This window comes from Lithobates pipiens, unplaced genomic scaffold (genome assembly GCF_037356315.1).
Source record: "Lithobates pipiens isolate NorthernLeopardFrog02 unplaced genomic scaffold, aLitPip1_a1.2 Scaffold_19, whole genome shotgun sequence".
Classification (NCBI taxonomy): Eukaryota; Metazoa; Chordata; class Amphibia; order Anura; family Ranidae; genus Lithobates; species Lithobates pipiens.
Genome location: NW_027507764.1, coordinates 272,171,476 through 272,243,564, shown reverse-complemented (window position 1 = coordinate 272,243,564; position 72,089 = coordinate 272,171,476).

The window sequence follows — 72,089 nt, the reverse complement described above, 5'->3', positions numbered from 1 at the left end:
GGACTGAATGTAAAGAAAAACATTTCTGGCATTTAAAAATTGTGCAAAAAAAGGGCATGAGGTCCCCCCCCCAATCCATACCTTGCCCTTCGGGTTTAGTATGAATTTTAATTAATACATTTTATGTAAAAAATTCAATATTTTTTACTTTTTGCTATAATAAATATCCCCAAAAATATATAAAAAAACATTTTTTTTAATCAGCTTAGGCCTATACGTATTCTTCTACATATTTTTGAATAAAAAAAAACAAAAAACAAAAAAACTAAATCGCAATTAGCGATTTATTGGTTTGCGCAAAAGTTATAGCGTTTACAAAATAGGGGATAGTTTTATAGCATTTTTATAATTTTTTTTTACTAGTAATGGCAGTGATCAGCGATTTTTATTGTGACTGCGACATTATGGCGGACACATCGGACATTTTTGACATATTTTTGGGACCTTTGTCATTTATACAGTAATCAGTGCTATTTAAATGCACTGATTCCTGTGTAAATGACACTGGCACTGAAGGAGTTAACCACTAGGGGGCGGTGTAAGGGTTATGACGTTATGTGTTTTTTGTATTGTAGGGAGGCGTGGCCTGGCATGTGACATCACTGATCTTCTTTCCCTATATCAGGGAACAGATGATCATGACAAACACAGTAGGAAGCACGGGGAGAGGTTTGTTTACACAGACCTCTCCTCGTTCTTCAGCTCTGTGACCCGATCGCGAGACAACAGCGATGATCGGGTCCCGTGGCCACAGGTCACAGAGCTCAGGAGCGGGATGGGAGTGCGCCGCCGGCACCGCACTCCTGACCCATGGCTGGGCACTTAAAGAGCAATGTACAGGTACGTGCTTGTGCCCAGCCATGCCATTCTGCCGACATACATCGGTGTGAGGCGGTCCTTAAGTGGTTAAGGTGAAACCCCCTCCAAAACTTAAAAAACGTTGTGGGGCTCCGTAAAATCTATACCAGACCATTATCTGAGCATGCATTCCGTGGGTCAGGAAAGGGGCACTTGCTCATTCCCTCATTCCCTCCCCCCAAAAGCACCTTGTCCCCATGTTGATGAGGACTCTCTCCAGTTCCAGCACATCCTTCCTATGGACTGGTAAACCAGAACTGGACATATCCCTTGAGTAAATACTTTTTTAATGCATGGTAATACTTGGTTTACTTTGCTTGCATCAGCTTGACATTGCTTACCATTGATAAGCTTGTCATCTGCTAGGACCCCCAAAGCTTTTTTCATCCTGGATCCTCAATGCTTCTCCTGACACTCCAGGCTTTCTCATGCCTCTGAGACCTAGTTTCCTCAGTCCCATGGACTAGCAAAAGTGTCCCAGCCTTCTCAGACCCTTTCTTTGTTTCCCAGACTCGCATATATGCTTCAACTTTTTCAGTCTAATGGACATAGAACCCCTCCACTATGGTGTGCAGTCTCTTGGATAAAGCACCTCTGTCCCCTGACAGGATCGCATGCCTGTCTACACACACAGCCTTCAAGCCTCCAGTAAGAACTGGACACAGGATTAAATACTTCTTCCTACCTGGGTCTCTTAGAAGACTTCAAGCTCAAGGCCTTGATTCGGAACTACAAAACCTTAATGCCACGTACACACGATCGGAATTTCGGCGAGCAAAAGAGCTTTTCATCGGAAAATGCAACTGTGTGTATGCTCCTTTGGAATTTAGCTGGCCGAATTTCAATTGTGTGTATGCAATTTTGACACGCAAAAATCACACATGCTCAGAATCAAGTACGAGACAGAATCACTTGGTCTGGTAAAAACTAGCATTCGTAATGAAGATAGCAAATTTTTAAATCTTTCAATGGCGCGCATTCTCTTCTTCTTTATAATGCTTGAAGAATTAAGTTTTGCTTTCTTTATTATTTCTAGGGATCTCCTGAATAATCTATTTTAATAAAAGCCAGATCTCCATAATAAAGTTTACCTTTTTTTTTAAGTCCTTTTTTTTTAATCAACATTTTTTTATTTTTATTATTTTCTCGTGATCTCCTTTTTATTTATTTATGTCATGTTTCCACAACACCATTATTATCTTGTATTTGTAAATCTCAAGGAGGTTGTTTGGTGTTGTCCCTTGTTAATTTTGACATTATATTTTTGAAACGTACCTGCCTACTCACCAACAAAATTTGCCATTTGCTATTTGAAGAAAAACACATAGGCAAGTATTTTCTGAAACAAAAATCTATTTATTTTCCATCATAATAACAAAATAAAGAGGAAGACAACGCTGGAAAAAACTGCTTGAATTTGCGAAGCCTTTGGCCCCCAAGGCAGACATCAACTTTGTGGCTAAAAAACTTGGTAGCTTGATAAGTCCATATAGAAGGGTGGTCAGTCTGGTCCAGGACTCCCAGAGAGCAGGAACAGCAGCAGATGACATATATGTACCCAGCCTGTGGTCCTACAACAAGTTGCATGTTCTGTCAGACCAGACTGAAGCCAGGCAATCACTTTTGACTCTTCCGTGCAACCTTCCCTGGAGGCTGTGGTTCTGGAGGTGGACTTGTGGCAGGAGGAGGAGGATGGGGGTGCACACAGGTGGACATAATCCGTCATTTGGCCCCTCAAACCCTTGTGGATGGCCTCAAAAAATATTTTATCACAGTTGAGGCATTGGTCCTCCTCCATTTTCTGTAAATTAGAGGCTATGTAGATGTAATAGGCCTCTAAAGCATCGGGGGGGATTTCAGGGCCGCATTAGCCACCTTGATGAGGGCCAGTGCTGCCTCTTCCATTTACTCCCCTTCTGGGCCTTTTGAGTGGATGGCGGAGGGGAGGGACCTGGGTTTGGATGTGACTGCGCCCCGCCACCTCCTGGCTGACACTTACCTCCATCTCCTCCTGTGTGCCACTTGTCAGAGCCTCGTCCTGGCTGAGGTCTTCCTGTGTATGAAAAAGGGACATAGTTTTAGTTTTTTGTTCATCAATCACACACAATTTTCAGCTCATGGCTGTTGCAAACTGAAAGTTATTAAAAAGAAAAAAAAAACGATCGCTCTGACTCTAGCATTTTTCATTCTTGTCAGAATCATGTTTGGCCCCTACTGTCTATTAGGGAAGAGCTTCGTGTTTGAGTTTAACATGGGTTTGACTCAAACATCAGCTGTTTGCCCCTTTTGCGAATTCCGAATGTTATGGGCCCACTGCGGCATCACAGCGCATTGTTGGCTGATGATTGGCCAAGCATGCACTATGACCCGCATGCTTGGCCAATCACAGCACCGTCTGGGTGGCTTTGGCCAATTATGGCTCAGGGGGTTTAGTACATGCCACACACTATATAAGATCTCCTGTGCGGTGGCCTTGCGCAGTGTGTTGCGTCGGTTGAGAGAGAGAGAGATAGACAGAGAGACAGTGTCTTTGAATTTCATTTGAAGCTGTTGCAATTACAGTTGGTGTATTGTGCCACCTGCACAGTGTACAGCTAAAGCTATCCCAATTGCTGGTGTTCTGTTGATCCTATCCGCAGGTAGCTGCAGTAATTACAGTCGGTGTATTGTATCACCTGCACAATGCGTACCTAAAGCTACCCCAATTGCTGGTGTTCTTCAGATCCTATACCACAGGCAGGCAGCTGCAGTAATTACAGTCAGTGTATTGTGTCATCTGCACAGTGTACCCTAAAGCTACCCCCAATTGCTGTTGTTCTGCGGATCCTATCCACAGACAGCTGTAGCAATTAGTCGGTGTACTGTGTCATCTGCACAGTTTGCACCTAAAGCTACCCCAATTGCTGGTGTTCTGCTGCTCCTATACCACAGGCAGCTGTAGCAATTACAGTCAGTACATTGTGCCACCTGCACAGTGTGCACTTAAAGCTACCCCAATTGCTGGTGTTCTTCAGATCCTATACCTCAGGCAGGCAGCTGCAGTAATTACAGTCGGTGTACTGTGTCATCTGCACAGTGTGCACTTAAAGCTACCCCAATTGCTGGTGTTCTCATAGTAATAATACTACAGGCAGGCAGTTGATTCTGCTAGCTGCAGTATAGCAGTATATATACGTCCCAGCTTTGTGCAGCTACATGTCCCTGCAGGCCATTAGTATGTCTGGAAGGCCATCAAGGAGAGGCAAACAGTCACAAGCCAATAAAAGAGGGAAAGCAGGCTCTGTGTCTAGAGGTAACAGTGCTGGTCGTGGACACAGTGCATCCTCATCAGCACTTACCATGGGACACGCTTGTACTTATTTTCGGCAGCTGGACATGTTGAGCCGCAGCATGCTGAAGACTTGGTAGAGTAGATGACCAAGCCCCCCTCATCCTCTCTCACCCAGGCTCAGGCTACTGGAAAAGCAGCTGCCTCTCCCCTCAACTCAATTGCATCAGTCACTCCTTCCCTAGCCCCACCATGTTCTCCTGAGGAGTCCCCTGAACTGTTTGAGCACAGTGTTGGGTACATGCTCCATGAGGATTCCCAGCATTTTGAAGGCTCTGATGATGATACCCAGCTAGAGGAAGGCAGTAACGTGAGCCCAGAGAGAGGGGATGCCCCAAGATGGACACCAATCTGGCAGTCATGTTCCCCCAGCTGCAGCATACTGCCAGGTTTGTTCCAGTGATGAGGGAGGGAGGGGATGATGAGGTCACTGACTTCACGTGGGTGCCTGATAGGAGAGAGGAGGAGAAGGCACATCTCCAACGAGGCAGGATGCCCTCCAGGGGCCAGCTTAAGGGCAGCACATGACTGCATCACACCACAGAGCTCCGCATGTGCAGGGCGCTGCCTCTGTGCGTTATTCCAAAAGTTCTTTGGTGTGGGCCTTTTTTGAGATGAGTACATCAGATCGCACCACTGCTATTTGCAACATATGTCTCAAGCGTATCTCACGTGGCCAAAACATCAGTCACTTGGGTACCACATGCTTGACCAGACATATATGTCGACCTGCCATGCAGTTCGTTGGCAAGCATACCTTAAAGACCCATACCAAAGAACAATAGCGGACCACTCCTTGCTCCTCATCAGCTGGGATCTCCAACCGCACTATACCTGCAGTCCTCTATGAAACCTGCACTGAGAGGAATGAAGGTGTAGAATTAGGTGTGTCACAGCCAAGTACTTGAGGGCAATCTGCTATCGATACACCAACGTCCGATTGTAGCAGGCAAATTTCCCTGCCCCAGCTGCTGCACCGTCGGAAGAAGTTCACTCCCAACCATCCACATGCCCAGCGGTTGAATGCTAGCTTGGCTAAATTGCTAGCACTTCAACTGCTGCCTTTTCAGTTGGTAGACTCGGCCCCCTTCCGTGCGTTTGTGCAATGTGCAGTTCCTCAGTGGCAGGTTCCCAAATGCCACTTTTCCTCATGGAAGGCGATTCCGGCTCTCTACCGGCATGTGGAAGGCAATGTCCTTGCCTCACTGGACAGGGCAGTCAGTGGTAAGGTGCATATTACCGCTGACTCATGGTCCAGCAGGCATGGACGGCAGACGGAACTTCCAAACAGGCCTTGTGCAACATACCATACAACAGAAAACTACTGTTTGGAACGACTTTGGATGATGCAATTAAGAGAGTCATAGGAGGTAAGCCGGCTCTTCTCCCTCAGCATGGCCGAAAGAAACCACTTGGACAACCCAATCAGTCAACCTATAAATAGGGATGACCGAACGGTTCGCCTGGCGGTCGGTTCGTGGCGAATTTCGGCTGTTCGCCCCATCGGCGGACTATTGCCACTGTTCGCCCGGCGGACTTACGTGTTTACTGTGTAAAAGAACTTTGACCTATGATGACACATCCATCATGGGGTACAGGACAGCCAATTGAGACATTACAGCACATGGACAATTGGACATTCCCCCTAACTTATAAATAGACCCGATCCGGCAGCCATTTTACATTCTTTCTACTGTCACTATAGGGAGAGGTTGCTGTGTGGAGCAGGGAGAGACTGCAGTGACCCAAATCACTAGCTATTAGGACCACAAAAGTCCTTTTAATGACTGGTATGGTATAGGTGTAGTTCAGGATATAGGTTTGAGGCACTGCTATTCAAGTCATTGTTGCAGCAGATTGTCTTTTGTCAGGGCAGATAGGGACAGACAGGACACTGTGTGTAGCAGAGAGGGACAGTCAGTTTAATCATTAGCTGTTACTATTAGGTCCACAAAATCCTTTTCAGGACTGGTATGGTGTAGTAGTACAGGATATAGTTTTGAGTGCAATGCTATTCAAGTTATTGTTGCAGCAGCCTATGTTTTGTCAGTGTAAATAGGGACAGACAGGACGCTGTGTGTAGCAGTGAGGGACAGTCAGTTTAATCATTAGCTGTTACTATTAGGTCCACAAAGGTCCTTTTCAGGACTGGTATGGTAATAGGGTTGTACACGTATAATAGTCTTTCTTCCAAATATAAAAAGAATATTACACTTGACTGCTGCCCTTCTGCTGCAGTAGTCCTTTATCAGTATAGGGACTGAGGTAAGTCTGCTAATCACAACCTACTAGTTCCACGAAGGTCCTTCTAAGGACTGGTAAGGTATAGCGTACTACAGTATATAGGGTTGAGTGAGGTATAGTCTGCTAATCACAACCTACTAGTTGCACAAAGTTCCTTCTAAGGACTGGTAAGGTATAGCGTACTACAGTATATAGGGTTGAGTGAGGTACAGTCTGCTAATCCTTAAGGACTGGTATAGGTCCACAATATATAGGGTTGAGGTGCACTACTGCTGACTGCTGCCCTATTCTGCAGCAGTCCATTATCAGTATAGGGACTGAGGTACAGTCTGCTAATCACAACCTACTAGTTCCACAAAGGTCCTTCTAAGGACTGGTAAGGTATAGTGTACTACAGTATATAGGGTTGAGTGAGGTACAGTCTGCTAATCCTTAAGGACTGGTATAGGTCCACAATATATAGTGTTGAGGTGCACTACTGCTGACTGCTGCCCTATTCTGCAGCAGTCCTTTATCAGTATAGGGACTGAGGTACAGTCTGCTAATCAGAACCTACTAGTTCCACAAAGGTCCTTCTAAGGACTGGTAAGGTATAGTGTACTACAGTATATTGGGTTGAGTGAGGTACAGTCTGCTAATCACAACCTACTAGTTCCACAAAGGTCCTTCTAAGGACTGGTAAGGTATAGTGTACTACAGTATATAGGGTTGAGTGAGGTACAGTCTGCTAATCCTTAAGGACTGGTATAGGTCCACAATATATAGTGTTGAGGTGCACTACTGCTGACTGCTGCCCTATTCTGCAGCAGTCCTTTATCAGTATAGGGACTGAGGTACAGTCTGCTAATCACAACCTACTAGTTCCACAAAGGTCCTTCTAAGGACTGGTAAGGTATAGTGTACTACAGTATATAGGGTTGAGTGAGGTACAGTCTGCTAATCCTTAAGGACTGGTATAGGTCCACAATATATAGTGTTGAGGTGCACTACTGCTGACTGCTGCCCTATTCTGCAGCAGTCCTTTATCAGTATAGGGACTGAGGTACAGTCTGCTAATCAGAACCTACTAGTTCCACAAAGGTCCTTCTAAGGACTGGTAAGGTATAGTGTACTACAGTATATTGGGTTGAGTGAGGTACAGTCTGCTAATCACAACCTACTAGTTCCACAAAGGTCCTTCTAAGGACTGGTAAGGTATAGTGTACTACAGTATATAGGGTTGAGTGAGGTACAGTCTGCTAATCCTTAAGGACTGGTATAGGTCCACAATATATAGGGTTGAGGTGCACTACTGCTGACTGCTGCCCTATTCTGCAGCAGTCCTTTATCAGTATAGGGACTGAGGTACAGTCTGCTAATCACAACCTACTAGTTCCACAAAGGTCCTTCTAAGGACTGGTAAGGTATAGCGTACTACAGTATATAGGGTTGAGTGAGGTACAGTCTGCTAATCACAACTTACTAGTTTCACAAAGGTCCTTCTAAGGACTGGTAAGGTATAGCGTACTACAGTATATAGGGTTGAGTGAGGTACAGTCTGCTAATCCTTAAGGACTGGTATAGGTCCACAATATATAGGGTTGAGGTGCACTACTGCTGACTGCTGCCCTATTCTGCAGCAGTCCTTAATCAGTATAGAGACAGAGGTACAGTCTGCTAATCAGAACCTACTAGTTCCACAAAGGTCCTTCTAAGGACTGGTAAGGTATAGCGTACTACAGTAAATAGGGTTGAGTGAGGTACAGTCTGCTAATCACAACTTACTAGTTCCACAAAGGTCCTTCTAAGGACTGGTAAGGTATAGCATACTACAGTATATAGGGTTGAGTGAAGTACAGTCTGCTAATCCTTAAGGACTGGTATAGGTCCACAATATATAGGGTTGAGGTGCACTACTGCTGACTGCTGCCCTATTCTGCAGCAGTCCTTTATCAGTATAGGGATTGAGGTACAGTCTGCTAATCACAACCTACTAGTTCCACAAAGGTCCTTCTAAGGACTGGTAAGGTATAGCATACTACAGTATATAGGATTGAGTGAGGTACAGTCTGCTAATCCTTAAGGACTGGTATAGGTCCACAATATATAGGGTTGAGGTGCACTACTGCTGACTGCTGCCCTATTCTGCAGCAGTCCTTTATCAGTATAGGGACTGAGGTACAGTCTGCTAATCACAACCTACTAGTTCCACAAAGGTCCTTCTAAGGACTGGTAAGGTAAAGCGTACTACAGTATATAGAGTTGAGTGAGGTACAGTCTGCTAATCACAACTTATTAGTTCCACAAAGGTCCTTCTAAGGACTGGTAAGGTATAGCATACTACAGTATATAGGGTTGAGTGAGGTACAGTCTGCTAATCCTTAAGGACTGGTATAGGTCCACAATATATAGGGACATTATGAGGTTGTCTCCCACCATCCCTGTGCTATGCTGACTTTCTCCTGGGGCTGCTTACGGTGCAGGTGTCAGTGCTGTATATCACGGTGCTGGTGTCAGTGTTTTATGTCACGCTGCTGATGTCAGTGCTCTCTATCACGGTGCTGGTGTCAGATCACTCTATCACGGTGCAGGTGTCAGTGCTGTATGTCACGGTGCTGGTTTCAGTGCTTTATTTCACGCTGCTGATGTCAGTGCTCTCTATCACGGTGCTGGTGTCAGATCACTCTATCACAGTGCAGGTGTCAGTGCTCTATATCACGGTGCTGATGTCAGTGTTTTATGTCACGGTGCTGATGTCAGTGCTCTCTATCACGGTGCAGGTGTCAGATCACTCTATCACGGTGCTGGTGATCATCTCCTGCACCCTCTTCTTTGCCTACCCTGACCTTCCCTCTCCTCCATTGCCTTCATGCGCTCCTGAGTCCTGCATTGTCAGAATTTCACATATAAAAAAAGAATGCTTGTAGTTGTCGATCCCAGATTCACCTCATACATGTGTTATGTCATTGGCCATGTGGTGGGACTATGTGTGCACAGCTAGTAATTATTTTGTGGCTGCAAATTTGACCTGTAGGTTTGTAAAGTTCGCCTCCCATTGAAGTCAATGGGGCCCGCCGCGAACGTTACGGTTCGCAAACTATCGGCCACGTTCGCGTTTCGCATTTGCGAAACGTCCCGTCGGAAGTTCGTCCATTACTACCTATAAACGCTTCCAGAAGGCAAAATGATACAGGCCTGTAAGGTACCTATGAATTCAGGCAGAAGTTCAAACTTGGTATTCAGAGTCAAAAAGCAGTCAAAACACCCAGGAAACAAGTTCAAACAAATGGGCACTGATAGATAGGAAGTGCTGATATTTATGGGCTGCTTTGATTGTAGATTGTGCACAGATGGCAGCAGGTGGGGCTAGTGAGTCCAAGGAAATGCATCAAACTAAGAGAACATAGCTATAACTCCAGAGTAGGAATGAACCGAACACACCCCGGTTTGGTTCGCACCAGAACCTTCGAACGGACAGAAAATGTGTACGAACTTTAGAGCCTCATTAAAGTCTATAGGACTCGAACGTTTGAAATCAAAAGTGCTAATTTTAAAGGCTAATATGCAAGTTATTGTCCTAAAAAAGGTTTGGGGACCCGGCTCCTGCCCCAGGGGACATGGATCAATGCAATTTATTTTTTTAAATGGCCATTTTTTCGGGAGCACTGATTTTAACCACTTGCCGACCGCCGCACGACGATATACGTCGGCAGAATGGCACGGGCAGGCATATGGGCGTATATGTAAGTCCCTGCCTTCCCGCGGGTGGGGGGCCCGATAGGGCCCCCCCCCGGTGCCTGCGGCGGTCGGCATTCGTTCGGGAGCGATCCGGGATGAGGGGGCAGCCATTCATTCATGGCCACCCCCTCGCGATCGTTCCCGACGAATAGAAATGCTCCACGACATCACTTCCTCTCCTCACAGGAGAGGAAGTGATGTAATCTCTCCTCCGTGTCGGTATTTTTCGTTCCGGCACCGAGGAGAGAGGATCGGTGAGTTGCACAAACACTACACAATACAGCAGAACATGCCAGGCACACTCACACCCCCCCTTTACCCCCCGATCACCCCCCCAATTACCCCTGCCCCCCCCCCAGTCACAGTGACACCAATTGCATTATTTTTTATTTTATTTTTTTGCATTGGTGTCATTTGTGACTGTAATAACTGTTAGGGCAGTTAGGGTTAGCCCCCTTTAGTTCTAATGTGCCCCCCTAACCCCCCCAATAAAGGTTTAACCCTGTGATCACCCCCCGTCGCCAGTGTCACTAAGGCTGGGTTCACATTGCAGCGGTTTATGAGAACGAATGTGATTCGCACCGCACTGCAGTGCAAATCACATCCGATCTCTGTGCGATTCGAGTTCAGCCATACAGATAGTATGGCTGAATTCGCGCCGCACCCGCCGCAAATTCGCACGGGACCCTTTTTTTGGTCCGCAGCAGAATCGGATCGCATGGGTGTTCACACCATGCGATCCGAGTTTGCAGATCGCACTGCGATATGCAAACTGATCTGGGGGTGTCATTAACATTTCACTGACACTCCCAGCAGTTCGCATAGGGCAGTGTGAACTGCTGCCGGGAGGCATGCGATGCGGGAACCCGCTGCGGATTCGTGGCGTTCCCGCATCGCTCCAGTGTGAACCCAGCCTAATAAGCGATCATTTTTCTGATCGCTGTATTAGTGTCACAGGTGACGCTAGTTAGGCAGGTAGGTATTTAGGTTCGCCGCAACTTTTTATAGCGCCAGGGACCCCCATATACTACCGCATAAAGCCCCCTGATTGCCCCCTAGTTAACCCTTTCACCAGTGATCACCATATAACTGTTACAGGTGACGCTGGTTGGTTAGTTATTTTTTTATAGTTTCAGGGCACCCGCCATTTATTACCTAATAATAAAGGTTCAACCCCCTGATCACCCGGCGGGTGTCATTTGTGACTGTAATAACTGTTAGGGCAGTTAGGGTTAGCCCCCTTTAGTTCTAAGGTACCCCCCTAACCCCCCCCAATAAAGGTTTAACCCCGTGATCACCCCCCGTCGCCAGTGTCACTAAGGCTGGGTTCACATTGCAGCGGTTTATGAGAACGGATGTGATTCGCACCGCACTGCAGTGCAAATCACATCCGATCTCTGTGCGATTCGAGTTCAGCCATACAGATAGTATGGCTGAATTCGCGTTGCACCCGCTGCACCCGCCGCAAACTCGCACGGGACCCTTTTTTTGGTCCGCAGCAGAATCGGATCGCATGGGTGTTCACACCATGCGATCCGAGTTTGCAGATCGCACTGCGATATGCGAACTGATCTGGGGGTGTCATTAACATTTCACTGACACTCCCAGCAGTTCGCATAGGGCAGTGTGAACTGCCGCCGGGAGGCATGCGATGCGGGAACCCGCCGCGGATTCGTGGCGTTCCCGCATCGCTCCAGTGTGAACCCAGCCTAATAAGCGATCGTTTTTCTGATCGCTGTATTAGTGTCACAGGTGACACTAGTTAGGCAGGTAGGTATTTAGGTTCGCCGCAGCTTTTTATAGCGCCAGGGACCCCCATATACTACCGCATAAAGCCCCCTGATTGCCCCCTAGTTAACCCTTTCACCAGTGATCACCATATAACTGTTACAGGTGACACTGGTTGGTTAGTTATTTTTTTATAGTTTCAGGGCACCCGCCATTTATTACCTAGTCTCACTAGTGTACCCCTAAATTTAGGGGTGTCTACTTTCCAAAATGGGGTCATTTGGGGGGGGTTTGTGCCATCTTGGCATTTTATGGCCTTCAAAACTGTAACGCCCTTAGAAAGCCTGAAGGCGGTGCTTGGTTTTCGGGGCCCCGTACGCGGCTAGGCTCCCAAAAAGTCCCACATATGTGGTATCCCCGTACTCAGGAGAAGCAGCAGAATTTATTTTGGGGTGTCATTTCACATATGCCCATGGCATGCGTGAGTAATATATCATTTAGTGACAACTTTGTGAAAAAAAAAAAAAAAGTTTGTAATTTTCCCGCAACTTGTGGCAAAATATAAAATATTCCATGGACTCAACATGTCTCTCAGCAAATAGCTTGGGGTGTCTACTTTCTAAAATGGGGTCATTTGTGGGGGTTTTGTGCCATCTTGGCATTTTATGGCCTTCAAAACTGTAATAGGTAGTGAGGAGTGAAGTCAAATATTTACGCCCTTAGAAAACCTGAAGGCGGTTCTTGGCTTTCGGGGCCCCGTACGCGGCTAGGCTCCCAAAAAATCCCACACATGTGGTATTCCCGTACTCAGGAGAAGCAGCAGAATTTATTTTGGGGTGTCATTTCACATATGCCCATGGCATGCGTGAGCAATATATCATTTAGTGACAACTTTGTGAAAAAAAAATTAAAAAAAATGAAAGTTTGTAATTTTCCCGCAACTTGTGGCAAAATATAAAATATTCCATGGACTCAACATGCCTCTCAGCAAATAGCTCGGGGTGTCTACTTTCTAAAATGGGGTCATTTGTGGGGATTTTGTGCCATCTTGGCATTTTATGGCCTTCAAAACTGTAATAGGTAGTGAGAAGTGAAATCAAAAATGTACGCCCTTAGAAAGCCTGAAGGCGGTTCTTGGCTTTCGGGGCCCCGTACGCGGCTAGGCTCCCAAAAAGTCCCACATATGTGGTATCCCCGTACTCAGGAGAAGCAGCAGAATTTATTTTGGGGTGTCATTTCACATATGCCCATAGCATGTGTGAGCAATATATCATTTAGTGACAACTTTGTGTAAAAAAAAAAAAATTTGTCATTATTCAATCGCTTGAGGCAAAAAAATAAAATATTCAATGGGCTCAACATGACACTTATCAATTTCCTTAGGGGGTCTACTTTCCAAAATGGGGTCATTTGGGGGGGTTTTGTACTGCCCTGCCATTTTAGCACCTCAAGAAATGAGATAGGCAGTCGTAAACTAAAAGCTGCGTAAATTCCAGAAAACGTACCTTAGTTTGTAGATGTGACAACTTTTGCGCAAACCAATAAATATACAGTTATTGACTTTTTTTTTACCAAAGACATGTGGCTGAATACAATTTGGCCTAAATGTATGACTAAAATTGAGTTTATTGGATTTTTCTAATAACAAAAAGTAGAAAATATAATTTTTTTTCAAAATTTGCGTCTTTTTACGTTTATATCGCAAAAAATAAAAATCGCAGAGTCAGTCAAATACCTTTAAAAGAAAGCTCTATTTGTGGGAAGAAAAGTACGCAAATTTCGTTTGGGTACAACATTGCATGACCGCGCAATTACCAGTTAAAGCAGCGCAGTGCCAAAGTGTAAAAAGACCTCTGGTCATTTACCAGCAAAATGGTCCGGTCTGAAAGTGGTTAATGACGCTTAAAGTGAAAAAAAAAGTGAAATATTACTTTAAACATCATGCCTGGGGGTGTCTATAGTATGCCTGTGAAGTGGCACATGTTTCCCTTGTTTAGAACAGTCCTTGCACAAAATGACATTTAATGGAAAAAAAGCCATTTAAAACTGCTTGCGGTTTTAATGTAATGTCTGCTTCCGGCAATATGGATGAAAATTAGTGAGAAAAATGGCATGGGTAGCTCCCCCATGCCCATTACCAGCCCCTTTGGGTCTTGTATGGATATTAAGGGGAATCCCGTACCCAAATTTAAAAAAAGGAAAGGCGTGGGGCCCCCAGGCCCTATATACTCAGAACAGCAGTATACAGGCGGTGCAAACAAGACAGGGACAGTGTGTAGGTTTGTTGTGTTAAGTAGAATCTGTTCGTAATTTTGAACTGGTACATTTTTAAAGTGTAGCTCCAGTCAAAAAATATATTTTTAAGATTTTTGGAAAACATAGGGAAGGGTTATCACCCCTATATAATTTTTTTGCCATCCGTCTTTTTTCATCTCACTTCCTGTTGTTTCCTTCCGTTTGCAAGTAGGAGACGTTTGTAAGTTGTATGTTTGAAAGTAGGGGCCTGCCCTATATGCTCTGCAGAAATGTGGGCCTAAGGTGTTGGTGTTGCCACAACACTTTAAGCCCTAAAAGTGGCTTTTGGTGGGCACTGGAGCGCCCTGCTGTGAACAATTATATCAAGAATTGTAATTAAATGCCATTGTTGAACAGTGGTATAAAAAAATTGGGCCTTTGGTGGTTGTGGTGGTGGTGCCACAACACTCTAAGTCTTCACAGTTACTCTCAGTTGGCGCAGGAATGGGCCCTGCTGTGAAATATTATATCAAGAATTGTAATTACATGCCCGTTAAACAGGGGCTGAAAAATTGGGCCTTAGGCACTGGTGCTGGTGCCACGACACTTCAACCTCTCCCATATACTCTATTTGGAGTGCAGAAATGAGCCCAGCTGCAAAGCATTGCATCAAAAATTGTAATTACACGCCCCTGTTAAACAGGGGCTGAAAAATTGGGCTGGTGGCATCACCCAGAACCAAAAATGTTCTTCCAAGATATCAGCGGGATCATTGAGGAGGAAGAGGCTAGTCAGTCAGCATAACAGGATAGTCACTCAGCATCAGCATAGGCAGTCTTGAAGGGATGTTTTTTCCAAAAAAATTATTCAGTTACATCAGATTCAGGTGCTTGATAGCTGGTGGTTATCCAAGACTGATTCAACTTTATGAAGGTCAGTCGATCAACCGAGTCGTGAACAGGCGCACCCTGTGATCAGTTACAAAGCCACCAGCAGCACTGAAGGTGAGTTCCGAAAGAACGCTGGATGCAGGACAGGCCAGTAGCTCAATTGCATACTGTGCAAGCTCTGGCCAGTGATCCATCCTCAAGACCCAGTAAGCCAGAGGATTTTCGGTGGGAAAGGTGTCCAAGTCTGACCTTGCCCCTAGGTATTACTGCACCATGTAAATCAGACGCTGGTGATGGTTGCTGGAACCGATCCTACCTTGGGGCTGCGGACTAAAAAATTGTCTGAACGCATCGGTCCGATGGCCACCTTCTCCACCACTCCTTTTGTGACTGACCGAAGCCTCAGCAACACGTTGTCTAGGAAGAGGAGTTTGTAACCTCCCAGTCTCTGGGAAAGCATTGCACAGACCTTTCTGCAAGGCCTCCCGGAGATGTCTCATCCTCTGCTCCCCCTGCGATGGCAAGATAAGGTCTGCAACCTTACCCTTGTACCGTGGATCAAGGAGAGTGGCCAGCCAGTAATGGTCCCTCTCCTTGATCAGAAGAATAGGAGGATCCTTCCGCAGGCTTTGCAGGATCAGGGAGGCCATGCATCGTAGGTTAGCTGAGGCATTTGGTCTGGAGTCCTCTGGGTCAGTAAGGACAACATGATCCACAGCCACCTCCTCACAGCCACGTAGAAGTCCACAGGTTTCTTGGGACTGTAAATCATCCCTACAAGACTGCTTCTGCTGATGCTGAGTGCCAAGCTCCACCTCCATGCTGACACAATCCCCCTCCTCCTCCTCCTCGTCCTCCTCGCCCTCTTCCTGTGTCTGTGTGATGGGTGGGACAGCAGGAACACTGTCTGGATAAAGGGGGCCTTGAGAGACAAGGAAGTCCTCCTCTTCCTGCCTCTGTTCTGCCTCAAGTGCCCTGTCCATTATTCCATGCAGCATATGCTCCAACATGTGGACAAGAGGTACAGTGTCACTGATGCATGCACTGTCACTGCTCACCATCCTTGTGGCCTCCTCAAACAGTGACAGGACAGTGCATGCATCCCTGACCATGCCCCACTGGCATGGTGATAAAAAACCGAGCTCACCTGACCCTGACCTGGTGCCGTAGTCGCAAAGGTACTCATTGATGGCCCTCTGCTGCGTGTGCAGCCGCTGCAGCATGGCCAACGTTGAGTTCCACCTGGCGGGCATGTCACATATAAGGCGGTTCTTAGGCAGGTTCAACTCCTTTTGGAGCTCAGCCAGCCAAGCACTGGCAATAAATGATCAACGGAAATGCACACAGACTTTCCTGGCCTGCTTCAGGACATCCTGTAAGCCTGGATACCTGCCCAAGAACTGCTGCACCAACAGGTTAAGGACGTGAGCCACACGGGGCACATGGGTCAGTTGTCCCTGTCAGAGGGCAGAGAAGAGGTTGGTGCCATTGTCACAAACCACCATTCCTGGCTTAAGCTGGCGTGGCTTCAACCACCTCTCGGCCTGCCCCTGCAGAGCTGACAAAATATCTGCCCCAGTGTGGATCCTGTCCCCCAAACAAACCAGCGCAAGCACGGCATGGCATCTTTTTGCCTGCATACTTCTGTAGACCTTTGAATGCCTACAGAGCACCGCTGGTGCCGAGGACAGAGCACTGGAAGAGGCCATGTAGGAAGAAAAAGAGGGGGTGGAGGAGAGAGGTGTGTCACAATCAGTAGTAGCATTTTGGAGGCGTGGTGGCGGAACAACCTCCAACACTAATGCACCTTGTCCTGCATCCTTCCCAGCTGCCAGAAGAGTGACCCAATGGGCCGTGAAAGATAGGTAACGTCCCTGCCCATGCCAGCTGGACCATGAGTCAGCAGTAATATGCACCTTACTACTGACCGCCCTGTCCAGCGAGGCAAGGACATTGCCTTCCACATGCCGGTAGAGAGCCAGAATCGCCTTCCGTGAGATAAAGTGGCGTTTTGGGACCTGCCACTGAGGAACCGCACATTGCACAAACTCACGGAAGGGGGCCGAGTCTACCAACTGAAAAAGCATCAGTTGAAGTGCTAGCAATTTAGCCAAGCTAGCATTCAACCGCTGGGCATGTGGATGGGAGTGCCCGCAAGTACTTGGCTGTAACACACCTAATTTTACACCTTCCTTCCTCTCAGTGCAGGTTTCAGAGAGGACTGAAGGTCTAGTGGGGTAGGAGATACCAGCTGATGAGGAGCAAGGAGAAGTCTGCTTTGTTCTTTGGTGTGGGTCTTTAAGGTACGCTTGCCAACGAGCTGCATGGCAGGTCAACATATGTCTGGTCAAGCATCTGGTGCCCAAGCGGATAATGTTTTGGCCACACAAGATACGCTTGAGACATATGTTGCAAATAGCAGCGGTGAAATCTGATGCGCTCGTCTCAAAAAAGGCCCACACCAAAGATCTTTTGGAATAACGCACAGAGGCAGTGCCCTGAGCAGGCGGAGCTCTGTGGTGTGATTCAGTCGGTGTGCTGCCCCTAAGTTGGCCCCCAGAGGGCATCCTGCCTCATTGGAGATGTGCCTCCTCCTCCTCTCTCCTATCAGGCACCCACGTGGAGTCAGTGACCTCATCATCCCCTCCCTCTTCATCACTGGAGCAAACCTGGCAGTATGTTGCAGCTGGGGAACATGACTATCAGATTGCTGTCCTTCTTGAGCATCCCCTCTCTCTGCGCTCACACTACTGCCTTCCTCTAGCTGAGTATCATCATCAGAGCCTTCAAAACAATGGGCATCCTCCTGAAGCATGTACCAAACACTGTGCTCAAACAGTTTGGGGGACTCCTCAGGAGGACATGGTAGGTCTAGGGAAGGAGTGACTGATGATGACACTGAGACGAGTGAAGAGGATGCATTGTCAGATGCTTTGCTAGTACGCTGAGCCTGGGTGAGAGAGGATGAGGAGGAAGAAGGCGGCTTGGTCATCCACACTACCAAGTCTTCGGCATGATGCGGCTCAACGCGTCCAGCTGCCAAAAATATGGACAAGGGTGTCCCATGGCCACATGCTGATGATGATGCACTGTGTCTGCGACTAGCAATGTTGTCTCTAGACACAGAGCCTACTTGCCCTCTTTTATTGGCTCATGACTGTCTGCCTCTCCTTGTTGGCCTTCCAGACATACTAATGGCCTACAGGGAGATGAGAAAACCAGCAATTGGGTAGTGTATATTGTGCTGGAGGCACACAACACCCACTAACTCATGCAGACGCCGGAACACACTACACAATGCCGCCGCGCTGGTGGCCTTATATAGTGTGGGGCGTGTACTAAACCCCCTGAGCTGTAATTGGCCACAGACATCCTGCCTGTGGTCAATTATGGCTCTCCTTGCTGCCAGTGCTCATGATTGGCCAAGCATGCACTGTGCCAATCATGAGCCAGCAATGCACTGTGATGGCGCAGTGCATTGTGCGCCGTGAGCGCCACACGAACTTGGCGAGAACGGCCCACAGAGTTCTGGCTTCGGGCGAATGGGCGAACAGCCGGTGTTCGACTCGAACACAAAGCTCATCCCTAGAGCTGATGTGAGGTTAACCAGGAAAATTATATGCATATGCTTACCAGAAATGGGCTAAATATTTTCCTATGTATGTTTAACTACAATATTCCACCCATAATCCCCACGCAGAAAAATTATATGCATATTCTTATCAGAAATGTGTTAAATATGTTCCTTTGTATGTTTAACTACAATATTCCACTCATAATCTGCATATATAAAAATAGTTATATTCATATCAGAAATGGTTTAAATATGTTCATAGTTAAGTGTTAACATAATATTCCGTAATTAAATGTATGGGAGTCCTGGGAGTAGAAAACTCTGAAGTGTTAGATTAATGTCTTACCGACCAGGTTCCCCCGAATGGTGAAGCACCCGTTAAGCAAGGAGTAGCCTCTATTGGTCCCCGATGGTAATCCGTGGTGTGGCGGGTATCGTCCAGAGGAATCGGGCTAGTGAGCCCCTTGGTATGAGTGAAGGGTTGTATCTGCGCAAGTAGTGTTAGAACTCGAATGTCCAAAAGGAACACAAAAGTGAACAAAATGAAACAGCAATAAAAAATAAAAAAACAGATGTGTGTTTCGCACTATTGTAAAAAGATACAATTTCTCGTGAAATCTGAGCAGGTTAACACCCGCTAATTTTAGGAGTCAGTCCAGCTGATCTATCCTGCCGGTATTAATATCCAGAGTGATTAAAGCTGATTTATAGGCACCAACTTTTTTAGAGTACTCAAGTATAGTTACTGGGGGTGCACCATCCATCTTCTTCCTCCGAGTGAAGGACATTTTCCTTCCATTTTTCCAGTAACTTGATACCATCGTCTAGAGTAGATATCACATACTCACAGTCACCTCTGGCAATCACTAATTTGGCTGGGTAGTTCCAGCGATAGGGTATTTTATGGTTCCTCAATGGTTTTGTGATGGTCATAAGATTGCGCCTCCGTTGCATTGTATGTGCCGACAAGTCAGCAAAAAAGGACAGCCCATGCATACTTTCCGGCAAGTTGTCAGCGCACCGAGTCATGTACATGAATTTTTCTTTAACAAGATAATAATGGATTCCTGCAATGGTATCCCTGGGAAGCTGCTCAGGAATGTGCTTGGGTTTTGGCAGTCTGTGGATCCGATCGATGATTAATTCCTCCAAAGGCAGATCCGGGAGGGCTTCCTTCAGGATAGTAGCCAGATAAGCCATCAATTCTTGGGGTTTAACCGTTTCAGGGATACCCCTTATTTTGATATTGTTCCTCCTGGAACGATCCTCAAGGTCTGTGACCTTTGAACTGAGCCATTGTATGTCGTCATCATGGTCGTTATGCGCATCAACCATAGCATTAAATGTTGTTGTGAACTCTCCCATCTTGTTTTCTATGTGGGTCACTCTGTCTCCCACAGCTTTAACTTCTGCCTTGCACTGTTTTACCAACTGTAGCATAACTGTGTGTATCGCACTCTGCAGAGTCATCAACATTTCTTTCATGGTGGAGTCTACCACCGGAGCATTGTTAGTGGGGAATGCAGCTATTGCATCCTGGAACTCTAGGGTATCATCTATTAGAATGCCTCTATCCTCCTTTTCAGAGCCTGAGGGTGACGATTCTGTCGTCCTTTGTTTTGCCTTAACTGGACTGTTAGAGGTGGATGAAGATCGAGAATCCAGCATCCGCTGTCCCCACTCGTCAGCCCGAGTGATATCCCCTCTCCATCCTCTCCCAGCATGTGGGGAGGACGGGCACGCTGTGCTGTATGTATGGCCGGCGCCATATTGGCTGAATGAGCGGCCTGACCGAGCAAAGAAGTCCGTCATCTTACCGGGCTCCTTGCGGTCCTTCCTCTTCCTCTGCATGGTCCGCAGGTTTTGCCTACCTACAGCGCTCTTTTCCGCTAGAAGTTTGGTGCCTCTCTTTGCTGGAATTTGCTCCAGAGATTTAGTTCAGCAGGAGCTGTATCTCTAAGCGGCCATTCACCACGCTCGCCGGCTCCTGCAGAATGTATTTTGTGGTGTAATTGGAAGTATGCATATGCTGTGTATGAGAAATAACTTGTTATGACAATTTTGTAAAAAGAAAAACTTCAAAAAAACTCACCATGCCTCTTACTAAATACCTTGGGCTGTCTACTTTTCAAAAAGGGGTCATTTGGGGTGTATTTATACTTTCCTGACATTTCAGAGCCTCAAAAAAATGAGATAGGCCATTAGTGCATCAGGTGTGATCAGATGTGATCAATTTTCAATGCTTTGCACCATAGCTTGTAGACTCTATAACTTTCAAAGAGACTAAATAATATCCACTAATTTGGGTTATTTTTACCAAAGAGATGTAGCAGTATACATTTTGGCCCAAATTTATGAACAAAAATGACAAAAGTTTTTTTTTTTCAAAATTTTCAATATTTTTTCACTTATGTCACAAAAAATAAAAAACTCAGTGGTGATTAAATACCACCAAAAGAAAGCTCTCTTTGTATGAAAAAAATTTGAAAAATTTTGTTTGGGTACAGTGTTGCATGACTGAGTAACTGGCATTCAAAGTGTGAGAGTGCTGGGAAGGAAGGGTGTATAAATGCCCTGTATTGAAGTGGTTAAATTAGAAATGCACTTTGGATCAGTGCTGTGACCCCTGATCCTGTTTACCTGCCTTTGTGTGTTTGGTCTTCTGAATGAGTCAGCTTGACCTTTGGACTCTCCTTGCTCTCCACCTGCATCTGATCTCGGCCTGCTTCTGATTTTGAACTTGCCTGTTCCTCTGGTACCTTGCTGCCCGCCTGTTGTTGACCCGGGCTGTAACCTGATCTGTTTGCCCTGCTCCTGCATCATCTATCTGTACACCTGCCAGCCTGCCTGCTTCCTCTGGAAACCACTAACCTTTGAACTGTGTACAGACTGTTCGATCCAGCTTCTGGGTGTGGATATCAGGTGCTCCTGCTTCCAGCTTGTCTGCTGTCTGATTGGTGATCACCTCAACGGCATCAGGGACTGCCCTTCCTGCAACTAACCCATCAGGATCTCATACCATTCTGCACTCCTGTGCCTCCTGACTGCTCTAGCAGGGGCCGCGAGTCATATACGTAAGGGAGAACTTCCTCTGCACTATCAGGCTCATCAGTCAGGTACCTGAGAATCTGACAGACCATAAGGAACCATCCAGGACCACTGTGGAGCATTCTCCTTAGGAGAGGTGCACTGTGCGCAAAAGTGTGTTTGACCTGCTGCCAGGTCTTGCAGTGAGGATTGCACACAGTAGTGGGAGTGGTGTTGTTGGTAGAGCAGTGAAACACGTGGAAACAGCCTTTTTTTCTTGTATTTTGGTTTACTTGCTTTTTAGCAGAATTGTCACTCATATTGATGTGTGGGCATTTTTCATTGAGCACTATTCACCTGTATTCATATATGGATGCTTTTCATTGAGTACCATTTTTTTTCTTACGTTGATTTTTATATTAAAATTTTATATAGACAAATTTAAATTTCTCCTTTCTAATTTTGTATGAATCGGTGAAGCCAAGCATTTGCAGCCCAGAACCATTAAGAGGTGAGAGACTTTGCGGATTAAGGTCTGTGATGAGTTGTTGTGCGACTTTTTTGCGTTTTTTACTATCTGTATTTTTTATGCATTTTTTCTGTGGGGTATAGCATCACAATAACTTTGAGGGGGCTATATATATGTGTGTCATTTCTTTTTTCACTAGATCTTGTGGACAATATTTTTCTGAAGGCTCATGTCCTTATCCTGAGCTCCTTGCTTTACAACAAGCTCTATTCAAGCATTTTTGTAAGGTGGGTAGGTATGGTCCCTTTAATGGAAACCTGGTTGGGCTTTTTGTCTACCTGTACCTTTATGTCTTTTTTTTTTTTTTGCTACTTCAGCAAATTTTTCCACGAGGCCCCAATCAACTTTACGTTCATTTATGTCCTCCTCGTCTTCACATCATTGTAGCTTTATTCTTATGCAATCCCTTTTTTTTTTTTTTTTTTTTTGCTAAATTCCTTTATTTTGGTCCAAAAGAGAAAAAGAAGCTCTCAAAACTATTCATGCAAACCAAACCTATCTCTCTCCATCCTCTACTAAGTTCCACCCCTCCACCCTCATCTATTTCACTATGCGAGAAATTGATTCGATTTCTGTCTTCCCTGTTTTCCTGTTACCTTCTTATATGCTCTGCATAGCTCCATGTTTTTTTTTTTTTTTCCACTCTTGCCATTTGTCTGCTATTAACAATCTCTTATCGCAATAGCTATCGCTTCGCCTGTCCATACAATAGGTTTCTTCTACTGCATCTATCCACTCCCAGATTGGTGGACTTTCCTCTTCTTGCAAATTCTTAGGTATTAATCTTTTTGCATCATTTAAGAGATGCGGGACCAGTGACTCTTGATACTTTTTTACTTCCCCTTTAGTACCATGGAATAATACTATCCATGGATCTTCTGGGATTGTAATATTATTTATTTCTTTTACATAATATAAAATCTTTTTCCAATATTTGGACAACTCCACCACAGGTGGGTCATTGTTCCCGCAACCTTGCACCCTCGCCAACAGTCCCCTGACTTATTTGGTTGGTATTTACAGACTTTGTCTGGTGTGGCATACCATCTAGAAATACATTCATAATTCATTTCTGCAGTGTTACTATCGGCCGCCGACCTATGTATTAGTTTAAAAAATTTTCCCTGAGTGTTTTTATCACATTGTGCTCCTAATTCCCTTTCCCATTTCTGTATGAATGGTGGCCTCTCCAGCTCCTCTCCCTCAGACAGGAGCCTATACAGCCTAGAGATTATTCCTTTCGGGTTATCTGTCAAACATAGCCGCTCCAGAGGCGACATCTCCTCTTCAGTTCTTAATGGTTGCGGTAAGCCCCTAACAAAGTGAGCCAGCTGAAGGTACCGCCATTCATCTATTCTTCCTAATTCCCCTTTGTGTTTTAATTCGTGCAGTGGCAAAATCTTCCTATTTTTTATAATGTCTCTCACTTGTGCCTTCTCTTTTTTCAACCAATTCCCGCCATTTATCTTTAATCCTGGGGCAAAGTATTCATTCTCTTTTACGGCTATAAGTGGGGAATTATACTGACCATTTAATTGCTTATACACCCCATCCCACACCCTAAGTGCATTACATGTCAAAACATTTGTGTTCGGGTCAAGTGTCCTATATTTTGGCGGGTTCCTTACAATCTTATTCAACTGTGCCTTACTAAAAGTGTTTTCTAATTTTACCCATCTTTTCCCCTTATTATTTTCTTTTACCCACTCAACTATTCTCGACAGCACGATCGCCTTGTAGTATTTTTGTGCATCAGGTACAGCTAGCCCCCCTCGTTTTTTATCTCGTTTCAATATTGAGAAGGGGACTCTCGGTTTTTTATTGTTCCAGACAAAACCCATTAAAGGGGAGGGCCACCCTGAAAAACAAAAAAAATGTTAAAAATTACAAAAAATCTAAAAAAAAAAAAATGAAAAAAATTTTTTTTTTTTACTTACCAGAAATGCCTTTTGCTAGGCACTTTCTCCTAATCTTCCTCTTCCTCCTCCGCGGAGATCTTCTGTCTTCTCTCTTCGTCACGGCGTCTTCTGGGTAATGAGTCGCGCTGTGTTCTGGGAACTGTGTGTTCCAGAACACAGCGCGTCCCATTCAGAAAGCGCTGCGGGACTCGCGCATGCGCAGTAGCTGCGGGACTCGCGCATGCGCAGTAGGAAACGGGCAGTGAAGCCATAAGGCTCCGCTGCCTGTTTCCCTTACAAGGGATGGCGGCGCCGGGACCCAAGAGCCGAGGGACGGGTCGGCCTCGGGCGGCCGACATCGCGGGCGCCCTGGACAGGTGAGTGTGTTTATTAAGTCAGCAGCTGCAGTGTTTGCAGCTGCTGACTTTTTTTTTTTTTTTTATAACCGGCCCTCCGCTTTAACAATGATTTCATCTTTGAAAAATAAAAATTCGGTAAGGCTATGGGTATCATCTGGAACTTGTATAACATTTTTGGCAGAATGAACATCTTAAGTGCACTTATGCATCCTATCCAAGTCAATGATCTATTTGCCAATCTATTACTTTCTTTCTTAACTTCATCTAATAATGGAATGTAATTTAGTTTATACATTTTATCCACTGAGGTCGCCAGTTTTATTCCTAGGTATTTCAATTCTCTTCGCCAAGGGAATTCAAACTCTTTTTGGAGCTTAAGCTTTTCAGATTTACCTGTATTAATATTTAGTACCTCTGATTTTGCTTGATTCATTTTGAAGTTAGAAAGTTGACCGTACTGTGCTACCACCTCCATTAATTTGGGCATTGTGTTGCTTGGATTACTAATGTAAAATAGTACATCGTTGGCAAAAGGAAGCCAATTTGTGTTCTTCCTTCCCTATTTCAATTCCCTTTATCTGTAGATCATTGCGAATCATAGCAAGCAGTGGCTCTAAAGATAACACGAACAGGAGAGGTGACAGTGGGCACCCTTGTCTCGTACCGTTTTTCATCTCAAAATGTGGGAATAACGTACTTTTAATCTTGACCGTTGCAGTCGGGTGACGATATAGTGTCTTAATCCACTGGATTAATTAATTTTTGGTCCCACTCCCATTGCCTCTAATGTCCGGAACATGAAGCCCCAGTCTACCCTGTCGAAGGCCTTCTGGGCGTCCGTCGACAGGAGTAGACTCGGACTCCTCCTTTCATCCATCATGTCTTTTTGACCTGAAATGAAAGTTTTTTTGTAATTGGATACTCAGGTACTACCGTATATATTTTTCAGAGACATATGGAGCAACCACAACCCTCTCTATGGGCCTTTCTGGCCGTGTTTGGGGGCAATCCGGCATCGCCTGCAGTGTTGGTGAAGGAATTTGTTTTTGATGAGGATTAACCCCTTTCTGTGCTGATGTTTCTCCCTTTTTTTGGAGGTAACACTTGGACTATGTAATGGGGGTTTGTTTGTTTGTTTTTTCCACATATTTGCAATCTTTGACTTGGAATATTATGTTATATTTTATTTTTGCATTCATTATTTTGCCATTTGTACTATAAAGTTATGTGTTCTCATTGTTATGTATTAATTGAGTTTTTTCATGTCTCTATGTGTATTTAGAGAGTTACATATTGTTTTCTGTGATGTGGATACTCCTAGTCCCTTGTTCCTGAGGAAGCCGATTAAGGCAAAACATGTTGAACGCATTGGGATGGAGATCATGTTGGTTCTTAATAGAATGTTACCTTTTTTTTTATATCGGATTTCTGTTATAGGCCATAGGAAATTGTATCAAATGTTGGATTTTACATATAAAAGTTCCTGGTACCGTAAAAGTCCCTTACCTCCAAAAATGTGTGTATATGTATTATATTTAATATTTGAGCTTAGCACATATGCAGCACTGTCACATTCTCATTATTATCTTCTTTTTCTATGCGGGAACACTTAGGTGACAGCAGCAGCATTCATTCATTTTTCAATAGATTCTCTTTAATGTTAGTTTATTGATTAGCAGAGCGCAACTACCTTTTCATTTTTTTTTTTTTAAACTGATTTATCTTTATTACATTTTTAAACACAGATTGCAACAACTTCCACAATTCACAAAAACCTTCATCTCATGCATATATAACACAAAGGCAAAGCCGTACACAACACTCAGGTTGCCACTGGCCTGCCTACATAAATATCCCCCAACCCCCCACTTCGAACACACGCTGCTAACCCCAGCCAACTCGACCATGGTTGGCTGGTTGGAGAATGGTGGACACCATCGGGAACAGGAGAAAGGGAGAGGGAGGGGCACGCCCAGAGGACAATCCACCGAGGGCGGGCACAAACCACAACTGGGCGGGTGCTAGATCTACCCCTTGGCAATCCCGCCCAGGGGGTAGCCTATATATCGCTCAACCAGGAGTTCCATAGCGCCCTATATTTTTTTAGGTTATTTTGCTTCATGAACATCGCTCTTTCACACCAAATTGTGGAGTTAATTGCATTTACCCATGATTCTAATACTGGGGTTTTTTTAGCTTGTCAATTTATTGCGATTAGCCGCCTAGCTTGATACAGTCACCTTAGTATAGACGTCCTTGTTAGGGAGGGGATTCTACCCTCCTCTAAAATCCCCAGTAAGCAAATCTTGGCTTCTGGCTTCAAAGTGGTCTTAAAAATCCTGTTTATTCTATGTACAATTTCTATCCAGTACCTGTATAGTTTTGGGCATTTCCACACCATATGGAGAAGATCTCCTGATGCCCCACATCTGGGGCACTCATCCCTAGGTTTCCTACCTATTTTCCACATCTTTTGGGGAGTATAGTATGCCCTATATATAAAAAGCAAGTGAGATATACGCTGTAATGGAGATATAGATACCAAGCTTCCCTGTTCGAGTGTCTCGTCCCATTGCTCCTGAGTTATCGGCCCTACATCCCCTACCCATCCCCTCCTACTCTTATCGGGTCCCTCCCCCTTCAAGATTTTATCCCTAAGTTTTATATATAGCCTAGAGATCTGGCCTTTTGCTTGCCTTCGATCGATAAGTCCCTGGAGCAAGGGAATTTCAATCCTCTCAATGACTAGTGACCCGTACTGTGCTTGAATCCCATGCCTCAGTTGCAGATATTTATAAAACGTCTTATTGGAAATACTAAATTCCTGCCTAAGGTCTTCAAAAGATTTCATAAGATTCCCTTCATATAATTGCACTAGCCTGCTAATCCTCTGCCCCTCCCATTCCAAAGATCTATCTATACTATTTAGTTCAGCCAGGTTTCCATTATGCCATAGAGGGGTATAGTTGGTCACTCCCACATATCCCATGAGTTGCTTTGCTGTCTGCCACACCTTCCTCGCCAAGACATTGGTAGGACACCTATGGGCAAATGAATTGGCTTCCAAAACTTCAACCAATGATTTATTGGGCGCTTTGTCGATCATCAATTTATGATTTGGACACTCTCCACCTTGAAGCCTAACCCCAACTAAATGCTGGAGTTGGGCTGACAAAAAATATGATCTCGGGTGTGGTAACGCCACTCCTCCCCTCCCGACGGGGAGCTGCATTGTCTGTAGCCTAATCCGAGCTTGCCCCTTCTTCCAAATTAGATCACGAAATAGCGATTACAGTTTCTTGAATAGTGATGGACGAACTTCCGACGGGACGTTTCGCGAAAGCTGACCGCGAATGCGGCCGATAGTTTGCGAACCGTAACGTTTGCGGCGGGCCCCATTGACTTCAATGGGAGGCGAACTTCGCAAACCTACAGGTCAAATTTGCAGCCACAAAATAATTACTAGCTGTGCAAACATAGTCCCACCACATGGCCAATGACATAACACATGTATGAGGTGAATCTGGGATCGACAACTACAAGCATTCTTTTTTGATATGGAAAATTGTTGTGACAATTCAGGACTGTGGAGCGCATGAAGGCAATGGAGGAGAGGGAAGGTCAGGGACCAGGGTAGGCAAAGAAGAGGGTGCAGGAGATGATCGCTAGCAGTGTGACATTCAGCAATGACATCTGCACTGTGATAGAGTCATCTGACAACAGCACCGTGATAGAGAGCACTGACATCAGCAGCGTGACATAAAGCACTCACACCAGCACCGTGATATAAAGCACTGACAGCAGCACCGTGACAGAGAGCACTGACATCAGCAGCGTGACATACAGCACTCACACCAGCACCGTGATATACAGCACTGACAGCAGCACCGTGATAGAGAGCACTGACATCAGCAGCGTGACATAAAGCACTCACACCAGCACCGTGATATACAGCACTGACAGCAGCACCGTGATAGAGAGAACTGACATCAGCAGCGTGACATACATCAATGACACCAGCACCGTGATATACAGCACTGACAGCAGCACCGTGATAGAGAGCACTGACATCAGCACCGTAAGCAGCCCCAGGAGGAAGTCAGCATAGCACAGGGATAGTGGGAGCCCCTCATAATGAGCATAAGACAGGGATGGTGGGAGCCCCTCATAATGAGCATAGCACAGGGATGGTGGGAGCCCCTCATAATAAGCAGCCCCAGGAGTAAGTCAGCACAGCACAGGGATGGTGGGAGCCCCTCATAATGAGCATAAGACAGGGATGGTGGGAGCACCTCAAAATATGCACAGCAGAGGTACAGCCCCAGGAGGAAGTCAGCACAGCACATGGATGGTGGGAGCCCCTCATAATATGCACAGCAGAGGTACAGCCCCAGGAGGATGTCAGCACAGCACAGGGATGGTGGGAGCCCCTCATAATAAGCAGCCCCAGTAGAAATATGACACCGCTCAACCTCTTCAAAGAGGAGGGCACAGGCATATAGTATGGTGTGCTTTTTTTGGACAAGGAAGTGAGCCAAATGAAGAAAGAAGGTCTCTGTGCTCGATTAAAAAAATTGTTTATAGACATATACATGGTCTACTGGTCACATGTGCTGAATTCCTCCGAGATCCATGCCTCATTCATTTTTAGAAATGTGAGGTAGTTAACACTGTCGTGAGCTAGGCGAGTACGCTTATCGGTCACGATCCCCCTGCTGCGCTGAACGTCCTTTCGGACAGGACACTGGATGAGGGGCAAGCCAACAGTTCGATTGCAAAATGGGCAAGCTCTGGCCAGAGGTCAAGCCTGCCAACCCAGTAGTCCAGGGGTTCATCACTCCTCAGAGCGTCCACATTGGCCGTTAACCCGATGTGGTCGGACACCTGACGGTCTAGGCGTTCCCTGATGCTGGATCCGGATAACACCTGTCGATGGGTCGGCTGAAAGAATGACCTCATATCTGAAGTCACCAACACATCTTCAAACCGGCCTCTTCTTGCAGGCGCTGTTGGATTGGTACCCGCAACTTATTCTCTGGGAGTGGGAATTGCTCCTCTGCCAGCGCACGCAAAAGCAGAATGCAGCATTTCTCGAAGCAGGGCCTGGAAGTGCTGCATTCTGACAGCCCTCTGTGACGGCGGTAACATTTCTGCCATTTTGTGTTTGTACCGGGCGTCTAAGTACGTTGCCACCCAGTACTGGTCCTTGACCCTTATGCTTTTTATACGGGGGTCCCTATTAAAACACTGGAGCATGAAGGCCCCCATTTGCACTAAAGTGGAAGCGGTGTGGTGGCTTGGCTCCTGCTCATCATCCAGGATAATGTCGTCCTCTTCATTCTCCTCTCCCCATCCACGCACAACAGGGATCCCAGAAAAGTTTAAAGCATGCTCTTCTTGCTCCTCCTCATCCACCCTGGCACCATCCTCCTCTGACTCCTCTTCAGACTCCTATTGTTGACTTGTCTCAGATAGAGTAGCCCCCCCTGGGAATTCATCCAGCATTGCGACTTCCTCATCTTCCCGCTCCTGCTCCTCCACAGCTTGATCAATGACACGACGCAATGCACGCTCCATAAAGAAGGCATAAGGTACCATGTCACTGATGGCGCCATGGCTGTGACTGACCAGTTTGGTGATCTCCTCAAATGGGTGCAGAAGTCTGCATGCGTCGCGCATGAGCAGCCACTGGCGCGGTGAAAAAAAACCCAGCTCCCCAGAACCGGTTCTGCCGCAGAGTTCATACAGGTAGACGTTAACTGCATGTTTCTGCTGGAGCAGCCTATCAAGAATATAGAAGGTTGAGTTCCATCGCGTCGGGCAATCGCAAATAAGACGTCTGACCGGCAGATTGTGTCGCCGCTGAATGTCAGCAAGACGAGCCATGGCCGTGTAAGATCTTCTGAAATGGGCTGAGATTTTCCTTGCCTGCCGCAAGATGTCCTGGACCCCAGGGTATTTGACAAGGAATCGCTGCAGGACCAAGTTTAAGACATGTGCCATGCATGGCATGTGCGTGATTTTGCCCTGTTTCAATGTGCTAAGCAGATTGGCACCGTTGTCACACACCACGTTACCAACTGTCAAATTGAGGGGTGTTAGCCACTGATCTGCCTGTAAACTCAAAGCTGAAAGGAGTGCCGGGCCAGTGTGGCTCTTGGCTTCCAGGCACAACAGACGCAGCATGGCATGGCAACGTCTCACCTGGCACGTCGAATAGGTTCTGGGGAGCTTGGACGGCGCAGCGGTAAAGACGCTAGCAGCAGAAAAGGAGGAGTCAGCCAAGGAGGAGAGGGAGGAGGATGGAGTAGGAGGAGGAGGAGAAGAAGAGCCAGGCCTGCATGCAATCCGTGGCGGTAAAACTAAATCTACATGGTTGCCACGGGTTACATGCTTGACGGCCGTCAGATGGTTCACCCAGTGGGCAGTAAAAGTGATATACCTTCCCTGCCCGTGTTTGCTAGACCACGTGTCTGTGGTCAGATGTATCTTGGCACCGACACTGTGTGCCAGAGATACATTCACTTGCCGCTGAACATGGCCATATAGCTCTGGGATGCCCTTCTGTGAGAAATACTTCCTTCCTGGGACCTTCCATTGTGGTGTTCCAATGGCCACAAATTTTCGAAAGGCCTCCGAGTCCACCAGTTTATATGGCAGTAGTTGGTGGGCTATGAGTTCTGACAAGCCAGCCGTCAACCGTTGGGCAAGAGGGTTATCCGGCGTCATCATTTTTTTACGCTCGAACATTAGGCCCACGGAAGCCTGCCTTTTTGCAGGAAAACGTGAGCTTGGCGTGATGGAAGGTGGAGTGGAGGACAATTGTGAGGAGAAAGGAGAAGGAGAAGTAGAAGACGAGGCTGGACGGTGAGAGCCTGGAGTTTGGCTTTGTGTGTTCCGTTGCTCCCACTGGGCTCGGTGATGGCAGCTCATGTGCCTTCTTAAGGCGGTCGTCCCTAGGTGAGTGTTGGGCTTACCGCGACTAATGCGTTGACTGCAAAGATTGCAGATGGCAACGCTATTGTAAGCAGCGGACACGTTAAAAAAAGCCCACACTGCGGAGCGATGTGCTGGGGGTCCTGGGAGTACCAGATGTGACCGTACATGGTCGATGACTCGCTCCTGATACATTAGCAGTCTGCTTTGTCCCTCCTGTGCAATGTAAGTTATTCCTGCTTCTCCTCCCTATCTGCTGGTCCATATTTCCCTCTGAACTCCTCTCCTCTTCCTCTCTTGTGGGAACCCACGTGACATCACTAGACACGTCATCATCAACGTCACCTTCCCCACCGCTATAAGTAGAGATCTCGGAGTAGGCAGCAACACCAGGGACCAACCTCCTCCTTGGGCTGATCTGGGTACTGTCGTCAGACTGCTGAGTAGCGGTTGTTGCTACCTCCTCTTCCTAATCCAATACCAAGAGTGGCTGCGCATCAGAAATGTCCTCTTGATATGGATCGGAAAATAATTCCTGTGACTCAAGCGGAAGGTATGTGGTGGTGGTGGTGGTGTTGTTGGTGGTAGTGTCTTTGGGGGTGCACATAGCAGAGAGTGAAGAAGAGGGTGCAGATCCAGAGGATGAGGAGGGTGCAGAAGAGTAAGGCTGAGCGAGCCACTCAACCAAGTCTGGTGCGTCCTTTAAAGTAATTGAATGCACCTTCTGCAACTTCCCACTTTGGTTCAAGCCTGTTGCTCCTGCCCTACCCCTACCACCCCTGCGGAAGGGCCTGCCTCTTCCTCTGCCTGTCATTTTTTAAATGACCTTGTGACAAAACTCTCAGTCCCTATACCAATGAATGACTGCTGCAGTCTAGGGCAGCGGTCAGCAGTAGTGCACCTCAACCCTATGTATTGTGGACCGATACCAGTCCTTATAGAATGGCAGACTGTACCTCACTCAACCCTATGTACTGTAGTACCCAATACCTTACCAGTCCTTATAAGGACCTTTGTCGACCAAGTAGGTTGTGTGTGAGTGATTAGCAGACTGTACGTCAGTCCCTATACCAATGAAGGACTGCTGCAGTATAGGGCAGCGGTCAGCAGTAGTGCACCTCAACCCTATGTATTGTGGACCGATACCAGTCCTTATAGAATGGCAGACTGTACCTCACCCAACCCTATGTACTGTAGCACCCTAGACAGACCAAGTTACCAGTCCTTATAAGGAGCTTTGTGGAACAAGTGGGTTGTGAATGATTAGCAGACTGCAGCAGAAGGGCAGCAGTCAAGTATAATATTCTTTCTATATTTGGAAGAAAGAATATTATACGTGTACAAGCCTATTACCATACCACTGATACCAGTCCTGAAAAGAACCTTTGTGGAACTAATATTAATAGCTACTGATTAAACTGACCCTCACTGCCTCACACACTGCTTCCTGCCTGTCCCTATATAAACTGACAAAACAGAGGCTACTGGAACAATAATTGAAATAGCACTTTTGTGGACCTGATAGTAACAGCTAATGACTAAACTGGCTGTCCCTGCAGCACACACCGTCCTGTCCCTTTCTCTAAACTGACAAAAGACACTCAGGCTGCTGCAACAATCACTAGCAAAGCTAACCTATATACACCTAACACCTATACCAGTCCTGAAAAGAACTTTTGTGTACCAAATAGCTAGTGATTTGGGTCACTGTAATCTCTCCCTGCTCCACACAGCAACCTCTCCCTATAGTGACAGAAGAAAGAATGTAAAATGGCCGCCGGATTGGGTATATTTATAAGTTAGGGGGAATGTCCAAGTGTCCATGTGCTGTCATATCTCAATTGGCTGTCCTGTACCCCACGATGGATGTGTCATCATAGGTCAAAGTTCTTTTACACAGTAAATGCGGAAGTCCGCCGGAATAGTCCCCGAACGGGCGGACCGCGAACAGCCGAAATTTGCCGCGAAACGACCGCCAGGCGAACTGTTCGGCCATCAATATTCTTGAACCACTTCTGGTTGATCCAAATTGGGGAGTTATGCAAAATATATACAATTTGTGGCTGCCAGATCATTTTAATTAAATTGCAGCGCCCCGCCACAGAGAGAGGGAGGCAACACCAGTTGTTAACCTTCTGTTTCAGTTTCATCAATAGTGGTGCTAGCTTCTCCTCAACATACTGATTTACTTCTCCTGAGATCCAGACACCCAGGTACTTCAGCTTGGGCACCACCTCTAAACATGTAATTATGGGCACTAATAGATCTCCGGGTCTGGTCAACGGCAGGAGGGCTGATTTGCTCCAGTTAATTACCAAGCCCGATTGTTGCCCATTTTCTTTTCATTTAATATTTCATTTTTATTGTTTCACTTTAAGCATTATTAATTTCACCGCTCCTGGAAAAACTGCAATTTTTAAAACTTTTTTTTGCATTGATACATGTCCCCTGGGGCAGGACCCGGGTCCCCAAACACTTTTTATGACAATAACATGAATATAAGCCTTTAAAATTAGCACTTTTAATTTTTCCAGTTCATGTCCCATAGACTTTAATGGTGTTCGCACTAATTTCTTGCAAGTTCTGGTGCGAACCGAACCGGGGGGTGTTCAGCTCATCTCTAGTGATGTTTAACTGAGTAGCTCCTGCTCTCAAAGGTCTATTGTGCCCTATATCATGCAATACATGAACTGTGTTATAAAAGAGCTGCACTTACCCTATAAACACTATAAGCCCTTGTACATGTTACCGGCCTCAAAATGTGAATTAAGAGAGCCGATGATTGTAGACGCGATGAGATAAGGTGATCAGCTTGGCGTGGACTGCAAAGAATCACACAAACAGCATGAGATATGACCACTGACTTTATGGCTGGAAGTAGTTTAATTTTTACATACATCTTTTACATTTTTATAGTCACATGTTTATAAACATTAACAATATATATAATACAGATTTTAACTAAAGTATTCTAAAACGTAGTTACAACAATGAACATTACTAAATTTAATAACATATATATCCCTGTTATTCAGTGTTATAGATAACCATACTGGCAATGCATTGCTTTAATACAAATATTTTCATGGTAGTACTCTTTTTTAACCACTAGATGGTGCACATTGCATGTCTGTATGATGCAATACATAAGCTTTACATACAATAGGTTTTTTTCTATATTAAATAACAGAAAACATGTGCTTCTATAAATCTACGCCATTTTCAATAAATCAGGTTTAAATATACCTATTTAGAAAGGTTTAGTGTTTATCATAGACATTTGTTCTGACTAATGCAGTATTTTCATGTTCTTATGCACTTTTCACTTGTTTCTGACACATGCTGTTCTAAACTTCTAATTACAGCAAAACTATAGCATAAAATCTGCTGAGACTTTTTCTGCATCTGCTCAAGATGTTTAGGAATCTTTCTATCACAGGTTAATACAGATTAGGAACAATTTAGAGTACATACCTGCAAAGAATCACACAAACAGCATGAGATATGACCACTGACTTTATGGCTGGAAGTAGTTTAATTTCCAGTCACATGGTGTGTGGCCTTATATAGACTCTGTTTGTGTACCTTCTCTGCCATCTACTGGTTATTAATAGAATAGAAGGGAGATGTTTAGAAATATAAAAAAAAAAAATGAATATGTACTTTGCTTTGGGGTGTCTGTTTTGTGACCATATAAACCCCAGTCCGTCACACTCTCCCCTCCTTCAGTTAATGGCTCCTGACATTAAACTCAATTGGTATCTGAACACTATTTAGTGATTTAAGTAACCCAAATAGGTACTTGTTGCCACCAAGGAGCTACGTTAACTACCTGGCATGTCCTGGGAGTAGCTAGCATTGTGTGAGTTTGTATGGTGTGAATCTGACTTGGTATGTATCTTGGCTGACCTAGTGTGTCATATGTAAAGATCTTTTTAGGCTTAGCTTGTCTGGTAGATCTTCTGACAGGAGTTGAGTCTTCTCCATCAACATCGTTATCCATTTGCATATCTTGGTTCACAGGTAAGTCTTGACTTAATGAGGGTAATTCTGCAGTGTCTAGTCCCACCATGTCTGTAGCCCAGATTTGGTCGCCAACTACTGTTCCATCATTTTGTTCTTGTTCAAGATTGGGTGTGGTAGTTGTAGGATAGAACTCTTCAGCAGAAACTCTTAATGGAATTTTATGTACGTTTTGAGAGTTTGGTTGAGACACAATACAATCATGACTTTCTGTAGTCTCTGGTATATAAGGATAATACCATCTTTCTTCATCTGAACATTCCTCCTCCTGGTCCACATCCATTCTGGTATCCTTTCTGTTACTTGATTGCCTTTGTTTCATCGGTACTCTTGGAATGTGTCCTTCAATTGGTAGGTCATTTACTGGTAGTAAAAGATTTCTGTGCAGTACTCGAATAGTCTTTTTACCACTTTCAGGCTGAATTTTGTACACAGGCCCATCTTTGATTCTTTCTACCACTTTGTGTACTGATTCTTCCCAGTATGAACGAAGTTTACCAGGTCCTCCTCTTTCAGAGAGATTTCGTACTAAGACCCGATCAACCGGTTGAAGACGTGCTCCTTTTATCTGTTTGTCATAGTACTTCTTCCCTTTAGCAGATGATTTTTTGCTATTCTCGGATGCGATTTTGTAAGCTTCTTGCATTCTAGATGCCCATTTCTGAGTAAATGTTGGTTGATTTTCTGATTCCTTTTCCAAATTTAGGTTGAGCATTAAGTCAATTGGCAAACGAGGAGATCTTCCATACAATAGAAAGAATGGCGAGTATCCTGTGGCTTCATGCCTGGTGCAATTGTATGCATGAACCATATGTGGAAGATGTTCTTTCCAATCTGACTTTTTCTCTTCCTCTAAGGTGCGAAGCATCTGTAACAAAGTACGGTTCAGTCTCTCCACTGGGTTACCCTGTGGATGGTATGGAGTAGTTCTTGAATGAGAAATCCCTGCCAATCGTTGCAATGTCTGAAATAAGTTGTTTTCAAATTCTCTTCCTTGGTCATGGTGGAGTTTCTCTGGATAGCCAAAACGTGGTATGAAATCTTGAAAGATCTTTTCTGCCGCCGTTTTTCCAGATTTGTTCTTAGTTGGATACGCTTGTGCAAAGCGTGTGAAATGGTCAACTATTACAAGTATATACTCATATCCTCCTTTGCTTTTCTCCAAGTGAAGATAATCAATGGATACTAACTCCAAAGGTGAACTGGTAGTAATCGAACCCATAGGTGCTCTTTCGGTGATATTTGGACGCTTTTGTTTGATGCAGCTGCATTTCTTCAGCACATATTCATCAATGTCTTTTTGCATAAATGGCCAGTAAAATCGTTCACGTGCTAGGTGGGTTACCTTGTCAGTACCAATGTGACCCATGTCATCATGAATATTTGTTAAGACCAATGGTTTTAACTTTTCTGGTAGAACTAGCTGTTTTCGGGTTCCAGAGTGTCGGTAGAGGATTCCTTCATCGACTCTGAGTTTATTCCATTCATGTATCAAACGTCTTGTTTTGCTGGTCATACTCTCCTTTTCTTTGTGGTTTGGAATCCATTCGTTCTCCTTAAGCCAGACCACTTCTCTAATGTTGGTATCGTCTTGTTGTAATGCTCTGATATTCTCCTGAGTCATTGGGCAGATTGCCTGTCCTTTCAGCAATTCTTCGGCCACATCACTTTCTGAGTGAAGAGTCAATGAAGCCACCCATAATGCCTCTTCTTCGTCAACAGCTTTGCTCCCTTGCCACATAGCTGACACAACCTCAGATGGTACAAGCTCTGTGTACTCACTCAGATTCTTTGTGAGTTCCACCGGAAATCGTGACAGTGTATCTGCGTCTGCATTCTGTTTACCTGGCCTGTACTTGATATCGAAGTGGAAATCAGCCAACTCGCCAACCCAGCGATGACCCACAGCATTCAGTCTGGCAGTACTCAATACATATGTCAATGGGTTGTTGTCTGTGTAAACGGTGAATGTTGGAGCGTAGTACAAGTAATCTCTGAATTTGTCACAGACTGCCCACTTGAGAGCTAAAAACTCAAGTTTACCAGAGTGAAGATGGCAATTGCGCTCTGCTGGAGTCAATGTTCTGGAGCCAAACCCAATAACACGAAGTTTTTCTCCTTGTCGTTGGTATAGTACAGCACCTAGGCCTTCATTGGAAGCATCAGTGTGTAAGATGAAGGGTAAGTCAAAATCAGGGTATGCTAGAATTGGTGGATTGGTTAGCATGTCCACCAGTCTGGATACTACAGCTTGATGTTTGGGTGTCCATTGAATCAGTGTTTTAGATGGCACTTGTGCTTTGTTCCCGTTTTTCTTCATAGATTCCATCCGATTGTTTTTGGGGATGGATGTAGCAGATTCTTTCTCAGTGTTCTGCAAAAGTTCATACAGTGGTTTAGCAAGTCGAGAGAAATCTTGAAAGAAGGACCGGTAGTAGCTCAGGAATCCTAACAAAGATCTGACTCCTCCCACTGTTATTGGTTCTTTCCTTTTCAAATGTAATACAGCTTCAAGATCTTTTGGGTCAATTTTTATGCCTTCTTCTGACACCATTTGTCCAAGGTATCGAATCTGACGTTTAAAGAGTTCACACTTCTTCGGTCTAAGTTTGATACCATGCTCACGCATTCGACTAAGCACTTGCCTAATATCATTGACATGCTCCTGAAAAGTTTTGGAGTAGCAAAGTACGTCATCCAAGTATGAAGAACAACATTTGTCTCTGATGCCCTCTAATACATTCTCCATGCATCTCTGAAAAGCTGCTGGGGCATTCGTTAATCCAAATGGAATACGGTTCCACTCCAGGAGTCCCCAGGGGGTGCTGAAAGCCGTCAGATGTCTGGAGTCTTCATGCACAAAGCCTTGATGATACGCACTACCCTGGTCCAGGATTGAGAACCACGTAAATCCTCCTAAGCTATCCAGCAGATCTTGTATTCTGGGTAGTGGATGTCTATCTGGGATAGTCTTTCGGTTTAACTCCCTAAAGTCAACACATAGTCGTAGGCTACTGTCCTTCTTTCGAACACAAACAACTGGTGATGAGTATGCGGAAGAAGATTTTGTTACCCAACCTCGGTCAAGAAGGTTTTGGATATATTCTTTCACTTCTTTGTATAGGGGTTTCGGTATCGAATTGTAGCGTTTCTGGACAGGAGTTTCATCTTTCAGATTTATCCTCAGTTTCAGGTGAGGGATGCATCCTATGTCTCCCTCATCTCGAGCAAAGACATCTGATTCATCATATAACATTTGTCTCGCTATCTCCTGTTCTTCTTCTGAGAGACCTTCCAAATTGACAGGTGGGTGCCACTTAACAGATTTGTTAGTGGGTAGCTGATTTCCAGTGTCCACTTGATTCAACTGGTTTACATGAAACACCCTTTTCTTCTGGTCAATTCCCTTTCCATCGTCTTTGTTTGGAGACAATGGTAGAATCTCAGCTGCTGGAGAAATGGTACCCAATACTGTTCTGGGTGGAAGGTAGATGTCATGTTGAGCACGGTTCAGTATAGGTATCTTCACCAGTTTGGAGAACCCATTTGGCACATCTACCACTGAAGGAAATAGTTCAAGTCCTTCCTCAACTGGATATTCGGGAAGTGGTTCAAATGGCATGATTCCTCCTTTCGGCCACGCTCTAATTCTGCATTTGACTTCACAGAGCTCGCCTCCTTTAATCTGGAGTCCCTTCTTCCCCACTTTGACCATACGACTATCGAATATTTCTCCTGGGTCAGTTGCTTGACTGACAGCATTGACAATGTTATTCGCTACACTCTGTCTTACTTTCATAGCTTCACTCAGCAAGATAGTCAGGTTTTGGGTGCTGTTTGGTCGGTCACGGTTTTCTCTGATCAATTCTTCGATAACATTAAACCCAAGAATTGGATTGTCATTACAGCAGTCACTCACAAGCATTGGCACATAAATGGCTGAGTTTCCATGTCCACTACTTTCGAATTCCAGGCAGACTTCAATCCATCCGATGAATGGAATGAGAGAACCATTTGCAGCTGTAATGGATAAGTTGTCATCACAAAGTAAATCTTGTATGTGCCTAATGGAGACGCTGGGTAGAAACTTTTCTAACCATGCCTTCCCGACAATGCTGACCTGAGCTCCTGTATCCATCAACATGTCAACCGGAACACCATTCATCTGACATGACAGTAGGCATTTTCCTCCAATTAATTGTGCTACGTGTTGTTTGGAGAATCCATTCTCTTTTGGGAGTGTTCTAGTTGACCGGTGGGTGAATACCCTGTTTACCTTAGCATGGGACAGATCATTTGAGGTGGTCACTGGTTGTCCCTTTCCCAGTGACCGTCTGTCGTTTCCCGACTGCCTTCTTTTCTTCAAGCAATCAACCGCTCTGTGTCCTGTCCAACCACAGTAGAAACAATGGTAGCAGTTCTGACTCTCTCGTTTAATGCAGTCATCACACCTGGGCTTGCAGTGAGTTGTATCTGGAACTTGAACATTGGTTAGTGGCTTAGTCATTTGGTTTCCAACAATAGGAGTTAGCTTCATCATCTTTTCCAGGTTCTTTGTGAGAGCAGAGACCTGTGTTGTTAGTTCCATTAATGCCGTGTGATTTGCTCTAACATCTCCCTCAACTCCCTTTTGGAAGGTGTTTTTTTCGCTATTCCCTGGTGTCTGGGATGAATGAACAGTAAGAGGTTTATGGTTAGGTGCACTGTTTAAGCGTCTCTGCCTTTCTGTTTCCTCATCAACTGATGTGGTGACTTGCTCTATGATAAAGTCATCCGTTACTGTCAAATCAGACACGTAAGGCTTGATATCTCGTCTAACATTAGAATTTTTCTCATTTAGTCCCTGATACAGTGTATGAAGGAATATGCCTTGCACCAGTTTTTTGTCATAGTTAAACTCTCGCCTATCATGTTGTGATGTAGACAGAACTTTTTGTTTTAACCCCACTAGCCTGTAAACAAATTGTTGTGCTGTTTCTCTTTCTTGCTGGGTAGCATTGCTAAGGTCCTGAAATAACTCATTACCACTTCGTTCTCTCATATGTGACTTCAAAATCCTTTTCAATTCAGCAACAGTAAGATCATCTTTGTCAGTCAACATATCTTTAAAATTACCAGGTTTGATTATTCTCAACACTGTGCGTATAATTTCAGATTCAGGGAATTTTTCTGTTAGACCCTGGTCAATTTGTCTGCACACGCTACTGTAACTCATGTCCGAACCATGATCTGAAATTACACCACCATGCATTTTAAATTCTCTACGTGGCAATAAAGCAACAACATCAGTTAATCTCACCACCTCCGATACCTGTTCAGTCCTTGCAGTTCCACTACTTATTTTTTTTGCAGCGGTTGCAATGTCCACAGTTGGTGTACTTTCCTTGTTAAGTTTTAGTTCATTGATCTTGTCTTGGATGATGAGTAGGTAAGACATACCTTGATCTTCCAACTTTTCCAGCTGATCACTTCTCAAGTAGTCTTCAATAAATTCAACAAGTTCCATTTCGTTGGTACCAGTCACTGATGGAACGTCCACGTCTCTTTCATCTTCCAGCGTAATAGCGAGGCTATGCAGCTGTTCTTCATTAAGCAGATGAATTTGTTTCCGGATATCCCACATCAGCGCACGATGAGGAGACGCCATCTCTGTTGCAATCTGAAGACTTGCACTCACGAGGCAGACGACTCTCACGACTCTCCTTGTAGCTCTGTAGCAGGCTCACGCTTGTCTCGCGCTTCCCTTTCACTGGTAACACAACGAATCCCGGCACACGAGCCCCCAAAATGTTACCGGCCTCAAAATGTGAATTAAGAGAGCCGATGATTGATTGTAGACGCGATGAGATAAGGTGATAAGCTTGGCGTGGACTGCAAAGAATCACACAAACAGCATGAGATATGACCACTGACTTTATGGCTGGAAGTAGTTTAATTTTTACATACATCTTTTACATTTTTATAGTCACATGTTTATAAACATTAACAATATATATAATACAGATTTTAACTAAAGTATTCTAAAACGTAATTACAACAATGAACATTACTAAATTTAATAACATATATATCCCTGTTATTCAGTGTTATAGATAATTATCTTTATCTCTCTGGTACATTTTAAGTGTGCAATAATCATACTGGCAATGCATTGCTTTAATACAAATATTTTCATGGTAGTACTCTTTTTTAACCACTAGATGGTGCACATTGCATGTCTGTATGATGTAATACATAAGCTTTACATACAATAGGTTTTTTTCTATATTAAATAACAGAAAACATGTGCTTCTATAAATCTACGCCATTTTCAATAAATCAGGTTTAAATATACCTATTTAGAAAGGTTTAGTGTTTATCATAGACATTTGTTCTGACTAATGCAGTATTTTCATGTTCTTATGCACTTTTCACTTGTTTCTGACACATGCTGTTCTAAACTTCTAATTACAGCAAAACTATAGCATAAAATCTGCTGAGACTTTTTCTGCATCTGCTCAAGATGTTTAGGAATCTTTCTATCACAGGTTAATACAGATTAGGAACAATTTAGAGTACATACCTGCAAAGAATCACACAAACAGCATGAGATATGACCACTGACTTTATGGCTGGAAGTAGTTTAATTTCCAGTCACATGGTGTGTGGCCTTATATAGACTCTGTTTGTGTATCTTCTCTGCCATCTACTGGTTATTAATAGAATAGAAGGGAGATGTTTAGAAATATAAAAAAAAAAATGAATATGTACTTTGCTTTGGAGTGTCTGTTTTGTGACCATATAAACCCCAGTCCGTCACATACACACGATCGGAGATTCCGATGGAATGTGTCCGATCGGAGCGTTTTGTCGGATATTCCGACTGTGTGTGGTCTGCATCGGACTGTTTCCGTCGGAATATCTGTCGGACCAAATTTTCCAACTTGCCCGAAATATTTTCCAACAAAATGCTCCGATCGGACATGCTCCGATCATGTGTAGAGAATTCTGATCGGACAAAGTGCCACGCATGCTCAGATCAAATTCCTACATCAAAGCTATTGGCTACTAGCCTGAACATAGTCACGTCGTAACGAAATAACGTCATCACTTTCTGAACGATCGGATTTTCCGACAACTTCGTCCGACCGTGTGTATACATCAGTTTCGGACAAAATCCGTCAGACAAAATCCGACAGATTTGGTTGTCGGAATCTCCGATCGTGTGTACAAGGGCTAAAGCCGCGTACACACGGGCGGACTGTCTGGCCAACTTAGTCCGTCAGACAATCCGACGGACAGTCCGTCATACTTTCGAATTAATGGACTTGACCACACACACCACTTTTTGAGCGGACTAATACGGCTTACTAAGTCCGCCATACTATCCGCCCTACTTTTGAAATGAACGGACTCGCCCACAAACGCGGAGGAAAGTCCGCTCATTTCGAGCGCGTCTCCAGGTAGGCGGGGCCCGCGAAGGAGACGTCGCTGACCCCGCCGCCTGGTATGGACTTAAAGGGGAACCCCAACGCCGAAAAAAATCGGCGTGGGGGTCCCCCCCAAGTCCACAACAGACCCTTGTCCGAGCACGCTACCCGGTCAGCCAGGAAAGGGGGGCGAGCGAGCGCCCCCCCCTCCTAAACTGTACCAGGCCGCGTGCCCTCAACATGGGGGGGTGCCTTGGGGAAGGGGGGGCCGCGCGGCCCCCCCACCCCAAAGCACCTTGTCCCCATGTTGATGAGGACAAGGGCCTCTTCCCGATAACCCTGGCCGTTGGTTGTCGGGGTCTGCGGGCGGGGGGCTTATCGGAATCCGGGAGCCCCCTTTAATAAGGGGGCCCCCGGATACTGGCCCCCCACCCTATGTGAATGAGTATGGGGTACAATGTACCCCTACCCATTCACCTGTAAAATAAAAGTACCAAAAAAAACACAACACACGAGATAAAATACTTTATTGCACAGCTCCGGGGGTCTTCGGTCTTTGGGGGTCTTCTCGCCGGACTCCTCCGCTATCTTCTTGTAGCTCTTTTGCTAGCGGAGGAGTACGGCTTTCTTCCTCGCCGCCGGCCTCTTCTCCCGACTTCGGGGGTCTTGTCCCCCTCTTCGGTTCTTCTGCCGGGCCACCGCGCCTTCTTATAGCTCTTTTACAGGCGGTGGCCCGGTCTTCTGTCGCCGCCGCCGCCGCCGCCTTATGTTCTTCTTCTTCTTCTTCTTCTTCTTCTTCTTCTCCAGGAGATGTTGCCTCGACGATCTCTCCGGCCGGAATGCCAGGGACGCACTGCGCGGCCACTTATATAGGGACAAGTGGCGGTGTCACATGGCTTTATGTCACATGGGTTGGTCACATGGGTTGATGTCACATGGGGACTATGACATCGTAAGGGGGCGGGGTCACCATGTGACACCAACCCATGTGACATAAAGCCATGTGACACCGCCCCTTGTCCCTATATAAGTGGCCGTGCAGTGCGTCCCTGGCATTCCGGCCGGAGAGATCGTCGAGGCAACATCTCCTGGAGAAGAAGAAGAAGAAGAACGGAAGTTGGCGGCGGCGGCGACAGAAGACCGGGCCACCGCCTGTAAAAGAGCTGTGCAATAAAGTATTTTATCTCGTGTGTTGTGTTTTTTTTTGTACTTTTATTTTACAGGTGAATGGGTAGGGGTACATTGTACCCCATACTCATTCACATAGGGTGGGGGGGCGGTATCCGGGGGCCTCCTTATTAAAGGGGGCTCCCGGATTCCGATAAGCCCCCCGCCCGCAGACCCCGACAACCAACGGCCAGGGTTGTCGGGAAGAGGCCCTTGTCCTCATCAACATGGGGAGAAGGTGCTTTGGGGTGGGGGGGCCGCGCGCTACCCATGTTGAGGGCACCCCCTCATGTTGGTACGGTTTAGGAGGGGGGGGGGGGCGCTCGCTCGCCCCCCCTTTCCTGGCTGACCGGGTAGCGTGCTCGGACAAGGGTCTGTTGTGGACTTGGGGGGGACCCCCACGCTGATTTTTTTTGGCGTTGGGGTTCCCCTTTAAGTCCATACCAGGCGGCGGGGTCAGCGACGTCTCCTTCGCGGGCCCCGCCTACCTGGAGACGCGCTCGAAATGAGCGGACTTTTCTCCGGGCGGGAAAAGTCCGCTCATTTCAAAAGTACGGCGGACTGGCATACACACAGGCGGATTGCCCGCCGAAATGCGAGTCCGACGGACAGTATTACGGAAATTTCCGAAATACTTAGTCCGCCAGACTGCACGCTGAAAAAGTCCGCTGAAGCCCACACACGAGCGGACTGTCCGCTGAAATGTGTTTCGGCGGACTAAGTTGGCCAGACAGTCCGCCCGTGTGTACGCGGCTTAAGAAAAACAAGTATACAACAATTGCATATTTACATATCCTCACAAATAAATAAAATAATAACTGTCATACATCCCATACAAATGGAACAGCAATAAATACAGTATAATGTTAAAGGAAATTGCATTCAAGAAAGTTTAAACATTTAAATGCATGAAAAAGGCTATCCAGAAGTACAATTACCACAGTGACTGTGTGCACCAGCTTATCATGTGATAATACCCTTAAATGAAAGTGCTCTGTGCATATGGAACTCCACCACAGCAATCCACCATTTGCACCCCACCTGGGTTTTCACTCACCCGCAGGAGTTGATCCCCTGAGCATACACTCAGGTACTGTAGGTCACAAAGGCTTTAAACTGTTCTCTTATGTAATATGTCACTATACAAGAACTCTCAATCCATGCGCCCAACAGAGAGCCTCTGCCACCAATTCCAGCAATGTCTTCTCTCTACTTCCTCCTAACCGTCAGTTCCTTACTGTGACAGGAGGTAAAATTCCCCCTCATCCTTAAAGTTAGAGGACCTGTAGCGTACACCTACTATTAATTTCCCATTTGTTTCTTTCCTTTGAAGTTCTAGCCACAAGGTTTCTACCTCCTCCCTTGCCCCTTTTGCCATGTCGTCCCTGACGTTCTCTATCAAAACATTCTTGATATACAGGCATACCCCTCCGATACAAGGAGTACCCAAGACAGTTGCTGTCAAACGAGGTCTCTGATAGTCTCATGAAGTCAAAATCCTCCTGATGTATCAGCAGCTCCAGTTCTTCCTTTTTATTAAAAAAAAAAAAAAAAAAAAAACTTGGCGCCTCCTGTGAGACTGGAAGTCTAATGATATCACAAGGTGCCCGCCTCAGCTCGCCTCCGCATATGTTTAACACTGAAGAAATGGCTGCGCTCCAAGATCCATCAAAATTCTTATTAAATGAATGAACATATCAAGTGTTACAGACAGTTCAAATGATAGACGCGTTTCACACAGTAACATGTGTGCTTATTCATTACCACTTCCTTTTTATTAGCTAGACTTCTTGCATTTGTATACATGCCTTTTAGTTTTCTACGATTACATATTTTTTCTTCTTAAGTTGTAATGAGTGTGAGGGGTTAGCTCGGCAGTGGGTGTGTGTGACCCCCTGGATGGGTTCACAACACAAAATCAGGCACAGCAGACAGCTTTGTAGGTGGAAAAAACAAAAGGCGTGGTTTATTTATGCTACATGCAGTGAAAAATATAACAGCCAAACAAAAAAAAACATGAAAATAAATCCTGGTCAGCTTGACCTCTAATTACACACATAGATTCCCTGTCTAACAACTGAGTGCAGCCTTGTGCTGCACCAGTCCCTGTCTCTGTCTCTGTTGTAGAGGTTTGCCACACAGGTGTTAACTCACCGCACAGAACAGGTGTCACACTCCCCAGTCTATACAAACACAATGGAGCATCTCCCTAAGCATGCTGGGGTTTTTTGTAGAGGTCTTAATGAGCCCACTTACTTCAGCTGGGCTCATTAACTCTTCCCCTATAGGACTCCCAGCACTACCCTCTAGTTGTACAAGTCCGCATAAAGCCTAAATCTAGGGCATACATATTTTCCATCCTGGATACAACCAGGTGATTTTACCTGCCTGCTGCCACATGAGGTTGCAGTTATGTTCTGCCAACCTATTCACTTTTCATTTCAAATGCCCCCAATAGTACCCTCTGACCTTCTCTTACTGCCGGCTTTCACTTTTTTTTAATCACCTAGGTTAAAAGCCCCTCTAACTTTTTGCCCATCTTTTTCCTCAATAGAGCTGAACCCTCCCTATTCAGGCGCTGCTAAAAAGCCGAAACTGACCAAAAAGTCAGCCTAGATGTCCAGGAACCCAAAACCCTCCTTCCTGCACCAGTTCCCCAGCCACTTGTTAAATACTGTGATCTCCTGCTGCCTATCTGGAGTGACTCAAGATACAGGCAGTATTTCGGAGGTCCTTTTCTTCTATATTGCTCCTAAGGCCGCGTACACACGGGCGGATTGTCTGCCCAACTTAGTCCGCTGAACCGTGTTTCAGCGGACAATCCGCTCGTGTGTGGGCTTCAGCGGACTTTTTCAGCGGACAGTCTGACGGACTTTGTCTTTCGGAATTTCCGTAATTTTGTCCGTCCAAACTTGGTTTTGTCCGTCCAAACTTGGTTTCAGCGGACAGTCCGCTCGTGTGTAGGCAAGTTGGACGGACTAAGTATAGCGCATGCTCAGAAAGGATTTACACGGCCGAAGGTTGCATTGCAGTGTATTGGACGTCGTTTTTCTAGTCCCGTCGTACGTGCTGTACACGTCATCGTGCAAGTTTTCAGCGGACTGTCTGTTCATCGTGTGTGGTCAAGTCCGTTCATTCAAAATTTGGACGGACTGTCTGTCGGATTGTCTGACGAACTTAGTTGGGCAGACAATCCGCCCGTGTGTACGTGGCCTAAGTCCCTGAAATAATTTTTTAGGATGCTCCACCTTCCTCTAACTTTGTCATTGGTTCCAATATCCACCATGACAGCAGGGTCCTCCCCAGCCCCACCCAACAATCTGTCTAGCTGAACAGTGATGTGTCATCACACTAATTTCCCCAATAGTTACATAGCTACATAGTAGGTGAGGTTGAAAAAAGAAACAAGTCCAACCTAGGTGTGCGATTATGTCAGTATTACATTGTATATTCCTGTATATTGCAGTCGTTCAGGTGCTTATCTAATAGTTTTTAGAAACTATCGATGCCCCCCCCCCCCCGCTGAGACCACCGCCTGTGGAAGGGAATACCACATCCTTGCCGTTCTTACAGTAAAGAACCCTCTACAGTTTAAGGTAAACCTCTTTTCTTCTAATTTTAACGAGTGGCCACGTGTCCTGTTAAACTCCTTTCCACAAAAAAGTTTTATCTCTATTGTGGGGTCGCCAGTATGTTATTTGTAAATTTAAATCATATCCCCTCTCAAGCGTCTCTTCTCCAGAGAGAATACGTTTAGTGCTCGCAACTTTTCTTCCAGACCCTTTATTAGCTTTGTTGCCCTTCTTTGTACTCGCTCCATTTCCTTCCTTCCTTACATCCTTCTTGAGGACTAGTGCCCAGAACTGGACAGCATAATACAGGTGTGGCCGGACCAGAGTCTTGTAGAGTGGGAGAATTATCGCTTTATCCCTGGAGTTAATCCCCTTTTTAAAGCTTGACAATATTCTGTTTGCTTTGTTAGCAGCAGCTTGGCATTGCATGGCATTGCTGATCCTATCATCTACTAGGACTCCCAGGTCCTTTTCCATCTTAAATTTGACCAAAGGTTCTCCCCCTAGTGTATAGCTTGCATTCATTTTTTTGCCACCCAAATGCATTATTTTACATTTTTCTACATATAACCTCATTTGCCATGTAGTTGCCCACCCCATTAATTTGTTCAGATCTTCTTGCAAGGTTTCCACATGTTGCAGAGAATTTATTCCCCTGCTTACCTTAGTATCATCCGCAAATAGAGATTTAACCGTTTACCCCATCCTCCAAGTCGTTTAACAAATTAAATAGGATTGGTGCCAGCACAGAACCCTGTGGGACCCTACCACCCACCCTTGACCATTCTGAGTATTTCTCATCACCCCCCTCTGAACTCGCCTTTGTAGCCAGTTTCCAATCCATGTACTCACCCTATGGTCCATGCCAACGGACCTTATTTTGTACAGTAAAAGTTTATGGGGAACTGTGTCAAATGCTTTTGAAAAATGCAGATACACCACATCTACGGGCCTTCCTTTATCTAGATGGCAACTCAGCTCCACATAGAAGGTTAATAGATTGGTTTGGCTAGAATGATTGTTCATGAATCCATGCTGCTTACCTCTAATGATACCGGTTTCATTACTAAAATCTTGTATATAGTCCCTTATCATCCCCTCCAAGAGCTTGCATACTATTGATATTAGGCTAACTGGTCTGTAATTCCCAGCGATGTAGTTTTGGCCCTTTTTAAATATTGGTGCTACATTGGCTTTTCTCCAATCTGCTGGCACCATTCAAGTCAGTAGACTGTCAAAAAATAGGAACAATGGTCTGGCAATTAATGTTTCCTGAGTTCCCTAAGCACGCTCAGGTGCAAGCCACCCAGTCCCAGTGATTTAATAATCTTAAGGTTCCCAAGTCTAATTCTAATTCTGCCCTCTGTTAGTCATGCTTCCTGTGATGTGTCACAAGGATAAACACTGCGGTTTTGGTTATTGAAGCCCCCCATTCCCTCATGAAGACTGAGGAGAAGAATACATTTAATACCTTCACCATCTCCCCATCCTTTATAACCAGATGTCCTTCCTCATTCTTTATGGGGTCAATATGGTCTGTCCTCCCTTTTTTATGGTTTACATACTTAAAGAATTTCTTGGGATTTTTTTTGCTCTCCTCCACTATGAGTCTTTCATGTTCAATCTTAGCCACCCTAATTGCACCCTTACATTTCTTGTTGTATTCTTTTTTTTTTTTTTTTTTTTTTTTTTTCATAAAATTTTATTGAAAAAGGCATAGAACAAATTGTACAAAATACAAAGACGAAAATTTTTCTCATTGAAATAGAAAGATCGAGTGAAAACAGTCATTCAGCCTAGGGTTTGGTAGTAACTAAGCATTGTGTACATAGCTTAAGGGAAGACTTACCATTCTCCCCAAAGAAGGGAGAAGGGGAAGCTTCAACTGGATGGATCTGGAGGTCAGGAGGTAACCTGGTATGTTTTATAAAAGCGAACTACAGGGTAAAATAAAGTATATAATGAATATGAAATAAAATAAATATGAAATAAAATAACCGTGGGGGGGGGGGAGCGGGAAGGGGGGGGGGGGAGTGGTCAGTAGCAGGTGCAGTTTATTGCATATTGGGGGGGGGGAGAGGTGCTGCACAGATCCCGGCTGTCCATGAAAGGTGATGAGTCCCCGTGTGGGGGGAGAGAGTGTCAGGAGCACAGAGACCCGCTTGGTACGATTTCAGGTTGCAGCGATTATCGCCGTTGGCGCGTGTCCCTTATGGATGAAGGAGTGGTCCTCAAGGTGGGCTCGTTCCTGTGGGGTGAGTCTAGATGCCATATACAAGCCCCATCTGTTGTGAAAGCGTAGTTTGGCTTTGGCGTGAAGAAGGCTAGTATTCAATTTGTCCCGAAAGAGGAGGTGCATAAGTTCTCTGTCTACTTGTGGGACAGAGGGTTTAGTCGTGGTTGTCCAGTTGGCTAGGATGGTTCTCCTAGCGAGTAACAGGCAGAGCAAGGCCCACTCCTTGCCCAGAAGTGTGGGGGTAGTCGACCAAGGGAGCAGTTTGGGGTCCCAATACCCAAAGATGAGGAGTAGCGGGTCCTTGGGGAGTTTCAGGAGTGTTATCTTGAAGATAAAAGCCAAAATTCCATCCCAGAATGAGGAGATGACCAGGCAAGACCAATAGCGGTGAGTAAGGGAGGGTCTAGGATGCTGGCATAGAGGGCACAGAGAAGCAGCGGATTGACACGAAGGTGAGGAAGGTAGAAAAGGTATGTACGCTCGATGTGCAATTTTTAGTTGGGTTTCCCTCCAAGGGACCAAATTATAGACTGATTGGAGTCCGTGTAGGATCTTATCCACAATATCGGTACTTGGGAAATCTTTGGCCCAGTTAGAGACCGAGGAAGATTCCAGAGAGGGTGTAGTATTTAGTAGTAGAGGTTTGTAAATATCAGAGATGCCATAAGAGTCTTTGTGGAGAAGTACTTCGATGAAAGAGGATTGGAATCTTGCATGTTCTGCTCTGCAAGTTTTCTGCAAGAAGCTGAGGCATTGGCCATGGTGGAAGGCGGATGAATCCGGCAAGGAGAACTTCACAGCTAGCCGGCGGAAGGGAAGTGCTCGACCAGAGTCCGGGTCACATAAGGAGAAGAAGGTGTCGAGGCCCTGTTGACGCCATGTTTCATATGGTTGGCGGTCCAGCCCCGGGGTAAAGTTCGGGTTACCTTGTATCGGGAGATGTCTAGAAATGAAGGGAGACAGCTTAAGGCTCTTCCGTGTTTCTCTCCAGGCAATAGCCGTGTCTCTCAGTAAAAGGTTGTGTTGCAATGACGGATCTAATTGTTTCCATTTGCAGTGGAGAAGAGCAGCTAGGGAGTAAGGATGGGTCATTGCAGCTTCCAGTGGGTAATTTGAGCAGCGGGATTTTTGGGATATCCAGTCTAGACCTACCCTCAAAAGACATGCTAGGTTATACATTCTAAGATTGGGAAGGTTAATACCCCCTTCGCTCCTGGGAAGGTGAAGTTTTGAGAAGGCTATGCGGGGTCTCTTGCCTCGCCACAGGAATTTAGAGATTGCTGAGTTTAAAAGTTTTGTATCCTTATGTCTAAGGAGTAAGGGTATCGTCTGAAGGGGATACAGGAGGCGTGCAAAGCTGACCATTTTTACCAGGTGACACCTTCCCAAGAGCGAAAGAGGCAGATCCATCCAGTTGTCTAATTCCTGTATAAGTTTGGCAAAGAGGGGGGGGTAGTTCAGGTGGTAGAGAGACGAGGGGAGCCTCCCTATCTTAATGCCCAAGTATGTGATATGGGTTCTAGCTACTTTGAAAATGGAGTGGTTTGCCCATGTCGGAGGTGGAAGGGATCCCAAGGGGAGTATTTCACTCTTGGAGTAGTTAATACGCAGTCCCGAGCACTGTCTGAAACGGTCAAATAAGGATTTAATCGTGGGCATGTCTGTTGAAGGGTTGGCGGAGAATATCAAGACGTCGTCGGCAAAGAGGGAGGTTCTTAATTCGTGCGACCCGATTTCGATCCCGTGTAGCGGAGCTTTATATGTCAGGTATCTGGAAAGCGGCTCCAAGGCCAGATTAAAGAGGAGTGGGGACAGGGGGCAGCCTTGTCTGGTTCCCTTATGTAGCCGGAACTCATCCGAGAGGAGGCCAGCGGCCACCAGTCTGGCTGCAGGGGAGGTGTACATGGAGCTGATCAGGTGTAGAAATGGTCCAGTGAAGCCCATATCCCCCAGTACCATGGAAAGCCATTCAAAATTGACATTGTCAAAAGCCTTTTCGGCGTCTAGAGTAATAATAGCTAGATCGCTGGTAGGGTTACATCTGGCATGTTCTAGTGCCATCATCACCTTCCTGATATTAATAGTTGCCGTTCTGCCCTTGACAAAACCTGACTGGGCGGAGTGGATCAGGGAGGGGATGATGTCAGCCAGCCTGTCACGGTCGTTCCACTATCCCGGTCGCCCAAGGAAGACTTACCCGTAGGTTCCCTGTACGAGGGGATCGTCGGTGCCTTCGGAACGCGGGTTGGCGCTAACGAACGCACGCGAGTGCACGTAGTCCCCAACAGGCGCACGCGGGTGCGCGTTGACACGAGCGGGCGCACGCGGGTGCGCGACGAGCCGAACGGGCGTACGCGGGTACGCGGGGTCACGAACGGGAGCACGGTTACCCGCGGGGGTACGCAGACGTACCGTGCGACCGTTCTTGGCGCCCAGTTGCCTACTTAAGGGACCTGTTCCTGCTCCTCTGTGCTGTCCTGTCTACAGCGTTCCCGAGACTCCTGCTATCCGTTCCTGTGTGTGTGTTCCTGATTCTGTACCCGGCCTGTTCCTGGACCTTGCCTGTTAGCCGCCTGCCTCCGACCCTTTGCCTGATTGACCACGCTTCTGCCTTCTGCTTTGTACCTCCGCTGCCCGATTGTTGCCGACCCAGCTCGTCCCTGACCACGCCTGCCAGTCTGCCTGAAGTCCAGCGCTGACTACTTCTGCAGTTCCTGCCTGTTCACCTGTGCCAGCTGTCCAGCAGTTCCTGTCCAGCATCCAGCGCTGGTTGCACCTGCCGTTCCAGTCTACCACCTGTTCCGGCCACCCACTACCAGCTATCCAGCCTGGCACTTGTGTCCTCCGGACTCCTGAATCCCTGTTCCCATCTCCAGGGGCTCTCGAGCCGGAGGCTTACGAGGCGCCGCTCCCTGCACGCTTGGGCTCTCCAACCAGGTACGTGACACAGCCTATTAGCTATTGTTTTGGAAAGAATTTTGACGTCAAGATTTAGAAGCAAGATGGGTCTATATGACCCAGGCTCTTGTGGGTCTTTCCCCTTTTTTTCTAACAACTTAATAATTGCTTGGTTACCGGACGGGAGATAGGGGCCACCAGACCATATATGTTGGTAGACATCGGCCAGGGTCGGGGTTAGAAGTGCGTTTAAAGATTTATAGAACTCGCCTGATAGGCCATCCGGGCCTGGGGCATTGGAGGAAGCTAGCTTACGAATCGTATCGGATATCTCCGAGGGGGAAATGGGGGCGTTTAACGAATCGAGTTGAGAGGGAGACACTCGGGTCAATTGTACTTCGTCGAGGAAGTCGCGAGCAGTGGGTCGGTCAATAGGGTCCGCCGCATAGAGGGTGGAATAAAAGCGGAGCATCGCCGCATTGATGCCCTTCTGAGTGGTCGTGACTGTGCCATCGGGGTCGCGTAGCGACGATATGACCGTGGGGCGGTAGGTTCCCTTGCATAGTCTGGCAAGAAGCTTGCCAGCCTTATTGCCAAATTTGTGTAGAGTGGCGTCGAAGTGAGCTTGTTTAGTGGTTTCCAAGGTTTCGGCCCAAGTGTCAAATGACTGCTTGGCTGTATGCCAGGCCTCACGATTTTCGGGGGAGTTTAAGGCATAGAGTGCTCGCTGGGCCTGATGTAATCTGGAACTGGAGGCTTTGTATTGAGACAAGGCGTGTTTCTTGAACGAGGAGGCATAAGAGATAATGCGTCCCCTAAGGAACGCCTTACCTGCGTCCCAGAACAAGTGTGGGTTATCAGCATGTATTGCGTTCGTCTGTGAATATGATGCCCATTCTTTCGTCATGTAAGCTTGAAAGTCTGCGTTGTGTTGCAAATAGGAGGGGAAACGCCATATTTTGGGATTAGGGTGTATGTCAGGGGTCTCTAGAGTCCCTGAGATCGGAGCATGATCTGATATGGCTATGTCATGAATTTCCGCTGTCGGAAGGAAGGGGATTAAGTCATTAGAGCTAAAAAAAATAGTCAATCCTAGAAAAGACATTGTGGGGATAAGAGTAAAAGGAAAATTCTCGGTCGGTCGGGTGGTGTAGTCGCCAAATGTCATGCAGGTGAAGGGATTCCATAGTCATTGCCAGGCTCGTGGGAATGGTAACAGTCGAACAAAGTACGGGGCGCAATGATGAGGATTTGTCATCTACCGGGTGGGCAACAGAATTGAAGTCACCCCCCACCAGATGCGGGAGGTGGGGGAAGCGCAGAAGCCAACTAGTCAATGCGCTGAAAAAAGGTTTTGTGGGGCTATTGGGGGCATAGACATTTGTAATAGCAAGTTCCTTGGTCCCTATGAGGGCCCTAATCGTGAGGAGTCTGCCCTGTTGATCTGTGTCCGTAGATAGGATCTTACAAGGAAGATTCTTATTGATAAGAATAAGAACCCCTGCTTTCCGGCCTACAGCCTCAGAACCCACCACCTCACCCACCCAGAGCTTCCTCATCCAAACAAAGTCCGATGAGGAGAGATGGGTTTCTTGTAACAGCGCTACGTCTGTTTTGAGTCTCTTGAGGTGTCGCAGTATCTTCAGACGTTTGTTGGGGGAACGAAGCCCTTTAACGTTCCACGAGACTACTTGTAGCATGGTGGAGCGTTAAGTGCAGTAACAGTGGGGATTAATAGTACCATGTGGTAGGGAGGACCCGGGACATGTAACAGCAGGAGCTTTGCTCCAGATAGGGCCAGGGCGGCCCCTGGTAAGGTAGCAGCAAGGGAGAGTAAATTGGGGAAAAGTGCAGCTGTGGGGATAAGTAGGAGGAAGAGGTGGGGAAGGGAGCGGCAAATGTGCCAGGCATAGTAACAAAGAAAGTAAAAACAACTCACTGTGAACTTCACTTTTTTCCGCATGGGGGTCACTGTGTAGACCAGCTCCCAGAACCAGGCCTCCGAACTGACATAGAAATGGCTGCCCTAGAAAGAAGGAGCATGGCACGCCGTCAACCCAGGCAAGGATCAGAACGAAGTGAGATGGTCTGCACAGAAGAATCCACAGGGGGAACAAGTGGGTATAACCTGAGAGAAAAAAAAAACATAAACACTGAGGAAAAACAGTTATAATAGAACAATACTAGAACAACCAGAAGCCGAAGGCGTATGGGGCATGGTAAAAGACATAAGTTCAGTCAATGTAGCGCACGGGGCCAGTCACGGCCCTGGTCAAATATTACCTGAGGAGCGCATGCATAGCGCAAGTGGCCCAGGAGGAGATTAATTCAAGCAGAAGCCACTTCTACCATGAGAAAACGGGTGGTAGGCAAAGCTTCGTCCCTGAAAGGGAGGAAAGACAAAAAAGGTCACAAGGTCCTGGGGTTCATCAACGTGGGTTCAGAGCGTGAGGAGCTGGACCTGAGGCCCTGAAGCGCTTGGGGGAATCCTTCCGTGGGCTCCTCTGGTCAAGAGCCCTATTGACTGGGGCCGCTTTGGGAGCCGGGCTGAGTGGAGGGCCCGAGCGTAGCGATTTCAGAAAACGCGATGCATCGTCTGGGTCTTGAAAAGAGAGCTGTTCTCCGTTGGGTGCTTTGATCCGTAGGATTGCCGGAAATGCCAGAGTAAATTTCATCTGCCGTTGGAATAGTTCCGTGCAGATATGTTGAAAGGCCTTCCGTTTCTTGGAAACATCCACTGAATAGTCAGCAAAGATCAGGATTTTGACCCGTCAATCTGAAGTGATCTGGACTGGCGATACTGCTGCAGAATGGAGGCTTTGTCTGAATAATTCAGGTATTTGGCAATTATCGGGCGCGGGGATTTGCGATCCGAGTTGGGCGCCCCCACACGATGTGCTCGTTCCACGATGAAGGGTCCCCCCAGACCCAGAGCCTCCGGGATGCGGCTTGCACACAGGTCTGACAGAGCGGATTGGTGAAGCGACTCGGGGATACCTACAAAACGCAGGTTGCTCCTCCTGGACCTATTCTCGAGGTCATCGAGCTTTTCCAAAATATATTTGTTAGTTCTGTCCTGAGCTTGTTCCAGGGACTGTGTTTGGTATAATTCTTCCTCTAGAGTAGAGATGCGATTTTCAGCCTCATTGAGTCTGGATGCATGTTCCCCGAGTTGGGCTTGAAATTTATGCATGCCTTGGGTGACAGCTTTCTCAACAGAGGCAGCAATCATAGGGGAGAGGAGAGCAGCAACAGCTTGTGCCAGAAGCTCTGTCTGTGGATCCTGCAGCGGTGGGGATGGCAGAGAATGCAGCATGGCCACAGGCGCCACAGGCCCAGGTACATGTGTGGAGGTTGGAGATTGTAGGGAAGAGGGTGCCTTGGAGGTTGTCTGGCCTTGTGCTGGGTCTCCTACCTCCATGGCTGGCGCTGTCTCCTCCGGATAGGCCGCGCAGGCCGGAGCGGTGACCGGAGCGGTGTAGGCCGAAGCCGGGGCCTCGATTTGCGGTGGTTTTTTCCACGAACCGGTCCATCCTGGAGCTGGTAGCGTGGGGAAGTCAGCTGGCCGGTGGAGCGGGCGAAATCGCCGGATTTGTAGCCGATTTAGAGGCCGGTCTGCGGGAGCTGTGAGAGGGGACAGCTACTCCATGCGGCGCTGGAACCGGAAGTCTTGTTGTATTCTTTATAAAGTTTGAATGCTGATGATGATCCCTCAACCTTCTATTTTTTTAAGGCCTTCTCCTTTGCTTTTATATGCATTTTTACATTGGCATTAAGCCATCTGGAACTTTTGTTGGCTCTTTTAAATGTATCACCTAATGGGATGCACTGGCTAATGCCCTTATTTAATATGCTGTTAGAGCGAACCCATCTCTCCTCTGTGTTCTTTGTTCCTTAGATTTTGTCCCAATTTATATCTTCTAGCAAGGTTCATAGTTTAGGGAAGTTGGCTCTTTTGAAATTTAGTGTCTTTGTATTTTTCTTAGGTTTCCTATTTGTGTGATTTATACTGAAGCCAATTGATCTGTGATCGCTGCTTCCTAAATTGCCCCGTATTTCCACATCCGTGATCAGGTCTGTATTGTTGGTAATCAGTAGATCCAGTAACGCTTTATTCCTAGTTGGTGCATCTACCATCTGACCCATGAAATTGTCCTGCAAGACATTTAAGAACTGACGAGCCTTAGACGAATGTGTGGTTCTCTCCACCCAGTCTATGTCTGGATAATTAAAATCCCCTATTATGATTACACTTCTCATCCTTGCTGCTAATCCAAATTGTGATATGAGGTCTGCCTCCCCCTCCTCCCTCAGGTTAGCATACGCTCAGTATTAGTTTCCCCTTAGCTTCTTTGGAGCTCTACCCATAAGGATTCCATCTCCTCCCTAGCTCCCTTAGTGATGTCATTTATCACATTCACTTGTACATTATTCTATATATACAGCCATACCCTTTTTTACCCCCTCTATCCCTGGGATAAAGGGTATACCTTTGAATTGTTGCCAGCTAATCATGAGAGCTATTGAACCAAGTCTCTGAAATTCACACAAAATACTCCTCATACAACAGTATCTTTAGTTCACCCATCTTGTCCGCCAGGCTCCTGGCATTGGTGAACATGCCACGTAGTTTAGACCGGTCGCATACTATCCTCTTACTGGGTGTTCCGAGATTGCAACTTGTTGCTATACTTACCTTGGGTTTATGTGCTTTGGTTAACCTATCACTAATGCCCCCAATACTACCCTCTGGACTATGTTCCGTGCTGACTATATTTACCTCTGGACCCTTTCCCTGTCGCCTAGTTTAAAAAACCCTCTAACTTTTTGGCCATCTCTACTCCCAGCAGATCTGAACCCTCCTCATTTAGGTGCAGTCCGTCCCTTCTATAGTACTGGAGACCGATTGAGAAGTTGGCCCAGTCCTCCTGTAACCCAAACCCCTCCTTACTATACCAGCTCCTCAGCCGCTTGTTTACTTCCCTAATATCCCTCTGCCTTTCTGGTGTGGCTTGATGTACCAGTAGTATTACTGAGAATACTACCTTGGTGGTCCTTTTCCTCAATTTAGCTCCCAAGTCCCTAAAATCGTTCTTTAAGACACGCCATCTGCCTTTGACTTTGTCACTGGTGCCAACATGCACCATGAAAGCCGGGTCTTCCCCAGCTCCTCCCAGTAATCTGTCCACCAGATTCGTGATGTGCTGAACCTGAGCACCCAGTTGACAGCATACAGTTCGGCACTTCAGGTCTTTGGCACAGATTGCCCTCTTTGTCCTAAGAATAGAGTCCCCTACCACCAGAAACTGTCCATCCTTTCCCTTTGCTTCTCCCCACTCTCACTAGAGGAGGAGTTATTCCCCTGGCAGCTAGGAGAGTCCCTCAGCTTCGGCAGTGCTGGTCCCTGATTGGATTCACCAATGTCACTCAATGGAGCGAACTTATTGGGATGCTCCAGCCAAGGCACTTCCACCTCTATCCTTCCTGACTGTCACCTATCTACACTTTTCTGGTGCCTACACCTCTTTGTCTCCACTCGCCTCTGTGCTTGCCCCTGCCAGCACCTGCTGGGTATGTCCCCAGCTCTCCTTTAGTATGGAGGGTCTTCTCAGTGCTGACAGTTGCTTCCCTAGTAGGGATGGGCAAATGGTTTGACCTGAGCATAAGTTTGGGCTGAACTATGGCTGTTCGGATAACAACGAACTTTATTCGGTGTTCGTGGCAAATTCAAAAGCTGCAGAACCCCGTTAAAGTCTGTAGGACACTAACATGAAAAAGAAAAAGTGCTAATTTTAAAGGCTTATATGCAAGTTATTGTCATAAAAAGTGTTTGGGGCCCAGAGAAAAGCTGCTCCTGAAGTTGAATATAATCACACAGGAAATGGAACTCAAAGCAGACGAAGAGGCTTCCAATAAACGTCCTCCCCCAAACGGGTTCTCCGAATCCCCTGTGGAGCAAGTCCAGAAGATCATCCCACCTGAACTGATTTTTTATTTGATACATAAAACTTGTTTGGGTTCCAGAAACCTGTCTAATCTTTTTGGTCAGTTAGGGCCAGAAGGCCAGTATGTCCCCCCACAATGAGGGAATGGTTGCTATGGTGTTTCCCCTCCAAAACAATCCCACTCATACTGAAATCGCACATTATCGATTCTACCCTGTCTGACCACTCCATGGTGTTTATGACTATCCACTCCCACTACAACAGACCGTACCAGACAATGGAGGCTCAACGAGTCCATTCTCTCGGATCCTGTTCATGTAACAATGCTGGAAAAATCAATTAAGGAATACTTACATTCTTTTGATCATTGAATTGGATCAGTGGAAACACTGTGGGCAGCTCATAAAGCTTTCATTAGAGGGGAATTCATCAGACTAGCTTCCAACATTAAGAGGGAAAGGGAAGCAGACATTAAGCAGACATTAAGAGGCTAGAAAAAGAGTACACTATAATAAAGACACAGCACAAACTAAATCCTGATCCTGCCTTGATCCCCCAACTTGACAAGGTTAGGCTGGAACTTAACCTGGCACTAACAGCTATAGCCGAAAAAGCAAATACGCTGGTCCCAAAGCCAATTTTACATGCAAGGCGACAAAATGGATTCCATGCTGGCTTCCAAACTGACACCCAGACTAAAAACGCATACGATGCCGAAAATACAAATCCCAGGCCAAGGCTCCACGGCTAATCCCTCCAAGATCCTGGACTCATTTTTTGAGTTCCACAACAAACTATATTCACCGAGTCCCACCCCGACTGATTCTACCATAAATGCCTTCCTAGATAATCTCCCCATCCCAAAACTCTCCACGGAACACAGGGACAGCCTAGAAGCCCCTTTAACAGAATAGGAAGTTTTAGCAGCAATAAAAACCCTAAGGATGGGCTCAGCCCCTGGGCTGGATGGTTTATCCAATCCTTAGTCCAAAAAAAGTTTGCTAACATTTTGGCCCCATACCTATCTAAATTCTTTAACTACACAACGAAGGGAAACCCACTTGATCCTCAGCTTAATGCTGCATTTATAGCAGTTATCCCAAAACCAGACAAAAACCCGGAAGTGGGGAACTATAGCCCCATCTCCTTAATTAACTGCGATGTCAAGATTTTGACCAAAATTCTTGCCAACCGCATTGCTTCGTTCATTAATGCATACATTCATAAGGATCAAGTGGGTTTAATTCCGGGCAGGCAAGGTCCAGACCAGATACGGAGAACAATTGATATAATGTCTATTCCCCAAACTAACTTGGATGGTGGCTCCAAACAATTGGGTATGCTTCTCTCTCTTGACCTACAATTCAGTCTCATGGCCCTACATCCTCGCCATATTAAAAAAGTGGGGCTTTGGGCATCACTTTTTGGGCTTAATACAGGCACTTTACTCCACTCCCAACGCAAGGGTCCGGATCCAAGGCTTTTACTCGAAACCCATAGCGATAAGACAGGGGATCAGACAAGGGTGCCTACTATCGCCACAAATTTTTGCAATAGCAATAGAGATTTATCACAGCGATATGACAAAATCAGGACATCAAAGGTGTCTCCTGCAGTCCACACATTTATAAGTGCGGCCTGTTTGCGGACGAAAATTATGCCCTTCATCACCTCTCCCATTACCACCCTACCCAATCTAAGTTCTGTATTAGGTATTTTCTCTAAGATTTAACACTTTCAGGCCGCGTACACACGGGCGGACTGTTCGCCCAACTTTGTTTGTCAAACAGTTTCGGCAAACAGTTCGCTCAACTTTTGAAATGAACGGACTCGCCCACGTAAGGCGGAGGCAAGTCCGCCCATTTCGAGCGCGTGTACAGGTAGGCGGGGCCCGCGAAGGAGACGTCGCGGGCACCGCCGCCTGGAATGGACTTAAAGGGGAACCCCAACGCCGAAAAAAATCGGCGTGGGGGTTCCCCCAAAGTCCACAACAGACCCTTGTCCGAGCACGCTACCCGGCCGGCCAGGAAAGGGGGGGCGAGCGAGCGCGCCCCCCCTCCTGAGCCGTACCAGGCCGCGTGCCCTCAACATGGGGGGTGCCTTGGGGAAGGGGGGGCCGCGTGGCCCCCCCACCCCAAAGCACCTTGTCCCCATGTTGATGAGGACAAGGGCCTCTTCCCGACAACCCTGGCCGTTGGTTGTCGGGGTCTGCGGGCGGGGGGCTTATCGGAATCCGGGAGCCCCCTTTAAGAAGGGGGCCCCCGGATACCGGCCCCCCACCCTATGTGAATGAGTATGGGGTACAATGTACCCCTACCCATTCACCTGTGTCAACATCTCCTGGGGAAGAAGAAGAAGAAGAAGAACAAGAAGAAGAAGAAGAAGAACGGAAGGCGGCGACGGCGACGGCGACAGCGACAGCGGCGACAGAAGACCGGGCCACCGCCTGTAAAAGAGCTACAAGAAGGCGCGGTGGCCCGGCAGAAGAACCGAAGGCGGCGACAGAAGAACGGAAGGCAGCGGCGACAGAAGACCGGGCCACCGCCTGCAAAAGAGCTACAAGAAGGCGCGGTGGCCCGGCAGAAGAACCGAAGAGGGGGACAAGACCCCCGAAGTCGGGAGAACTTCCCCAAGGCACCCCCCATGTTGAGGGCACGCGGCCTGGTACGGCTCAGGAGGGGGGGCGCGCTCGCTCGCCCCCCCTTTCCTGGCCGGCCGGGTAGCGTCCTCAGACAAGGGTCTGTTGTGGACTTTGGGGGAACCCCCACGCCGATTTTTTTCGGCGTTGGGGTTCCCCTTTAAGCCCATTCCAGGCGGCGGAGCCCGCGACGTCTGCGTCGCGGGCCCCGCCTACCTGCACACGCGCTCGAAATGAGCGGACTTCCCTCCGAGCGGGAACAGTTTGCTCATTTCGAAAGTAGCCTACACACGGGCGGACTGTTCGCTCAAACACAGTTTCAGCGGACAGTTTTTCGGAATTTCCGAAAGACTTTGTCCGTCAAACTGTCCGCTGAAACTGTCCGCTGAAAGCCCACACACGAGCGGACTGTCCGCCCAAACACTGTTCAGCGGACAAGGTTGGGCGAACAGTCCGCCCGTGTGTACGCGGCCTAACACTTATCTCAGACTGGGTATACGCATATATCTGTATGATATAGTGCTATTTATATGCACCCATGACCTTTTATAGTGTCATTTAGGCTGAACTTGAATACCCCCTAGTATTACTTGAGCCAGTATTGTAGGTCTCCTTTCCTCTTGTAATTATTTATATTGGAGCTATATCTTCCTGTCATCTATTTACTTTTGGGCGAGAGTTATACATCATTAGTACCTTTCTGAAGCCTGTCCCACCCATTCCTCCCTCTTGGCCTTCTCTCATTCGTGCGTGCATTTGTGCGTGCTGGGGAATTTAATCACCACTCACTCTGGTGTCTACCCCCCTTTGGCGGGGGTACAAGGTTGCGTACACACATTTTTTACATACTACATACAACATACAGAGTTTTATTTAGTTATTTTAGGTAGCGCCTGGGCCCTTTTTAATATAATTTCTTATTTTCTCTAAGATGTCAGGCCTTCAGGTAAACTACACCAAATCACAGGCCCTCAATGTCTCCCTAGACACCCCTACAGTAGATATTTTAAAACGCTTTAAGTTTCAATGGAGTGATTCCTCCATCAGATACTTAGGCATCAATCTTACGGCTAAGATTGAAAGCCTGTACAGCCATAATTATCCTCCCATGTACTGTAAATTAGAAGCTGACCTCCACAACTGGGCACAAACACACCATTTCCTGGCTAGGAAGGATAAATGCTGTTAAGATGACATTACTCCCCAGATTACTGTATCTCTTTTGGTCCCTCCCCATTCCCATTCGGAAAGACCACATCAATACCTTTCAGAGCAAACTCTTGAAGTTCATATGGGGTAAAGCAGGGTACAGACTATCTCAAGGAATCCTATAGGCACACAGGAAAAAAGGGGGCTTGGGACTCCCCCACCTATATAAGTATTATCAAGCGGCCAGGCTAACCCAAATGTCAGTAGTTTACTCCAGATATGAGAAACCTGATTGGATCCAGTTAGAAAAACAGGCAGTCCCCAACTTTACTTTGGACTTCTTATTATGGACCCCTCAGAGGAAAAGACCCCTGATTCTCTCCCCGACCTTATCCCACTCCTTCCCCTTATGGGACTCTTTACGTTCTTCAGCTTCCTTAGTCTCAGCATACAAACCCTTGACCCACATATTTAACAACCCTTATTTTCCCCCAGGCAGAAGTGTCTTAGCCTTTAAATGTTGGGTTAATAAAGGCCTTTATAGGACAGGGCACTTCTTTACAGCTGCAGGGCCGCTCACCCTTAAACACTGCACCAAGAAATTAGACCTCCCAAATCTGAACTATTTTGGTTCCATCAAATACACCATTTCTTACAAGCCCTTCGTAAAGGCGATCCTAACCCCCCAGCATTCACGGATTAGGAAATATGGTGCGGTCAAGCCATGGACCAGAGGTGGGGGGGGGGGAATCTCCAAAATCTATGCGTCACTGATCGCTCCTGTCTCCAAGACGCCCTTCATGGACGTCTGGGAAACAGACTTTAATTTCCTATGGTCCAAAGAAAAATGGCACTCGGTATGCACTAGATCATTCAGGGGTCTTCTTAACACCACCCTGATGGAAGCAAGGCTAAAAGTAATAACCAGATGGTACTACACGCCTTCCAGAATAGCCTCAATGTTTCCCGCTGCTAGCCCCCTATGCTTCCAAGGATGCCATCTTATAGGCACCATGCCACATATATGGTGGGAATGCCCGAAGATTTACTCCTTCTGGAAAAAAATAAATCTTCAACATGATTGATAAATTGGTTCGTTCTCATATTCCCAAGTCTCCCTCGGTGGCTCTTCTAAATGATTCAATTCCACACATATCTAAGCCCTCTAGTAGACTGGCTCAGTTTGTGCTTCTGGGAGCAAAGCTCACGATTGCTAGGGCCTGGAAAAAAACGTGTGTTTCTCTCTCAATGGCCAAAAGGAAAATTTCATGGTTAATGTCTCAAGAAAGGCTGGCCAGTCTAGTACAGGACACGTCTAATAAATTCAAAGCCACCTGGGAACCGTGGGCCTAACTAATGGGAATTTCTAACTTTCCCCTCGTGTAATACATAACTCTGAATCTGGACGGGTAGTGGTGCTCCTTCCCTTCTCCTTTTCTACCTCCCTTCTCTTCCCCTCTCCTTACCTTTGACTACTTTCCTCTCTCTTATCTGTATCTAGATTAGTCCACAAAGGACTCAGTTCAAGCTAGAGTATCTCAGGGTTACTACTGAGACAAAGGTGTTCTCGATCTGCTTAGGTACAAAGGGTCTTCCCTCAAGCAGAAGGCTGAAAGGTGTGTTTTTTGATGCCTAAAATCCGGCAATGACTCCTTATTTTTGACATAGAGAGGCAGCTCATTAACTTTAGGGATTGGCGTCGGCACCCCTCAACACAGTGTGATCCCCATGGGGGTGTCAGGGGGGGAGCAGGGGTCGAAATGAAACAGCTCAATCCCCCATATCAGCCTCCTATGACCAGTCACAAATAGAATATAGTTTAGTTACATATTATATGAATAGGGCATGCACATTTCCCACATGGCCTAGTATTTGTAACATCTCCATTAACACCTTATGCTTGTTATTTCAAATGAGATACTCTGCATCTGAATGTACTGTTAACTTGAAATGAATAAAAATCTTTGAAAGTAAAAAGTGTTTCTGGACCTGGGTCCTGCCCCAAGGGACATGTATCAATGCAAAAAAAGTTTTAAAAACCAACTGTTTTTTTGGGAGCAGTGATTTTAATAAAAATAAAAATTGTGTGGGGGTCCCCACAAAATCCACACCAGGCCCTTCAGGTCTGGTATGGATATTAAGGGGAACCCTGCACCAAATGAAAAAAAAAATGGAGTAGGGGTCCCCCTAAAATCCATACCAGATCCTTATCCGAGCATGCAACCTGGCAGGCTGCAGGAAAAAGAGTGGGGAAGAGAGCATCCCCCTACTGAACCGTACCAATCCACATGCCTTCAACATGGGGAGGGTGCTTTGGAGTAGCCTCTTGATGGGGACACAACCCTTGCCCATTGGTTGTGGGGGGCTGGGGGCTTATCAGAATCTGGAAGCCCCCTTTAACAAGGGGACCCCCAGATCCTGGCCTCCCCCCCATGTGAATGGGTAACGGGTACATTGTACCCCTACCATTTCACAAAAAAAGTGTCAAAAATAGTAAAAAATTCAGGAGACACTTTGGGATGAGTCCTTTATTTAAAAAAGTTAAAAAATAGAAATTTCCCACAGATCCATCTCACGCTGCCCAACGGACCTAAAAAAAAGAACAAAAAAAAAGCCACAACAGCTCTGCCTCCATGGGAGGCTCCCGCTGAGTGATGCTTCTTCTCGAAGACAGTTGTTAAATAGCTGAGGGCGGGGCCACTCAGTGATGTCCCGTGGCATCAGAGGGAGGCAGGGTCTTCCGTTTATATCACCGTGTTTTTTGGTCCGTATGTTGGTATGAGATGGATCTACAACCCGGGACATTTTTATTTTTTTATCTTTTAATAAAGGACTTGTCCCAAAGTGTCTCCTGTCTTTTTTACTATTTTTTTTACACCTTTTTGTAAAATGGTAGGGGTACAATGTTTCATAGTTAGGTTGAATCAAGACACCAGTCCATCCAGTTCAACCTGAGTGAGTGTCTACAATTGTCCCCATCCCTGTACATTGCACACTCATGTTGGTCCCTACCCTCAAGGAGCCCACAATCCAAGGTCCCCATTCATATCCTAGGGCCAATTTTGAACAGGAGCCAATTTACCTACCTGCATGTCTTTGGATTATGGGAAGTACCCGGAGGAAACCCACGCAGGCACAGGGAGAACATGCAAACTCCAGGCAGGTAGTGTCGTGGTTGGGATTTGAACCAGTGACCCTTCTTACTGCTAGGTGAGAGTGCTAACCACTACACCAATGTACCCGTTAACAATTCACAGATCCCGGGGAGGCTGGAATCTGGGGGTCCCCTTGTTAAAGGGGGGCTTCCAGATTCCAATAAGCCCCCCACCCACAGACCCCAAAAACCACAGGCAAGGGTTGTAGAGATGAGGCCCTTGTCCCTATCAACATGGGGAGAAGATGCCTTGGGGGGCTACTTCAAAGCACTCTCCCCATATTGAGGGCATGTGGCCTGGTACAGTTCAGGAGGGGGCGGTCTCCTCCTCTTTTTCTGTTGCCTGCCAGGTTCCGTGCTCGGTTAAGGGTTTGGTATGGATTTTTTTCAATGAGTTTTATCTATATTGCCGAGACCCGACAATTCATTAGAGCCGCTATCAGTTTTAAATTACTTTTTTTCCCTCCTTTAGAAATGTCATTTTGCTGTGGTATATTTCTAAACACGGGAAAAGTGCCCCACTTTACAGGCATACTATAGACATGATAGTTAAAGGAATATTTCATTTTTATTATTTCACTTTAAGCAAAATAAAAAATCACCGCTCCCAAAAAAAGCCTTTTAAAACTTTTTTTTGCATTGATACATGTCCCTGGGGCAGGACCCAGGTCCCTAAACACTTTTTATGACAATAACTTGCATATACTGTAAGCCTTTAAAATTAGCACTTTTAGATTTTTCGGGGGGGGGGGGGTTGTTTGGCTCATCATTATTCCCTAGATTCAGAACCTGGGTTTCCAGGGTAACAATGTGCTTACATTTTGCACAGCAGTATTCGCCCTCAATCAAATAGTCAAGAAACGCATACATGCCACAAGAAGTACACAGAGTCGCATCTCCACACCCGCCGGGTGACTTTTTTTTAGACATTAGACTTTTTTTTATTGTAGATTATATTTGATAGGGCCTTAGATTTAAGGGAGATTAAAGAGAATTGTTTTTTTCTTGAGTATTTTTTTGTTGGGGAGGGTGTAGACCGCTTCGGTGACAGAGTTGGTTAATGTCTTTCCTTTAATATATTTATTGAGAATACGACAATACAAGTAATAATACAAGTTTTAAATTTGTATAAAAGGTATTCAAACTTGAATAAAGGAACTTCTCAGTAATTCATTTTGGAACAATAGCTTAGTGGTTCTATAGAAAGAAATATGAGGAGGGGCGTGGCCTGGCACGCAACAAGGATGGCTGCACACTGAAGGAGCTCCTCCGCACTCATAGCCTAATATTGCTCAACACCCAGACCACCAGCTCACAGATGCCAGGCAAAAAGCTGTATACCACCCCTCACTTTCGTCCACGTCGTGGCTCGATAGCTTATTCATCTAAAAACATCACAGACATCTTTAAAAACAAGCCGGCAGCCTGCAGCAGCAGGGCAGGTCCCAAGATGGCACAGACACAACACGTGGAGGAATACAGTGAGGACTCAGTCAGTTCCCGAAGACTCTGGCAGGGGTATGTCCCATTAAGACCACCCTTTGACTTATGCTGACATGTCAGTGATTGCTGCAGACATTAAGTCCACTTTTTCTGCAGCAATCATGGATCTAAAAACGAACCTGCTTGTGCTGAATGAAAAGCTGGCTACTTCAGAAGCTAGAGGGAAGCACAGGGATAAAGCCATACATAAGCTGGAAAAGATCTCATAGATTCAGTCACAGCACTTCATAGAAATGTACAGGCATAGCAAGGACCTGGACAACCGAGGCAGGCGATTTAATATAAGAGTGAGAGGGATTCCAGAATCCGTAGGATCTGATCAAATTATTCCTGCATTACAGAGAGTCTTCAATAGTTTACTTGAAAGACAGGAAGATATGGAAATTGAATTTGTAAGAGCACACAGAGCCCTCTGGCCCAGAGGTCCCGATTCAGCCCCTCCACAGGATAGAACATGCTGCTTACAGAGCTTCGTGCTAAAGGAAGAAAATATGCACAGAGCCAGAAGGAATGACCACATAATCTTCAACAGAGAGGCTATAATGTTAGTCCAGGACTTGTTCCAGATTACCCTAAAAAAATTGTCGTGCCTTACGCCCTTTACTGGAGAAACTTAGAGAGAAGGATCTTAAGTATACTTGGCGGTTCCCGTGCGCTCTGACAGTCTCACATAAGGGCCAACAACATATTCTTCACATGCCGACTGACTTATCAGATTTCTGCTCTGCATTGAACCTGGGCATGATGGAACTGCTGGACTGGTATTCCAATTTTTTACAGACCCCTCCCGCCTATCCACTGTCCAGTCAAGAGGCAGTCAAAGAAGTCTAAATACAGTCGCAGTGGAGGCTCTAAAGCAGGTACTCCCCTGAGACAGGCTGCAGGAGCCAGGTCACTAGGATGACTGAGATATTGATTATATATATATAGATATATATATATATATATATATATATAAAATATTTTTTTATATATTGTAGGGGTGAAGAGGGGTGAAGAGCTGGCTCAGAAGCAGTCCAGTAAAATAAAAGTGGCTTTTATTCAGCAAAAAAAAAACATAAGACCAGACAGACTTGTCTTATCACACGGATGTGCACACAGGTACAGCTCAAAGTTCATCCGCACACAATCTTAGAGGTAACAGTTCATGGCTCCAAACAGAGCTACAGTCTTTTTGTGATTTAAGCTCACCCAGCAGGTACACCATCCAGCAATGGACATTTCCACACAGCGTGCTGTTGTGTCTCTCTCTCTCTCCTACTCAACAGCTCCACACTGACACTTTCAGCACACCTGATAATAAGCAGGCCTGAAGGGGGAGTACCTGCCTTCTTCGATTAACCCCCTCTTAACCCTGCCCCAGGCTGACCCTCTACATATCCCCCCCTCTGTTCCAGGCCAGGGGTCTGGACACCACAACTCCAGTGGCAGTAGACCCGGGAAAGGGAATCCGCATTCTGATGTACCTTTCCCGGTCTATGTACCACTACAAACCTGAAGTCCTGTAGAGCAAGGAACCACCGGGTGATTGTGGAGTTTTTATCTTTATTTTGGGCCATCCACTTAAGGGGCACATGATCTGAAAATCTAACTTGAAGGGTCGGCCCAACAATTAGTAGCGGAGTGTCTCCAAAGCCCATTTTATTGCGAGACACTCCCTTTCCACAATGGAATAATTCTTCTCAGCTGGTGTGAGCTTCCGGCTCAAGTACACAACAGGGTGCTCATCCCCCCCAATCATCTGGGACAGGACTGCACCCAGACCCAATTTCGAGGCATCTGCTTGTACCAGGAACTCTTTTTGGAAGGCGGGAGCTACCAACACTGGTTCCTGGCACAAAGCTTGCTTCAATCGGCAGAACGCCGTTTCTGCACTCCACTGAACAACAGTTGCGTTCTTTGCGAGTGGACGGGGCCCATTTCTGAATAGCCTCCACCTTGTTTAGTTGGGGCTTAATCACACCCCTGCCTACAACATACCCCAGGTAGCGGGCCTCCTCCAACCCAACCTTGCTCTTTTCCGGGTTCACTGTGAACCCCGCCCTTCTGAGGGCATCCAAGACCAACTGGACCTTCGGTAAGTGACTCTCCCAGTCCTTACTAAAGATGACAATGTCATCAAGATAAGCTCCTGAGGATTCCTTATGAGGTCTCAGGACGAAGTCCATGGCCCTCTGGAAAGTGGCTGGGGCCCCATGTAACCCGAATGTCATTCGGGTATACTACCATAAACCCTCGGGTGTGGCAAATGCAGTTTTTATCTTTAGCCTCTGGGGAAAGCGGGATCTGCCAGTATCCCTTGGTCAAGTCAAGAGTGGTGATGTATCGGGCCAGTCCTAATCTCTCGATTAATTCATCGACCCAGGGCATGGGATACGCGTCTGGCTTGGAGACTTCATTTAACTTGTGAAAGTCATTGCGGAACTGCCAGGTTCCTTTCGGCTTGGGTACAAGGACTATAGGGCTAGACCAGCTACTTGAAGACTCCTCAATGACCCCAAGGTCCAACATGCTCTTAAGCTCGGCCGAGACAATATTTTCCGGCGAGCCTCGGGTATGTGGTAGGGTTTAAGGTTTACTCGGACGCCAGGGTCTGTAATGACATTATGTTCAATTACCGAGGTTAGGCCCGGTAGGTTAGAAAAAAATGTCTCTATTCCTCTGCAAAAACTCCCAGGACTTCTGTTTTTGAGAAGGGGAGAAAGCCTCTGCAATCCCGACCTTCTTAATCTGAGCATCAGGGTCTTCCGGGACTTTCAGACTGACTGTCAAAACCTGTCAGTCTTTCCATGGTTTGATCAAGTTGATGTGGTAAATCTGGTAGGGTTTACGTTTGGTGGGCTGATGGACTTTATAGTTTACCTTGCCCACCCTCTCAACTATATCAAAGGGTCCTTGCCACTTGGCCAGAAACTTACTCTCAATGGTAGGCACTAAGACCAGCACCCGATCCCCAAGTTTAAAATCTCTAATCTTGGCAGATCGGTTGTATACACGACTCTGGGCGTTTTGTACTATGGGCATAACTTTTGTTATTCGGTCCTGCATTTGAGACACGTGTTCTACCACACTCCGATACGGGGAAGCTTCTTGTTCCCACGTCTCTTTCATTATATCCAGTGGTCCACGGAGGTGTCTCCCATAAACCAACTCAAAGGGGGAGAACCCGTGGAGGCCTGGGAGTACCTTATTTATGGCAAACAACAAGGGAGGCAACAAGCAATCCCAATCTCGACCATCCTCCTCAACTGCTTTCTTTAGCATTCCCTTTAAGGTTTTGTGGAACCGCTCCACTAACCCATCAGTTTGTGGGTGATACACTGAAGTCCACAAGTGTTTAATCTTAAACAGGTTACAGAGTTCCATCATAATTTTTGACATGAATGGGGTACCTTGGTCTGGCAAGATCTCCAAAGGGGAGCCCCGTTCTCATGAACATCTGAAACAACTCCCGTGCGATGACCTTGGATGAGCAATTTCTTAAAGGGACCGCTTCCGGATACCTGGTGGCATAGTCGAGGACAACTAAAATGTATTGGTGTCCCTAGCTGACTTAAGTAAGGGGCCCACCAAGTCCATGGCTATGTGATCAAAAGGGAACCTCGATAATTGGAAGCGGTACCAGCAGACTGCGAAAATGGGGTATTGGAGCGGTTCTTTGACTAATAGGCCAGGACTCACAGTAGTCCTTAATTTCTCGATATACACTGGGCCAAAAAAAAATGCTGTAAAATCCGTTTCTGAGTTTTAGCCGCTCCAAGGTGAACCCCCCCCCCAAGTACATGACTATGAGCCAAATGCAACACCTTAGACATAAAAGGTTTGAGTACCACCAGTTGTTCCAACACTTCTTGATTGACCTTAGTTACTCGGTACAACAAGTCATGATTCACAGCAAAATGGGGGAACTTCACGTCTGCCCCAGGGTGCTGTGGTTCACCGTTTAAGACCGTGGCCTGTTCCCTAGCAGGGATCAAAGTGGGGTCCCTCATCTGAGCACTAAGGAAATCTTCCCGGGAGCCCCCGAGATCAGACATGTCTGGCTCAGAGGAGGTACTTTCCGCTTCCAATCCCGCAAACACCTCCAGGGGACCAGGCTCACTTTCTGCAGGTTCAGCAACCTGGTACTGATCCTTAGTAACAACCTGCTGCAACACAGTATTATTCACCACCTCTGTGGGTTCTTGCTTTTTGGGGGAAACCCCGAACCTTTGAGCTTTTGCTCATACAAGTCCCAAAACATGGGGCAGTCTTGCCTGATTAGTAAATCATGAGGTAGTCCCGGGACCACCCCCACTTTTAGTGTAGCTGTTCCTGTTGGTGTACACAGGGTCACTCAGGCCACCAGATAGTTTTTAACATCACCATGCACACAAATGACCTCAACCTGTTCCCTTGGTACCACCTTTCTTGGCAACCCGTCCGATCGGAGCAGGATAACGACACTCCCAGAGTCAAGGAGTGCTACAACCTCCTGTCCATTGACCTGCACCACACACACTCGTGTGGATTCAGGTTGGTTGTAGCACATAATGCATGGATATACATGGAGCGACGACGACCCATGTCGCACTCCATTGGTTCTTCCCGACTTGGGCACTGGGCCGCCAGATGTCCCAGTTGATGGCAGGACCAACAGTGAACCTCACGGGTTCCCCCTGTCGGTTCCCTGGAAGCTTAGGTCCTGTGGTGCTCTTGGTAGCTGTATTATCCCTCCGAGCAGCCACTATGCGATCAAACGGGAGGCACACTGGTGCTAGAACGCACTTTTTTGAAATGGGCCAGCTCTCTTGTGACAGAGGGACTCTCCTGGAACTTTTCAGCACAACTGTAGCACTCAACAGCTGTAGCCATCTCATCCAGTGGCTGAGGCTCGGACTGAGCCACCCATCGGTGGAGCTCCCTGGGTAGTCCATGCAGGAAACGATCGAGTGCAACTCTTTCCACAATCTGAGTGGGTGTCTTTTCCTCAGGTTTCAGCCAATCTTGGAACAAGTGCATTAGGTGGTAGAGTTGCGCACGGGCAGGCTTAGCCTTGTCAAAGCGCCAGCCATGGACTCGGTTCGCCCTTA